Source organism: Chrysemys picta, chromosome 2 (assembly GCF_011386835.1).
Source record: "Chrysemys picta bellii isolate R12L10 chromosome 2, ASM1138683v2, whole genome shotgun sequence".
NCBI lineage: Eukaryota > Metazoa > Chordata > Testudines > Emydidae > Chrysemys > Chrysemys picta.
The window spans coordinates 157,187,635-157,259,723 of record NC_088792.1 but is presented as its reverse complement, the minus strand read 5'-3'; the positions used below and the strand labels follow the sequence as shown (position 1 = coordinate 157,259,723).

General features: G+C 44.5%; 1 long non-coding RNA gene across 2 annotated transcripts; it reads right to left on the bottom strand.

Annotated features, from left to right (window-relative positions):
• Window positions 1–29,374: 29,374 nt before the first annotated feature.
• LOC135981132 (uncharacterized) lies at window positions 29,375–65,680 on the bottom strand. Of its 2 annotated transcripts, none has more exons than XR_010598095.1 (3): window positions 65,543–65,680; window positions 44,354–44,478; window positions 29,375–29,682 (listed from the first exon to the last, which is right to left on the bottom strand). It is a non-coding gene; the product is annotated as an uncharacterized LOC135981132 (long non-coding RNA). The 2 variants fall into 2 exon arrangements; XR_010598094.1 differs by lacking the exon at window positions 65,543–65,680 and adding an exon at window positions 50,187–50,320.
• Between the last annotated feature and the right edge of the window lie 6,409 nt (window positions 65,681–72,089).

Genomic DNA, 72,089 nt, shown 5'->3' with positions numbered 1-72,089 from the left:
AGTTAGTCTTTCATCAGTTCCGATTCTAGTCCTGGTCAGAACGCAGAAACAGCACACACACACACACGAACAAAAAGGTAAATGGGTGTTTTAGAACCTTCAAAAAGAACCAGTTTCCTTTGTATCAAACATCCATCATCAACTAAGGACCCTTAAGTCAGCCAGAGTGACCAAGGTTGATGGCGTCACACTAGGCATTGTGTTGTGAACAGGGCTGGCTCAAGGCACCAGGCAACCAAGCACATGCTTGGGGCGGCACCTGGTAAGGGGCGGCGGGGAGAGCGCGGCGCGGCATTCCATAGGGGGGGGGGCGCTCCGGCGGCGCGGTGCTCGGCGGGGGGGTGGGCTCCGGCGGCACAGCATTCGGCGGGTGGCGGCGCGGGTGCGGCGCTCGGTGGGGGCTGCTCCGGTGGCGCTCGGCGGGGGGGGGTGTTGGGGGGCAACGCTTTTGTTTGCTGCTTGGAGCAGCAAAAAAGTTAGAGCCGGCCCTGGTTGTGAAGTTCCCAGGTCTGGCTCATTCCCAAGAATCCACAAATCTGAGGTGGCCCTAAGGGTGGAGCTAGGTCTGGTCATGGCATGCACCACTTCATGTGTCAATGGAGACTGAGAGCAGAGTGTGCTGTGGTGTTTCATTTGTAGAAACAGGCCAAAGTACAAGTTGGATGGTGGAAGATTCTCTTTGCATCTGCTTTGCTCTTCCTTATTACATAATGCACAACCCATGCCACATACAATGTGGTCTACTGGGTCAGGCATTAGAGGGAGAGTTGGAAGACCTGGGTCTGTCCCTTGATTCTCAGTGCTCTGTTCCTGCATTTGGCATACATACAGGCTACAAAGGGAAACGTGTGTACTCCTCTTCTTGGGGCAGCTGAGAGCCAGCCCAGCTCCCAGTATAAGCACCATTCAGGTTCCACGGGGTCCTGGACAGCTGGGAATAGTCAGAGTGATTACATTCCAGCTGCACCCCCTCCCTCCATGTCACAGTCCCTGCAAAACAATCCCAATCCAGTAGTGTTTTCCAGGAACTGGTTCTGCCCATCGTACAACCCTTTCCTACCACCAGACCCCAGCAGAATGGAATTACACTAGCACAAAAAAGGCATACAGTAGAGGGTAATCAAGCCCATTGACTAGCACAGCAATAGAAATGATGGATGCTTCAATAGAAGTCCATATGAGCCCAAACCCACTGCCCTCAGATCTAATGTATTTGCATATTGGATTTATAATAAAAAAAAGCAGCTATTCAGGAAAATGCTGACATTTACTCCACTGTTTGACATTGTCTTGGCAGGGTCTTTTTAATAGGTTATAGATTATCTTTTACATCCTCCTGGGGGTGCCCCGTTTCTGTGGAGAGGATACATTCATCCATCTTAATGATCAGCCTCAAAGTGCTTTGTGGTATGAAAGAAAATTCAATCAATTTATGTTAAGGCCAGGCCACCTGCGGTGTGAATACATAGCTCGAGGCATATACAAGAGAGGGGTCTCAGGAAGGAAAATTGTTCTAGTGTAGAAAATAAGGGAGAGGATTTTCAAAGACACCTAAACAAATTAGGAGAACAAGTCCCCAAGTCACTTAAGTGCTTTTGAAAATCATCATAATCTTTGGAAAGGAAGGCAGATCCCAGGGTTAAAGTGAGTCTAGCACTGGGGAAAACCAGATCATTTAATCTTTGTGCATCAGTTCCCCCTCTGTAAAATGGAGCTAGTTGTCCTCCCCTACCTCATGAAGGATAAATACATTAAAGACAGATCCTTAGATACTGGGTGCCAGTTAAGATACACGTAGATCATTAAAAGCAAAGATATCTACACAACCCCATGCTCTGGGAGTCCCTAAACCTCTGACTGCTAGAAGCTGGGACTGGACAACAGGGAGTGGATCACTCAAATAGCCCTGTGCTGTTCACTCCCTCTGAAGCATTTGGCACTGGCCAGTGTCAGAAGACAGGACACTGGGATAGATGAACCACTGGTCTGACGCAGTATTGCCTTTCTTGTATTCTATGACTGGAATTTTCAGAAGGGCTCTGTGCCCACAACCAGGGCCAGATTTTTGGAATATCTAAATCAAGGCCCTTACAGAGGTGCCTAAATGGGAGCTGAGCTTAGCCCGCATGGAATAGATATTCAGAGGGGTGTGCACATGTATGGGGGGGAGGGGAGGGGAAGAGAGGGAGAGGAAAAAAAAAAAAAAACACGAACATTCTTCCATTAATAAAGCAGAAGCCAAGGGGCACTGCACAGAAAATTTACCACATGATTTCGTACTGCAAGACTAATGGGTATGTAAAATTTTCATATAAAGGAGTTTAACAAAAGGTAATGCATGATTTACATTCTTGTTCCCTGCCCCTCACCAGTGACACTACCAGGAGAAGCAATTCACATACAACAAGTCGGCTCTTAAGGACACAGAGATATGTAATACTTTATTTTTTTCCCCTTAGTCAACTGTTTTTTTACCTCTGCAGCCTCAGCTCCTCATAAATGTTTTAGATACTCCATGGTTCCCCTTTGGTGCTCTGTGTCTCTGAAAGAAGGGACTAAGGGGGGGTGGGGAGAGAATAGGATAGATGCCTATGTGGGAGGGAATGTGATAGGTCTATAAAATCATGAATGGTGTGGAGACAATGAATAAGACAATGTTATGGGAAGGAGTAAGTAACAAGACAAATGTCACACGGTGAAATTAATAGGCAGAAAGTTTAACAAATATAAGGCAGTACTCCTTCACACTCAATCAACCCATGGAACTGGTTGCCAGGGGATGTTGTTAAGGCCAAAAACTAACTAGGTTCAAAAAAGAATTAGGCAAGTTCATGGAGGATAGGTTCATCAATGGCTATTAGCCAATTGAGTCAGAGAGGCAACCCCCATGCTATGGGTGTCCCTAGACCTGTGACTGCCAGATGCGGAGACTGGATGATGGGATGGATTACTCAATTGCCCTGTTTTGTTCATTCCCCTTGAAGCATCTGGCACTGGCCACTGTCAGAAGACAGGATACTGGGATAGAAGGACCATTGGCTGTACTGGGTCAGACCATTCTTAAATTATGTTCCAAATGCAATTAGTAAGTGCATTTTTATTCTTACTTCAGTTTGTCACATTTACTCAGGTAAACCAGGGAATTCCCACTGTGTCCTAAATGATAAATTTCCATTGGGACCCCTCCATGTGGACTTCTGGTAAACACACACCAAGGAGATTCAGGCTTACAGTGTGCTGTGTGTTATATAGAGAAGCCACTAGTAAGAAGCTAGTGGCTTTTTTTGACAATGGCTGCATCTGACAGTTATGTATGGAGTCACTGCTGCTAGTCAAAAAAAAAAAAATTTTGGGGGGGGGGACCAGCTCTAGGAACAGACCCTCAAACAGGAGGGGACAGATTATCAGCTCATGTAAATTGGTGTAACTTATCAGTGGAGCCATCCTGAGGGACCCAAGGTGTTTAAAGAAAAACAAAGCTAAGCTGTCAATATTGTCTGAATCCCAGCTATGGCTGTTTAATGGGGTCACACCCCAGCTGGAATCCTATACAGCACACTATTCTATCTATCTATAAAAGAGAGAGAGAGAGAAAGCATGAGAGAGAGAGAGAGAGAGCGCGTGAGCAGGGGGCCCCCTGAACTGCCACTCCCATGAGGTATCACAATATGTCAATGTTTCTACCCAAAACTCAAATTTTTCACCAGGAGAGGGAAATGTGGGGGGAAGGGGGAAGAAGAGAACCTTTTCCAGCCAGCTCTAGCTGTGGTTCTGGGGAAACAAACAGCCTGTACACAAATAGAATTTACTCCTTCCTACTCCACTCTGTGGCTGGCCATATAAGGCAAGGGAGCAGTCTAGCCCTTAGTTTATAAAGCTTAGGGTTTCTTCAGGATAAAGTGTGCTTTGAGAGAGTAATAGTAATGCATTAGCACTAATAATCCTGTACAGAACATACATGCTACTAGTCAATCCTCACGAGCACTCTGAGGCAGCTAATTAGGATTACTTCCTTCTGCTTCAGGGTCCTCATCTGTAAAGTGGGGGCGGTGGCTTGCCACTACACACAATGAATCACTGGCAAACCCTGGATTCACATGCAGAATTGTACGTGTCCTTATTTTTAGCTTCTGCTTCTTCAGCTGCAGAGAATGCTAAAGTCATGCTCTTAGAACTTGGGGCTCTTGATTTAAATAATATAATCCGGTGTAACAAGATGGGAAAGATATGCAATATACATTGGGATAGAAGCCATGGTGCATAGCAATGGAGAATGAAGCCCAATGTTTCTAGGCATGTGGGATCAAGGTACCCCAGTGGTACCCAGATCCCACATGCCTAGAAACATTGGGCTTCATTCTCCGTTGCTATGCACCATGGCTTCTACCCCAGTGCAATGAGGGTTTAAAATGCTTCTGAAGTAGAATGCTAGCAATTTGCATCCAATATACACTGCATTAAGTTCAGGGCAATGGAAAACAGATCCAGCATTTTAAGGTAAGGTGGAGGAGTTAAAATATATTGACTACTGTCCCAGTCAAAACCCTATTTACTCTAAACCACATCAGCCCACGCTTAGACTATTTTATCTTGCTTGAGATCACTTGTAAGCACAGAGATCTTGAATTTCTTTATCTAGTTTATGGTACTGGCTCCAGCAGTGGAAAATGATAAAGATGAGAGATGTTCAAATGCACTTCTGTTATCTTGACTCTGACAGGAACAAGCCCCCAGCCACATCCTTGGACATTTTATTACTTCCTTTGATGAGAATTACCAAGTGTTCTGACATGAGGAAATAGCCTTTCAGCTAGACAAATCCAACCCCTTAAGTGGGGAAGTCAGCCTGCAGGCACCGTAGAATTAAACAAGATTTGCAGGCAACTCCAACCTTTTAGTCTATGGTCCAGATTTAGCAAGAGCTCTGATGCATGTATTTGGACCCAATTCTCATTTACACGAAGGTCCCTTTACACCACTGGTAGTGAAAAGAAGCCATAAGTGCATGGAAGGGTAATTTCTCCCCACTTTAAGGCAGCTTGTCACTCTGCTGGAACAGGTTCAAGGGACCTTAGAGTAAATGAGACTCTAGCCCACTTAAGCAAGTGCTTTTTTCAGTCCGGGCCTACCTTTATCTTCATTTCCTTAAGTTAGGGCCAGACCAGCTCCCAAAGCTGGTTCGTTTCCTTTTATCCTCCATCTGTGGCTGTGAATCATGTTGGAGATGCAGGAGCTGTGACCTGCAAAGAAGAGCTCATTTTCACAACATCTCCACTTCTGACAGTTGGAGAAAAGCGCTTTTGAAAATCTGGCCCCAGTGGTGGGTGCTGAGTGTTTCTGAAAATTCCAGGCACGTTGGTGGAGACTTGAGATTTTTGCCATCCCCCAGATCACTGAGCAGAGACCATTTGTGAGTGTCAGCCGAGGATATCCCCCTTGATTGATTTCCTAAGGCTGCAGGCTGGCTTTTAGGGCTTCTGTATTTCACAAACCTTTATAATTGCAAATTAACACCATCCCTCTTGTAATGCACTGGCTGGTGTGTATATTAGGGTTACCATACGTCCGGATTTTCCCGGACATGTCCGGCTTTTGGGGGTTCAAATCCCCGTCCGGGGGGAAATCCCCAAAAGCCGGGCATGTCCGGGAAAATCGGGAGGGAGGGATGGAGGGCTCGGCCGGGGCCTCTTCGGCCGGGGCCGGGGTCGCGGGCATGGTGCCGGGCCGGGCGCGGGGCCGGGCGGGGAGCCGGGGGCGCGGGGCCGGGCCGGGAGAGCGGGGGGGTGCGCCGGGCTGCGGGGCCGCGAGCCGGGCCGGTTTAGCTGGGGGGGGGGTGCGCCGGGCCGCGGGGCCGGGCGGGGAGCCGGTCGGGGTAGCGGGGGGGATGCGCCGGGCCGCGGGGCCGGGCGGGGAGCCGGTCGGGGTAGCGGGGGGGATGCGCCGGGCCGCGGGGCCGGGCGGGGAGCCGGTCGGGGTAGCGGGGGGGGATGCGCCGGGCCGCGGGGCCGGGCGGGGAGCCGGTCGGGGTAGCGGGGGGGATGCGCCGGGCCGCGGGGCCGGGCGGGGAGCCGGTCGGGGGTAGCGGGGGGGATGCGCCGGGCCGCGGGGCTGGGCGGGGAGCCGGTCGGGGTAGCGGGGGGGGGGTGCGCCGGGCCGCGCGGGGAGCCGGTCCGGGGTGGGGGGGGGGGGATGCGCCGGGCCGCGGGGCCGGGCGGGGAGCCGGTCCGGGGTAGCGGGGGGGATGCGCCGGGCCGCGGGGCCGGGCGGGGAGCCGGGGGTGCGCGGGGCCGCGGGCCGGTCCGGGGTAGCGGGGGGGGTGCGCTGGGCCGCGGGGCCGCGAGCCAGTCCGGGGTAGCGGGGAGGGGTGCGCTGGGTCGCGGAGCCGGGTGCCGGTCCGGGGTCGCGGGGCCGGGCCGCCGGGGGGTGCGCTGGGCCGCGGGGCCGGGAGCCGATCCGGGATAGCGGGGGTGCGCTGGGCCGCCGGGGGCCGGCAGTGCTGGGCGGGCCGGGGGTGGTCGGCCGGGGTCGCGCCTCCCCCCCCCTTACCTGCTTCAGGCTTCCCGCGAATCAAATGTTCGCGGGAAGCAGGGGAGGGGGCGGAGACTTTGGGGGGGGCGGAGTTGGGGCGGGGCTGGGGGCGGGGCCGGGGCCCCGTGGAGTGTCCTCCATTTGGAGGCACAAAATATGGTAACCCTAGTGTATATGCACCCCACCCTCTACTGGCAGGGTACTTGCATGTTAACATCTAGTAGAGACAGCCTAAAAAGTTGTCTAGCCACAATACAGCAAAACACATACTTATCTTTAGGCACATGTGTAGTCCCACTGAAATCATATCACTACAATCAATAGCTTCTTGCTACAGATTTAAAGAAACAATACTTAGATCTTCAAAAACATGGTATATAATTGTGGGTAAAATCCCAAATATAATTAATAGATTCAGAGTTGAAGGCCAGAAGGGATCATTCAGTCTAGCACAGACCATTAAACATCACCCAACACCCTCTGTTGGTGCTTGTGTCTTCAGTTGAACTAAAGCATTTTAGTCCTCAAACTAAATTTCTGTGTGCCAGTGAGAGAGAGAGAGAGAGAGAGAGAGAGAGAGAGAGATCAAGGTGCCACCAGTGGCTGAGGCCCCTGCACTAGATCTACCAAGGACATACAAAAAGCACTAATACCATAGTGTTGAGGAGATCTTCAGCTTCTACCACTACCAACATGGGCTGCATCTGAACCAGCTAGCCTGATGCACCCAGTCGCCTGACACAAACAAATGTATCCTTGAAAAATATAAGGTTTGGTTCCAATTTCGCAGCTGGATCCATGCAGGTAGCTCCTGGAACTCATACAGAACCCTATTGACTCATTGAAGTCAGTCATATGAATCCACTTGCAGGACTGGAGCTTTAATAAGGATGCCAACATGGAAAGAATTCTATACAGATGATCTGTCTGGATTTTTATTATGGTAGTGCCCTGGGGCCCTGTTGTGCTAGGTTCTGCGCATAGCATAGCAGGAGACAGTCACTGCTGTGAAGTGTGTGTAATGTAACTAGAAACAGCATACAAAAGATGGGAGGGGAACAGAGGCATAGTGACTTGCCCTAGGGCACACAGCTGGTCAAAGGCCAAGCCAGGACTAAAACTTAGCCACCTGACACCCAGGCCATTGCCCTGGACTATAGCATCTCTATTTTTGCAATTGTCTCTCCAGTGCTTACTGCAAGTAATACAATTAAAAGAAAAAGGCAAAGCAGTTGGTAGACAGCATAAGAGTTCTGTGCATCATTTACAGGGATAGCTGCTAAATACTGGTAAAGAAGGCCTCTTTATCAACATCCCAGTCTGTTCCAAAGACAACACATTTAGGAAGTAACAGCTGCTGCAGAGACCTGACGTATTGATATAGCCAGCTTTTTAAATACAGGGAAATCAAACCGCAATGCAGGCTGAAAATCCAGTGTTATCAAAGCTTAACCTGCAGAAAAAACATGGCCAGCTCCTCATCTGGTGTAAATTAGCCAAGCTTCAGTGAAGTCAACTCAAATCTACACTAGCTGATGGTATGGCCCGAAGTGCTCTCATCTTTCCCAAGTTACACAAGTTTCAAGTTTGATTTTATTATCCCAGCCTTTAGAAGATTAATGTCCAGGCCCCTGCCTCTCTCAGGAGACTTCCCTCCAGACAGTGAAACTGTGGCTCATTAAAAGTTACAGGGTTTATTTCATTCCTGTATTTTCCGTGAGTGGGTGTTTTTATGTAAGAGATCCCACAAGAACAATCTCGTGTAAAATCACTTCTGTTATAGCTTTGCTCCGACTCTCAGTCAAGCAGCAGCCACTGGCTTCTAATGACTAGGATTCACCTTTATGTTTTGAGCTATCACTGCTGGGAAGCTGCTACTGCAGCTGTTCACTAATAGCTACTGCAGAGGGAAACTGGTGGGGGGCAGGGAAGAGAACTGATACTCCCTTTTCCCCTAAAGCAGAGAACATAGTGCAGTCTCTCAAATGTGGCCACTTGGGCTGTGATTTGGGACAGATCAAAGTAGCAGCCCCATCCTGGTAGGGGCGCCTCTATGTATTTTGCCGCCCCAAGCACGGCAGTCAGGCAGCTTTTGGCCGCATGCCTGGGGGAGGTCCGCTGGTAACGCGGATTCGGCGGCATCACTGCGGGAGGTCCACCGATCCTACGCCTTTGGTGTACCTGCCGCCGAAGCTGCAGGACCAGTGGATCTCCCGCAGGTATGCTGCCAAAGGCAGCCTGACTGCCGCCCCCTGCAACTTGCCACCCCAGGCACGCGCTTGGTGCACTGGTGCCTGGAGCCACTCCTGCTCCTGGTTGCACTGCCTTGGTGTTGGTTGCTGGGGCCGCCAGCAGGGATTGGGCCCTGCCCGCCTCCAGAGACACCTGGGGCACAATGCTGGAGGAGCTGGTGAGTTCCCCACCTTCCCAGGGACAGTGAGGCTCAGGCTTTGGGCTTCAGCCCTGGGGTGGCAGAGCAGCAGGCTCTGGCCTTGGGGTTCAGGGCTCCAGCCCTGGGCTCTGGCTGTGCAGTGGCAGGCCCTAGCAATCAACACTCCATCCCTAGGCCCTAGGGTTGCCAACTTTCTAATTCCACAAAACTGAACACCCTAGCTCCACCCCACCCCCTCCCCGAGGCCGTGCCCCTTCCCCCTTCCCAAAGCCATGCTCACCACTCACTACATTCCCGTTCCCTCGGTGGCTCACTCTCCCCAACCCTCACTCACTTTCACCAGGCTAGGGCTCCGGCTGGGGGTGTGGGCTCTGAGGAGGAGAGGTTTGGAATGCAGGAAGGGGCGCTAGGTGGGGGTGGGGCAGAGGGCTTCAGGGTGTGGGAGGGGGCTCTGGGCTAGGGCAGGGGATTGCGGTGCAGGCGGGGCTCAGAGCCAGAGCAGGGGGTTGAAGCTCAGGGCACAGGCTTACCTCAGGTGGCTCCTGGTCAGCAGCAGGGGCTAAGGCAGGTTTCCTGCCTGTTCTGGCACTGTGGACTGCGCTGCATCCCGGAAGTGGCAAGCAGCAGGTCCAGCTCCTAGGCGGAGACATGGCAGGCGGCTCTACACGCTGCTCTTACCTGCGGGCACTGCCCCCACAGCTCACATTGTCCGTGGTTCCCGGCCAATGGGAGTGCAGAGCCTTTGCTCAGGGTGGGGACCATGTGTGGAGCCCTGGGGCCCCCATGCCTAGGAACTGGACCTGCTGACTACTTCTGGGGTGCAGTGCAGTGCAGCGCTAGGACAGGTAGGGACTAGCCTACCTTAGCTCTGCAGCACTGCTGACCAGACTTTTAATTGCCTGGTCGGTAGTGCTGACCAGAGCCACCAGGGTCCCTTTTTGGCCAGGTGTTCTGGTTGAAAACTGGACACCTGGTCACCCTACTGGGCCCCAGCTGCAGGGCTTCAGGCTCTGGCCATGGGACTTCAAGCTCCAGCCCTCTGCTGCCTCCCCTGACCCTCCATCCAGGGCTTAATTTATCCCCAGGTTTGCCAGTGCTGAGTAAGTCTGTGAAATGTGATATTAACATACAAATATCACATTTTACAACAGACTTTCTAGCTAACAATAAATTACAATGATTTTGACATTCATCTGTGCATAAGTATTTGGTTTTCCTAAGGCTAAGTATTTTAGGAAAAAGAGAACAGCCACCAGCAAGAGTTGGTAGCTGCACCCTGAGGCCACCAAAAAAATTGTTCTGTTCTGAGAACCCCTGATCTAATGCAAGACATGAGAGAGGACGAGACCGAGTGCGAAGGAACATCAGGTTTGCCTAGAAATTTTGAGTAGGTGGGAAGGAACAGAACTTCAGCCAACACTCCCTGATTAGATGGAGTAAGGTAGTCAAACAGAGCTACTGGATGGCTAAAAGGGTTCAGAATAGGATGCAGGACCTACTGGACTAGATTCTGGCTCCTGCCGCATCTCCTTTATGGCTTGATTTCCCCACTGAAAGCATCAAGAGGGATGTGCAGCCCCCTAGAAATTCCCCAGTGCAGGGGCAGTGTAGGATCAAGGTAGGCAGCCCTGCACTACCTTCTTGCAGAGCCCTCAGCACTGCAGTATTGCAGGAGATGAGAGGGCACATGTTGGGTCCAGAAGGGGGAGTGAACAGAGGGCAAAAGACTCTGGTTATTCTGGACTGCAGAGTAGCTGATAAGCAGCTGTGCAAGTCTGGCATAAGAGCCAACTATTCTCAAACTTCATTGCACCACGACCTCCTTCTGACCACTAAAGTTACTATGTGACCCCGGGGGCAGGTGGGGTTGACACACCGAAGCCTGAGCCCACCACCCCAGGCAGAAGGGCAAAAGCCCAAACCAGAGCCCTACCACCCAGGGCTTTAGCCCTTGGGCGTCAGCTTTGGCCCTGGGACTCAGCAATTCTATCCCTGGTGACCCCAATGAAAATGGGGTTGCAACCCACATTGGGGTCCCAATCCAGTTTGAGAACCTGAGATAGCCCATCCCCTAAGACCACTCTGACATACTTGCGAGGCCTAGGCCCAGAAAGAGGGCGACACTAATGTGCCTAGAGTCGCCCCCCCCCCCCAAAAAAAACCCCAAACCATTCCTGCACTGAACCTTCAGTGCTGTGCCTCTTCAGTGTCCAGCCCTGTCTGTCTAGGTCATTAGAAAAAGTTCAGAAGTGGGCAACTAAAATGATTAGGGGTTTGAAACAGGTCCCATATGAGGAGAGATTAAAGAACCTAGGACTTTTCAGCTTGGAAAAGGAGGAGACTAAGGGGAGATATGATAGAGGTATATAAAACCATGAGCGGGGGTGGAGAAAATGAATAAGGAAAAGTTATTTACTTGTTCCCATAATATAAGAACTAGAGGCCACCAAATGAAATTAATGGGCAGCAGGCCTAAAACAAATAAAAGGAAGTTCTTCACACAGTGCACAGTCAGACTGTGGAACTCCTTGCCGGAGGAGGTTGTGAAGGCTAGGACTATAACAGGGTTTAAAAAGAGAACTAGATAAATTCATGGAGGTTAAGTCCATTAATGGCTATTAGCAGGATAGGCAAGGAATGGTGTCCCTAGCCTCTGTCTGTCAGAGGGCGGAGTTGGATGGCAGGAGAGAGAGAGAGAGATCAATCACTTGATCATTACCTGTTAGGTTCACTCCCTCTGAGGTCCCTGGCATTGGCCACTGTCAGTAGACAGGCTACTGGGCTGGATGGACCTTTGGTTTGACCCAGTACGGCCATTCTTATGTTCATTGGTTCAAACCCAGCCTGAGTCTAGTGACAGATCATCCAGACCACCTACAGGTCTTTGTGCTAAGTGAGTTTGTGGCCTTGCTCCAGTTCTGAATGGAGCAATGTCATCTTCACAAAAGCCAGCACACTAATTGGCAGCCTTAGCAGAGAGGCCAAGGACTCAGTCATGGAGAGTGACCTCCCTGGTCCCATCCCAGTAGCAGAGCTGAGGGAAAACTGGCACAATAGTGGGAGGATCTTGTGCCCTGACTGCCCATACCCTAGTCTATTCCATGGGGGATGGGGGAAGAGGGGAGAGAGAAAGGTGCTTCAGCGGCTTTGTTCTCCAGGACTGTCAGTCAGATTGAGTGCAGATGCAGGCTATTCACTTAAATCAAAAGACAGGGGCCTCTTGAGTGAAATTAACTATTGCATATCCTGACTCACTGCCAGAAAGAGGGTGCCAGACACACCCTCACTACCCTGGCTTCTTCCACTAGAACGAGAGAGATCGATCCCTACCTACAGTTTTCTCCTGGCTGCCTTTGCTGCAATAAACCCACTGTGATGGGTTCTCTCTAAGGTGCAACCTGGAACTGGGGTACCACTGAGCCCCCTAACCCACCAGCCTGAGCTCCCTTTACACTGTACTGTGACCAGCCTGCCAAGCCCTCTCCCAGGCTCCAGCACACATCCAGGTAGGGACACACCCAGCTGCAGAACATACAGAGCTGTGATCAGCTCTGCATGGCGAGGCTACAGCTAAGGAACTGCCCAGCAACTCAAGTGCACACCTCCCTCTGGAGGGTGAACCCAAAATTATACTGTCTTGTGCTGCACAGAGAACTGTACAGCGCAAGCTCATTAAATTTGCCCCCTGCCTCAATGTGGAGAAGGATATGCAACAGCTTTCTGCCCCAAGTTAGGAACCCCACACACTGGTTTTAGACGAAGCAAAAATAAGTTTAACTATAAAAAAAGATAGATTTTAAGTGATAAGGGTTAGCAAACAGATCAAAGCAGATTACCTAGCAACCCACACAAGCTAAGCTTGATGTACTAAAGAGATGGGATATGAGTAGCAAATTCTCACCCTAATTGATTCAAGCAGGCTGCAGAGATTCTTAAAGGGGCCAGCTACACTTCTTACAGCTTAAAAGCCCAGGTGTCCCGTTCACAGGCTAAACATCCCTTTAGCCTGGGCGTAGTACTTCTCCCAAGTTCAGTCTTTGTTCCTCAGGTGTTTCCAAGAGTCTTTGGGCAAGGAGTCTGAAGAACCATGTTGTCACTTCCCTGCCTTAAATAGCTTGTGTATGGCAGGAACCCTTGGTCTCATAGCTTGGTTCCCATGCCAGTCAGTGGGGGGGAACACACTGGTATTCCAAGATGGAATCCTGTACCAGGTGAACTGGTTACATGCCCCTGTAGTGCCACAGCAGCCATTGCTCAGAGGCTATTTGTAGCATCCTCAGGAAGACCCTCTGGTGGGAGATAAACTTCTTCTAAGGCCTATTGTTTTCTCCTAATGTTCCTTTAGCCTGAATGGGACCTTCCCAGCCAGCCATCGAGACAGACAGTCTTTTGCCTAGTGGGCATTCCCCAGGTGTAAACACATTTGTAATACAGATGGAGACAATATTCCTAACTTTAAATACAAGATGATACATGCATACAAATAGGATAATCAGCATAAAATCAGCCTTTCCAAATGATACCACACGACTTATCTTGCATTAAATACATCAGATTTATGCCATAATCCTATCATAATATCATCACTTAAGAATATGGGGTGCACCCACCCAATAAGGAAAGATGCAGTTCTTAGGGTTTGTCTACATGAAGAAGTTGCAACGGTTTAGAAACCAGTTAAATTGATACAACCCCATTGCAGGCACTCTTATAATCAGTTTAAAACTGATTTGTATTGGTTTAGCATGTCATTGGTCATTACTGAAAAACAGCTGACTCATTTTTACCAAGTATAAAGAAAATCAACTGGAATATAAATATTGTACTTCCATGTCAATGCAATACTTCACCCTGTTTTTCCACTTCTGAGCCTTGTCTGAAGCCCACATCCTGCTGCCCAGGGCTGAAGCCTAATGCCGGCCCTGCACTTGCAACCCTCCCACCCTCCCCCCAGGAGCTGCAACCCCCAGGTTGAGAAACACTGATCTAAATGAGTTGAGTACCCCCCAGAAGACTTTTGAGTGTCCCAAGGGGTACACATACCCCGGTTGAGAACCACTGTTCTAGGAACACCATATAAAGATGCCGAGCTCTTATAGACTTTAGTTGGCATTGTAGGTGGTCAGGAGCCACTGGAAAACTGACCCTAATTATCTCAAGCAGGGCACCCAAAAGCTGAAGCACTCTTTGAAAAATTTGGTTGTGTATTTTTATTTTATAGATCTGGCCCAGTTCCTCATGAAGTCAAGGGCAGTCTTTTCATTGGATTGAGTCCAAATTTCTTTAATATACAGTGAGTGAAATTCCAGCCCTGGTGATATCAATGATTTCAGTACTGATTTCACCCAATGATGCATGCTGTACTTTGGCAACTGGAGAGTCTGTGTAAGCTCCTTGTTAGGAACCATAAATGAATTGCTCTCCATCTTCCTGTCACAGAAATAGTGTTAGATACTCAACTAGGCCCTGATCTTGTAAGGGGTTCTCTGCAGGCAGAATTGTGCCCCTGCATAGCTTCACTGAAATTAACAGGACTCAGTGAGAGTGCAGGGGTCTTCTCATGTTGTTTTTTATTTTGCAGGATCTGACAGATTCTGCTCCCCATGAAGTTCTGAAGTCAAAAGCAAGACATTCATTAATTAGATGGGAGTAAAAATGAGCCTTTAAATGCACAGATTACCCCAAAGCAAAGCCCCAGATCTCAAACCACACAAACTTTGAAAGAGCCCAGATTTAGATCCAAACTTCTCAGCCAACATGGGGAGATCCAATATCTTTCCTAGCTACAAAGCCAGTCTTAGCCACAGTCACACCCTGAACTTTGGAGGAAGTTCAATTTCAGATCTAACAAATCATACCTTGGGTCTCAGCTCTAGTTAAAACAAATTGCAAACCAAGATATACAGTAGGCACATATTTTAGGACTGGCAATATACCAGACATTTAATAACCAGGAAAGATAAATAAGTTTTCCATGGTATTATTGTGTAGCTATTTTGCTATATGAGAGCTTGATTGCATATAAAATGACTAACTGCATTTTGTAAGAGAAACCTTTAGAGATCATCCTATCTGCTTGCGAAAGTTGGAAGAAAGGTAAGAGGAAGAAAGTTACATGGAAAACTTTATAATACAATTAAATCAAAATGCAGACACTGTTTAATGGTTCTTAAAAACTAAGGAAATCTGACTGAGAATGTGATAAAAAAATCTAATGAGCTACATCGTACTCCCTTCAGATGCAATTCATCCATGTGCAGAAGACAAAAGTCCTGTGCACCACTTCAATTCCATTCTGAGTCTGAAAGTCTTGTTTTCAGTCCTTCATAAGTTTTGTGCAACCCCTCTGCACAGGGATGAGTTTCACCCTTGCAAACCAGTATGCAGCCTACTATCAATGAAGCTATTTTCGAGACCTTTGAATGTGTCAGTGGAATACATTCCCGGCTGTGCCGTTTACGCCAATGCAGTAGTATTGTGCTACCATTCAAGAACTACAAAAACGAAACTGACTAGAAAGAAATGAGATTCTTGCTAAGTTAATTCTATGGCCAAGGACTTAGTGAACTGCAAAATCTAAACAAGGAGAAAAATGGGATACATGGTCAACTGTCAATAAATCTTTATTTTAATATGCTGTGCTATTAGTTAAATAAGTAAAACAAGTGTCATGTCTTTGTTCTCTGTACAACATTAAGAACAAAGAAATCACAAGGCTACAGTTGGTTTTTAAATAACTGTTTAACAATATACACATGCAAGGCTACACTACACAGCTACTCTAGCAGGGTTTGGCATCTTCCAGTGGGCCTCACCATCTATGTTCTAGAAGACGGACAAGCTATTTAAAGGGATACAACCCAATTTCTAGACACTACAGTAGGCTTTTTTCATAAAAGAATCTGACATTGATTTCATTGGATTTACTCCAGTGTAAATGAGGGGAATCAAGCTCATAATTTCTATTTTGACAGCAATCTTTTAAGTTGCCACTAGCGTTTAAAAAAGTTAGAAGATCTATCCTATATTTGGAGAAATATAAGCCCCGATTATACTTTGTTACATTCTCCAAGGTGTCGTTTTGCACCCCATTCGTGAAGGAGAACTGTGTTGCATTGATTTCAGCTAGTTCAGCAGATGACTACTTACCACCTGACCTTGTAAATCACTAAAAGCTGACAATGTTCACCGCCCCACCGCACAGCAGTGAATCTATATAGGATATGAATTCCCCCCCCCCACACACACAGCTATGGACATGAGGCTTTTATATATTATGTTCTCAATACAGGTCATTCCTCAAGCATGGAATATACCTCCGAGCTTTCTCAATATCACAGGGAAATGAAATAGTTAGGCAAAAGGCAATAAATCCATTGAAAAGGCATAAAAATAATTATGACAAATCACATCAGGAAAGCAATCTTCCCTAGAAGGATTGAATGAATGAATTGCAGCAGGATGAAAGCACTTCTTTCCAAACAAGCCATCAATAGATCTACTGAGACATCCTAAATTTCAGATGCAAAACTATTTAGAGACGAATAAAAGGTAATCTATAATAAAGTGCACAAATCGCTAAGCCTACACACACTAATCCGACACACAGAAACCATGAGAACTTAATTCCATGGTTTGAGAGACATGGGGTACCATTTTCAAAAGTCATTTAGGAGCCTAAGTCCCATTGGAAGTCAAGGGGAGTTAGAAGACAATTTTTTAAAGGTATTAGTGCTTAAAGATGCAGATAGGTATCTAGGAGGACTTTCAAGAGCATCCAGGTGCCTAAGGGAGTTATGTGCCTCAAAACTTTTGAAAATCTTCACAGACACTTATCTGGATCTTTAAGCACCTAAACAGCTTTAAAAATCTGGCCCTAGGTGCCTAAGCCACTTGTGCCTTTGAAAAAAAAAATCTACCTCTAGACTCCGAAGTGACATAGATGTTTTTAAAAATGGGACTTAGGACTCATGAAAATTACACTCACTATCAGATATAGGGGCCTAAACCAAGGGGAGTAGGATTGGACCTGACAGACGAATGCAGAAGAAAGAGAATACGTTTGCTTAATTCAGCTAGCGTGAAAGTCACCTCTGGACAGAGGTCCTACATAGCCTTACGCACTACTAGAACCTCATTAGAGACCACAAAATAAGGTTTAAGGTGAAGTCAGTGGGACTAATCATGTATTTAGAGAGGCTTGTACTTAAGTACATTACTGCTAACAAAAGCCCAGATTCAGCAAGGCAAAAGAAACTCACCATGGGCTGGTTTTGATTGTTCTTTTCTGAGCATAGGGGGAAGTTACTTGCACTAATTAACTCCAAGCCAACACATGGCAGTTCACCTTATTTTTAAGACAGCCTATTTTGTTTTCAAGAAAATAAAACCATTTGTTACAATTAACAGGCACCGTTTTGTCAGTTTCGGAATGTGTGTGGGGAGAGACTGAGCTGGTTTGGCTAACTGCCATGTATTGATGCATACAGGCAAAGCTGTTTATTCAGTACACTGGTGAATAAGCTGCTGGTACTAGTAGGTTGCATTCATTTCTTTTTATTTCAAATGAAAAGTCTAGGGCCAGATTCTCCACTCTTACTGCAAATTCATGCCAATATGTTTATTTCAATGGAGTTACACTGGGTAAAACTAGCGTAACAAATTGGAGTATCAGGAGGGTAAACTCATTTTTTTTGTCTGATTCTGCCCATTTGGAATTATTTATTTATTTATTACATGCAACACTGAACTTGTGCATTCAATACAGCAAAGGGTTCCAACAAATTCTCTTATTTAGCTTAAACTCCTTTGGAAGTAGATTAAGCAAACCTGGAAAAAAACATTCCAACTCTAAAATAAGAGTCTTCAAACAGGGAGCATTCCACAATAGCTTTTGCACATTAAATTCACACCTTACCTTATTCCAGAATAACTGCCCTTAGAACAGATCTTTTAGAAAGACATCTAGCCTTTACCAATGTAAACAGAGTCAGGATGAGCTCTACCCTGACATCTGGTGGTGAATTGTAGTGAGTGTGGAAAAGAACTTCAGGGGCTGATCTTGTTTGCATAGGCACACCCACCCTGCCTAGCATGAGCCCAGGGTAGCCCAAAATGGTCACTTTGGCTGCTGTGTGATCCCCAGTTTCTCTGTTACTGGGGCAGGAGGAATAAAGTGTTGTTACCCTGATTATGTGAATCAAGGACAATGAAACTGTTTTATGACAGAGGGTCTCACCATCAACTAAGTAGCACTCACTGGACAAGGGTTCCAAAACCCAATGAATTGAGAAAGGGGGGGGGGAAGAGAGAGAGAGAGAGAGAGAGAGAGATATTTGTACCTAATGGTATGGGCCCTGGAACACCAATTGTACTGTCTCCTCTCTCCACTGTTGAATAGCAGAGTTAATTTTGATTTCATTAAGAGTCTAGCCAGAGACTGCTGTGCTGAATTCACTTTGGGCCAATGGTGTACCAGCACCGGGCCTCCCCTACTACAAGCTGAAATCACTAAAAGAGCTAAAATTACTGAGCTGAGATCACGGGTGCTGAGTGCTGTGTTAACTAGTGGGGGAGCCTGAAGATATCTTGCTAAGTGGCTGGCAGAGTGGAGCAGTTGGCGGGATGGTTGGAGCAGCCAGTGGAGCAGTTTGTGGGGATGGCTGGAGCAGCTCACGGGACGGCTGGTGGAGCGGAGCCGTTCATGGTGACGGCTACAGCAGAACTCCACGGAGAGTGGACCACGTAAGCTGTCCCTTAGCACCATGTGTGCCCTCCACATTTCCACCCAGGCTGGGGGTGGTGGTGGTAAAACTCTGCAGATAAACTTTTGAACTCTGGGGTGGCACTGACCAGGGACAGAGACTTTTGAGTTGTTGGACTTTGGGGAGATTGGACTTAAGACCCTGAGGGGAAAAGAACACTGCCAAACTTACTTGGAGGTGGGTCTTTTGCTAATAGTTTGTGTTATGAATCCTGTTTGTGGTGTTTCCCCAACATAATGCCACATTGTTTCCCTCCTTTATTAAAAGGCTTTTGCTACACTCAGACTCTGTGCTTGCGAGAGGGGAAGTATTGGCTCCTAGAGGCACCCAGGGGGTGATATGTAATTGTCCCAGGTCACTGGGTGGGGGCTCGAGCCGGTTTTGCATTGCGTTATTGAAATAGAACCCCTAGATACTGAACCCAGCCCTTGTTGCTGCCAACTCAGAGGGGCAGAAGGGTTACACCAACATGACATTAATTTGCAGACAGGACATGACTATTTGTAGGGTCAGTCTATGTGACTTTACTCACCACTGGATGGCACCACCTGATGGCAGTCCTGGAGATTAGCTCTGTCAGTTCGACACCCCTTCCAGTTATTACACCCCCATCAGGTTCTCCTCCACAGTCCCCCCCCACCCCTCGCTCTCAGGAGTCTCAGCATCCTCTTCATAACTCAGCCAGGTCACTATTGGGGTTTCCCCATTCCAGGGGAGTGTGTCAAGATTCCTGCTCTCCAGCAGTCTTCTGCTTCACTACCTCACAGTATCACTCCCACAGTGGCTAGCAAGGGAAACCAGGCCCACAGGCCTTCTAAATGGCAGCTACAGCCCATTCCCTGCACCTTATGGCCTTTCCCTGAGCCACTTCCATACCTCCTGGCCTTCCCCATTCCTCTGACATTGCCAGGCTCTTTACTCCCTCCTCCCAAGTAGTAACTTTGGGGGCTATAGAGAGGAACTGCCTAAACACACCTCCCTTCTACCAGGAAGTGACTCCAGACTCCTTCCCTACAGCCCTCTCTACTTCCTATTTCCTGTCTTTTGTAGAAGCCTGAGATGGGTTGGATCACAGAAACCCCCTTGGGAGCTGCCACCCGATGTACCAAGACTATCTCTGCTCCTGTTTTCCCTGCCAGCTCTGGACTCCAGCACCCTGTCTTGCTGAGCCAGACTCTCCCATCTACTCCAACACGGACCCAGGGTCTGAACCACTTGCCCCAAAGCTGCAAGTTTACCTGAAAACAGCTCACAGAAGTGTGCTTGTCTTTAGCAATCAGGTGCCCAACTCCCAATGGGGTCTAAACCCAAATATATCCGTTTTACCCTGCATAAAGCTTACCCTGTATAAAGCAAACTCATAAATTGTTTGCCCTCTGTAACACTGATAGATATGCAAAGTTGTTTGCTCCCCCAGATATTAATACATACTGAGTTAATGAATAAAAAGTGATTTTATTAAATACAGACAGTAGGATTTAAGTGGTTCCAAGTAGTAACAGACAGAACAAAGTAAGTCACCAAGTAAAATAAAATGTGCAAATCTACATCTAATCAAACTAAATACAGATAATCTCACCCTCAGAGATGCTTCAGTAAGCTTTTCTCAGACTGGGCACCTTCCAGGCCTGGGCACAATTCTTTCCCCTGGTACAGCTCTTGTTCCAGCACAGGTGATAGCTAGGGAATTCTTCATGATGGCTCCTCTCCCCCTTTGTTCTGTTCCACCCCTTTATATATCTTTTGCATAAGGAGGGAACCCTTTGTCCCTCTGGGTTTCCACCCCCCCACTGGAAAAGCACCAGGTTAAAGATGGATTCCAGTTCAGGTGACATGATCACATGTCACTGCAAGACTTCATTGCCCACTTGCCAGCACACACATATACAGGAAGACTCACAGGTAAACACAGCCATCTGCGGATAATGGTCCTTGTTAATGGGAGTCATCAAGATTCCAAACCATCGTTAATGGCCCACACTTTACATAATTACAATAGGCCCTCAGAGTTACATTTTATATTTCTAGTTTTAGATACAAGAGTGGTGCATTTATACAAATCAGATGATCATACTCAATAGATTATAAGCTTTGTAATGATACCTTACAAGAGACCTTTTGCATGAAGCATATCCCAGTTATGTTATATTCACTTACCATATTTTTCTAAAACTATCCCAGTTACATTATAGTCACTTATTATCATGTTTTTATAAAACCATATAGACTGCACGTCACAAAGCCCACCTGTCCATCAGAGGTGAGCTGCTCTCCAATTAGCTGCCTCCAGCCTAAAGCTCCCCCGCTTTGCAGCCTAACTAACTGATTGGACCCACCTGCCTAATTCAGCTCTTGCAGGGCCAATGTGAGGCCCACACCCTATCACAAGATCTGTGGGACTACATAGGGGTAAATATCACCCCAGAAGAATATCTTCCATAGTAGTCCAAGAGAGCTACATGTGCATGTCATCTTTTCTCTCTGTATTAATTGAAATTCTCCTCTAATGGGGCAACCAAGTAATCTGTAAAACTTTAGAAGATCCGCACTGAACATTTCTCATTAAGCAGGCAGCTTTTTAACCTTCATCATAGAGGGGATGTGCTATTTACTTTCTCCAGCAAAGTCAAATGTCCTCTGTGGCTGCTGCTTAAATGATGAATAATGATTGTGTTTGTCAAAGAAAGGGATAAAAATATCTCTATACATTATATTAGTTTTAAAAAAATTCTGAACTGAATGAAGGATTTGCACACTGGGCAAATATTCTGCCAATGAAGCAGAATTGCTGTAGTCTGCACCCCTACAATCAATTATTTGATTGCAATGCACTTGGCCTAATCATTTATCTTTTGCTGCTTGGCTTTGGGCAACATGGCTCCAGTGCACTGCCTGGCCAGCTGAGGTGTGTGCTAAGTAGCTCCATTAGGGCTGAAGGCAAAGGATCATCCTGACAGATCATGGGGCCGTAGTGCAGCTGTCACAGAGCTGAAACCCCAGGCTCAGGGCTGGAGTAGCCTTCATGCAATCAAAAGGCATCAAAGATAGAACTGAGAAGAGGAAATAAGTTTTTACACAACATGCAATTAGTCCCTGGAACTCTTTGTCATAGGATATCATGGAGACCAAGAACTTAACAGGGTTCCAAAAAAAGGTTGGACATTTACATGGATAATGAGAACATCCAGAGTTGAGTTAAAAGATTTTTAGAGCGGATGTAAACCCTCCTGCTTCAGGGACAAGCCATCCTCTAGCTAATGGTGGTTAGTGAGAAACTTTTCCCATGGGCACGTTACTTAACACTGCATTTCCTGCTGCTTCCTCTGAACCAGCTGGTGCTGACTACTATCGGAGACAGGATATTGAACCGGATGAACCACTGGTTTCATCCAGTCTTATGTGACTATACTCTTTATACAGACAGTGGAGCTCATGGGTCCACAAAGCACCCTTAGATACCTTGAATTGTGAAGGATGTATTGTAGCTCACCCATCTAATAATTTTATTAAAAGGATTTCCAATATAACTTCCCTACATTTCAGGGAATAAACAGCCATTTGCTGTTCTATATCTATAGCCGGAATAATATGAAACAGATACCAAAAATCTGTGTTAAACTAACTGTGAGGCATATTTTTGTCTTTGTGAATGGATGGCAGATGTATATATTTGATCATGAGAGTTGGTATAAATCTCTCTTTAATAACTTTATAACAACAATATGCCAACAGGGTATATGTATCAACTCATTGTCTGTGGTGTGTGTGTGGGGTGGGGGGGGGGGGAGAAGGGGATAGATGCAGGGCCTGATCTTGTGCACACAAATTCTTGCATTGATTTAATGAACTTCAATGGGACTACTTGAGTAAATAATGATTATTAAGTCAGTAAGGATTTGCAGGATCAGGCTCAAACTGTAAGGTCCTGATTCAAAGCCCACTAAATGTATCGGAAAAACTCAGGTTGAATTCAACGGGCTTTGGATCTGGCCTCATATATAGATATAGCTTTGCCCTATTACAATACATGAACATTTTTACATCTACTCCCCTCCTCCTTACATGGATGGATGATAATAAAGAAAACAATTTTGATAAAACTGACGTTTCATTTGCCAAACCTTATTCACTACAGGCATCAGGCAAGTAAAATGTGGCAAGGCTTATACTGTATCTGTAGAAGATTAGATAGATTGATTTATCTTTATAACATTTTCCCCCTGACCTCAGTAACAGCCCATGTTGATGTCCAGTGGAATTGGTCATACACATATGTATAATTGGAAAATATGAGAGAGAGAGAGAGAGAGTGTGTGTGTCACATTGATAATTGTGGGGTTCAGACTCAGCATTCTAAACATCTAAAAGCATATTTAGCCATTGTAGAGGACCCTGTTCTCTTGGGGCTAGCAGTAGAAAGCCTTTATATTGGTTTAGTTCAGCTGTGTCTATCTGGGAACTGTCCAAGTAATCTTATTACTGCATTATGGACTGCTATCATTTTCTGCAACAGAATTAAACTTATATGTAGTGTGACAATTATTTGAGAGAGAGACTCTCCATGGTCTATAGAGACATCATTAGACCTATTTCTCCAGAGAGCTATTAGCTACCCATTTTCATTAACACAGGGGACTTTATAATAGCATTTCTTCTTTGACCCACACCTTCTCTTTTGTTCTCTTTATGAATTTCAGTGTGTCTGTCATACGTACAGGCTTTTATGACTAGCAGCCACACATGTAGCTGTAGCTATCTAGTGTGGGGGTGATGATTTTGTATGAGTGTTCAGATCTAGATGTAGATCAGAGACAGAGTTTCCTTTACACCTTTGTGCTCACTTGCAGACAGTACTTAGATCTGAACATCTCAGAATGCCCATCAAGGGCATTCTCAGTGAAGGGGCCTAGGTTATGGACTTCACTGGCCCTGTTGGCTGGGGTGGGGGGGGGGGGAAGGGGAGCCCAAATGTGTTGACCTTCAATTATAATCCCCATCACCTTACTCAAGCTTTCTTGTGAGACAGGATCTCTCTCTAAAATACCATCACACATCTTGATGCTAAGGGCCAAATTCAAATGAGTCTAAACTGGTGTAATTTGCATCTTCTCACAGCCCACCACAGAATATAAGATGCCATTTTAGACTCAGACTGCTTTGGACTCTCACCCATTTACCAATGTCACTGATATGTCACACCCTTTGCTGCGTCACCTCCGCATTTCAACCACTGAGGCTAATGGCGCTGAAGGGAGCCTAAGCTGTTGCAACTCGCATTCAGAGGGGTCATGAGGCAGGAGTGCAGCAGGGAAAGCAACTAGCTGAAGGGTATCAATTTTGAGCAGACCACCCTTTAACCACTTCAGTAAGTGGATGTGAGTGTAAGTCAAACTTACTATGGTGATGAGAACCTATATAGAATGGCATAAGAACTTACATAGACTAGAACGGAGTTTAGTGAAACTTGCATCTTTTCTGACTTCCTCAGTGTGCATGTTGGATCATCTTAGCTGCCTTCAGATTCACTTAGACTCACCTCTGAATTGTAATATGAATTTAGAAGTTTCTGGATGTGGCGTCAGAGCTGCTGGCTACATGGTAATATCAGTTAACCATTGTGGATGCTGACCTTTGACACATGACTTTCCCTTTGACGTTTCACCACCTTCCTGATGTTACCTTTGAAATTCACTCTCAAGTCTATGGAAATCTGACTCTCCAGCTCCCACTAAAAACATTCTGTGGGTGAAATGTTTCCAGACAATCCACTACCTATTGCAGGGGTCGGCAACCTTTCAGAAGTGGTGTGCCGAGTCTTCATTTATTCACTCTAATTTAAGGTTTCGCGTGCCAGTCATACATTTTAATGTTTTTAGAAGGTCTCTTTCTATAAGTCTATAATATATAACTAAACTATTGTTGTCTGTAAAGTAAATAAGGTTTTTAAAATGTTTAAGAAGCTTCATTTAAAATTAAAATGCAGAGCTCCCCAGACCAGTGGCCAGGACCCGGGCAGTGTGAGTGCCACTGAAAATCAGCTCACGTGATGCCTTCGGCACACGTGCCATAGGTTGCCTACCTCTGATCTATTGCTACAGAAGCTTCAAGGGGCTCTTAGGAATAAGCCAAGCTTTGAGAAGTGCTAATGGAATGGTTTTGTGCAAACATTTACCTTTATGCTGTCCTTGACTTGAAGGTCATTGCCTGTCATTCTGTCCCCATTAACTGAATTCTGTGGCTCAGGCCCGATGGCTGCGGATTATCACCTTCGAGAAGAGATATTGCCTTAGCCTTCTACTCTCCTGGAGGGACTATTCCTTAACACCCCCTAAAAGTGTGAAAATAAGCCAGTTCCAAAATGTGGCAAAAAACTCTTAATGTCATGCTGACAATGTGTGTGCAATTGGTGTCCAAATTTAATTGATGCCCACCTTAAGGCCCCTTTACACTGACAGGCCAGCGTAAGTCCCAATGAGAACCAGGCCCAACACATTTAAAACTATCTTTGTGCCAGTGTAAGGGTCCTGCAAATGAAATAAAGACCTACCTAAGCTTTACCCATGGGGAGAGAGGTGATGCCAAGTTACCTGCTTCCTATTTTTAACCGAAGTTTCCTACTCTCTTACAAATAAGTCAAATAAAAGCACAGAAATTGGCATCTGAGCCATTGATTGATTGTCTCAGGGTTGAGATGAACTGATTGGATGTGACTCTTAAAGCAACAGACCAAGAAAGTTAGTTGAATCGGATGCCTGGCAGTATTCCAAGAATTAATACATGTCCTTTGAAACCAGCAGGCCACACAGCCTCAATTACTGGGACTTTTGCGCAAACTGGAAAAAACCCAAAATTTCTCTTCTATTTTTGATGAGTAACAATAATCCTCATATATAGTTTATTATTCATAACTTTGTTCAGGCCAGTTTTCATATCATTATTCATTAATATTCATTAAGAAGGGGTAGATAAATATTGAATAAAATCATTATTACCAAAAAAATCTCTCTCGTTATAGAAGAGCAGCCATTGGTGCAAATAAAGGTCCCACTCAGTTTTTATAAAGAATCATTAGTTTAGTTTTATAACTATAGAAACCTGGTCATTTGAGCATCCTCAAAGTGGGTCACGTTCGGAGTCCAGCTGCAATAATGAATGGAATTCACCCCTTTGCAGAGGGTCAATATGAGGCCTGTTCACCTGATAAGTCATATTTAAGATCTAGGGTTAAGGATTAAGTAGAATTTAAGTAGTATGTTATCTTTGTTCTGGAGTCACTATCAGAGTCAACAAAGAAGGGAAGCCCTCTGAGTATGATGAGTGGAACTGGAGAAAGGGTCAGGTTTCACAAGACAGCCAATGTAAGCAACGCGGTGTCTACAGACACCGTGTCGCCCCTAACTACACTGACAAACTGTACGCCTCTTGTGGAGATGGAGTTATGTCGGTGTAGTAGGGTACTTAGATTGGTGGGAGCAAGGCTGTAGTGCCTACTCCGAGAGACATAAGCTGCCTTATGTTGACTGAATCGTGTAATGTAGATCAGACCTTATGTTCAACGGGCCTGTTTCTCCTTTCACATAAGTCTACTTCCATTGGGGCTTTTCCAACTTGCAATACTGTTGTCAGATAAGAAAAATGTCCTCAGCAGCCCTAATCCCTTTTAATATGATATACCTAGCATTATCAGTTAACGCTGGGCATTTTCCCCTTTTTCTTTGTGCGTTAAAGAACATATATTTGCTTTGTGACAGATTCACAGCTTACCTAAATTGGCATGGCTCCATTGAAGTTGATAGAGCTATGACAATGCACACACCAGTTGAGAATCTAGCCCTTTGTATCTATAATACATCATTAATACTCCACTTTTTTCTTAGCTCCTTTCCCTTCCCTGCTGCCCACATAGTTTGCTTTAAGTTGCTGGGTTGTCCCACCGGACTGCAGCATGTCCTGATTTAGACTAGTTTAGGCAAGAACATCTGAATCAGCTGTTGATAGAAGTGCACAGCTGTAAACTCCTGGGGATGGCAAGGACAGGGCAGCCATCAAAGTAAAATAAATGATTATGAAGCTGATCCCAAAGATGAAATATTCAACCTAGCCACCCAATCAATGGATTTAAAAGTGCATTTCCACATGAAAAGTAAGATAAACAGGAGAGGGAAATAGCAATAAATAGCAGCACTTACAGTTTCTGTATACATTGAGTGGCTCTTTTTATAGAGGAATGAAGAATTTAACTGATCTAGTATTAAGAGTAATAAACTTGGATACTAAATTGACAAAGTGCCGAGTAGATGCTTAAAAAGGCATTAAAGAATTACAGTTGAATCAATCTTTCTTTTTATAAACGTAATGAGGAGTACTTGTGGCACCTTAGAGATTAACAAATTTATTTGGGCATAAGCTTTTGTGGGCTAAAACCCACTTCATCCAATGCATGCAGTGGACAATACAGTAGGAAGACACACAGAACATGAAACAAGACTAATCAATGAAGGTAGGCTATTATCAGCAGGAGACAAAAACTTTTGCAGTGATGATCAAGATGGCGTATTTCCAACATTTGACAAAAAGGTGTGAGTAACAGTAGGGGAAAAGTTATCATGGGGAAATAGTTTTTACTTTGTGTAATGACCCATCCACTCCCAATCGTTATTCAAATGTAATTTAATGGTGTCCAATTTGCAAATTAATTCCAATTCTGCAGTTTCTCATTGGAGTGTTTTTGAACCATCACAGGACCTAATCACATCAGCCACACCATCAGAGGCTCATTCACCTGCATATCTACCAATGTGATATATGCCATCATGTGCCAGCAATACCCCTCTGCCATGTACATTGGCCAAACCGGACAGTCTGTATGCAAAAGAATAAATGGACACAAATCAGACATCAAGAATAACATTCAAAAACCAGTCCGAGAACATGTCAACCTCCCTGGTCACTCAATTATAGATCTAAAAGTCACAATTCTTCAACAACAACAACAAAAAACTTCAAAAACAGATTCCAACAAGAAGCTGCAGAATTGGAATTAATTTGCAAACTGGACATCATTAAATTAGGCTTGACTAAAGACTGGGAGTGGATGGGTCATTACACAAAGTAAAAACTATTTCCCCATGCTAATTTTTCCCCTACTGTTACTCACACCTTCTTGTCAACTGTTGGAAATGGGTACTGTGGTGGTGATCATCTATGTGGTATATCAAGAACTATATTGGCATGCCAAGCTATTACTTCAAGAGTGTGGTGGGTGGAGGGTCCTGGTCCTGTTTGCAGGCTACGGAGCTCTGTAGCAATGTGTGTGATCAAATGTATTCTGAAAAGAGCCAGCTTAAAGCAAGATGGCATGAGTTGTTGCTGCCTTAGGGAGCAGCCTGCTTTCTCGCTCTCTGTTTTGGGTTGTTATTCTGAATTCTAGGAAATAAATTAATGTGTTGCAATCTTCCAGCAAAAATATTTGATTTTAAATCTAATTTGTGAATGCTGTGAACATAAAACGGTGTATGCATGTTTTCCTTTCAGTGTCTGGTTCCTAGCCTTCCTTCCTTCAGTCCCACTAAGGGCAGAGGAAACCAAAGGAAGGTTTCAGTCAGAAACAGTTAAGCACTTTTGCGGATGAGCCACGTTTCCTAAAATGGATATCTTGGCCCCACATGAACTACTTCCAGATGAGGATGGGGATTAGAAGTCGTGCGTGAAGAGACATGCTATTCTCGTCCAGCTCTTATTAAAAAAAAATAAAGCACCACTGTGTCTTGCTCAGAGCTGGTTCATTTCATAAAATAGTAACTTAAGTGACAACCTGTTGCCACTTTCTAATGCATCCAACATCAAAGTAGCAGGGCATCCTACAAAATTCTGATACACTTCATTATCCCACTAAGAGGAAGAAGTCTCCTCCCATCTGCTAGACAGAAACTAAGCTGGTTAGATCTCAGCAGTCAGCATCCCAGGGAGCCTTGTCTATCCAGTTTGTGGCCTGGTTAGCTGGGAAATTCATGTGTATCCATGGCCATATTGTATCACACTGCAAGGGCCAGATCTTCAGCAGTGCAAATCAGTGTCACTTCATTACAATGAAGATATAACATACCCCACCTACGGCTCTGGCCCCACAGATAGAAAAACCTGGGTTGAGCTTGCTATCAGGCAGGAATGACTTCCCCAAGATATCTGGAAAGAAGGGGGCAAGGCTGTTTACACCTGGGTTATGAGCACAGAAGCATCCCTTCTGAATGGGTCTCATGGTGGTATACGCAGAGCTGGGGGGGGTAGAGGGGACCTGTGACATAGCTGGGCTCTTGCCAATTCAGGCCTTTCAAGATAAGAAGCAGGAGTTTACACTTAATGCAAAACTGGATTGGCAGCCATTGCAGAGTGTGGACGTCTGAAGTGATATATTACTTTTCCCCATGTCAATCTATGTAGCACAGGGGTAGTGAATAGGGGAACCAGAGACCAAATCTGGACTGCCAGATGCTGTTGAACAGACCCCAACATTTTTTATTTACTATCATTGTGGTTGTGGTTTTTTTTTTTTTTTTTTTTTTTTTTTTTAAGTATTTGCTCTGGAGTCTGGACCTTAACTATACCTTGCCTAAGAAATTTTGACCTTGACAAAAATAAATTGACTGCCCTGATCTAGCTTTTTAATCAGGTTGCCCATCACCATGGCATCTGGGCACACTGCAGATGGGTGACTGTATACTGTTCCCAAGTCTTCTGCAGTGCTTCTTAATGAGATTCAGTCTGTAATTGGCTTTGCTGTCTCATGAGGAACTAGACAGAGTGGGGTGGGGGGGGGGGAAGGGGGAGAACCTCTTTCATTTGACAGGATGGGCCCTTTAGTCTCTCTTTAATGAGCCTGCATTTGGCTGCTTCTTCCCTGCCTGCCAAGTGAAGAGCAATATCCAAAAATCCTTGCCACAAGGTAGATCATTGAGCTTGTCCTTCAATCTCTTCAAACCAGAATGGCTCTTCGGCTCACTTCAGGAAGGCAAACAAAGTACATAGATTAAGGCTAATTACAGAGCATACAAAGGATTACAAAAATCACTCCCAGCCAGGGCCAGATTTACACCTTTTGCACCCCTAGAGACACAGCATCTTCAGCACCCTCTACCTGCCTACAGCAGACCTTCATATTTTCTGTAAAATATGGAAAGAAATATAAACCCAGCCTCCCTGAGAAGGCATGAGACCCTCTGTCACACAGAGCTCCCAGCCTGAGTGCCCCAGGTGAGGTGCAAGGGAGTGTGTGTGGGGGGGAAACTGTACTTCTCCCCCCCTTGGTGAGCAGTCCCTGAGTGTTTTCCATCCCTCCTGCAGCCCAGCCCAGCAGCTGCACTCCAGCTCTGCCTATGCAAGTGAATGGTGCACCAGCCACACCCCTTCCTCTCCCCTCCCTGGCACAGGGGCGGCAGAGATAGAGAAGTTGGCTGGGACGCTCTCAGCATCTTCAGCAGCTTCTGTGCCTGGCCTAATGGCTCTCAGCGGCCCCAGGTGGGCTGACTCAGATGCTCACCCTGCTCCAGTACCACATGCTAGTGGCCACCAACCCTTGCCAGGAGCCTGGCTGCCCGCAGTGGAGCTGTATGTATTAAAAGTGGGTTAAAAGTTAGGTACCCCTAAACACATGCCTACTGTGCCTAACTGGAAATCCAGCCCACCCTGCTGCCAGAGGAAGGATGGCAAGCAGGAAATCAGAGGGAAGAGCTAAATGTTCCAGAAGAAAGGGGCCTGTTTCTAATGAAGAAACAGCTACCCTATTACCTGTTAGGTAATATCATTAACCCCAAATCCACACTTTTCATTTCTTATTATTCTGGTTGTGCCAAGGAGCCCCAGTCATGGTCAAGGACCTCATTGTGCTAAGTACTGTACAAATACAGAACAAAAAGATGGTCCCTATAAAGTCATTGGGATTAAGGCTAGATTCCTCTGGGGATGGTGAAACAAAAATCGTGCTTCTTTGTTCCATATAAATCCCAGCTCTGTTTGACAACCTCTCCCAGAACTTTGGGAAGTCTGTATATTGATCTGTGCCTTACAGGGATATTATCGCCACAACATACTGAAGCTAGGGACCTTAAAAAGGCCTCAGTGTTTTGAAGTTGTTATTCTGATCTCTATTTTTATTCATCTCGGTATAGCTCGTCTTGTTTTCTCCATCCCCATAAAGATGGATCAAGCAAACCTCACACCAGGGATTAAATCTTCAAGCCAGGAGGAATGAAACTACACCCTCTACCCCGATATAACGCGACCCAATATAACATGAATTCGGATATAATGCGATAAAGCAGTGCTCCAGGGGGCAGGGCTGCACATTCCAGGGGATCAAAGCAAGTTCGATATAAACACAGTTTTACCTATAAAACACAGTAAGATTTTTTGGCTCCCGCAGACAGCGTTATATTGGGGTAGATGTGTAGGTGAAAAGCACATCTTTCTTCATTGGAAGAAACAATGGATTTTTACCAAGAGGAATTTAGATTTTCCAGGCAACATATCCATCATCAGATGGCACAGTGCAACTGGATGGCATTGGAGAACTTCACTGTATTTGTAGAGCCCTAAGCATCTCTGATTTTGAGAGGTGCTGAGCACCCATAGTTCCACTTGATTTCAGTTTGACTTTGGGTGCTCAGCATTTCTGAAAATCAAGGACCGGAAGCTGCAGAAATGGCCATGGTGGTGTTTTCATGACTAGAGAAATCATAAATGAAGGCATTTTTGTTTGCCTAGATACATTGTTTAATTATCAAACAGCAAAACCCATTTAAAGCAAAATGAGCTCCCAGCCTTAAAAACCAAGATGAAAACTTGAAAAATTTAGCTGGTGTAAACCAGTGTCATGCCAATGTGGTCAGTGCTGATTTACACCCAGGTTCTGGCCCATAGTAGTTTATGGACTGATTACATGTAATCCTTTCAAAGTCACATGCCATCTTCAATGGCCAATGTAATATTTTGTACTTACAGCAATTACTATTTAAATGAATGTAATTAATTCCAAATGCATGTTGTCCAGCAATTGGTAGAAGGAAAACAGTATCAATTAATTCCTTTCAAGAAGTCCTCTCCTACTTCTAAGCAACCCCCCAAGCGGATTGCTGAGACTTTACTAGATAGTGACGCTGTCAGTATTGAAAGACCAACAGCTAGGCACTTAACTCCCATTATATGAATACACTGATATTTATTGATAGCTCCCAATCGGAGTTAGGAATCTAGACACTTGAAACTCCTTCAAGGACCTAGCTTCATCTTTAGGTGCCTAAACATCTGACCCTCAGTGCTTTGATTTCCCTTCCTGTACTCACTAGTGGTAGATGGCTTAAATCAGTGTTTGATTTCCTTAATGCACTGAAGGGCAAAGTATTAGCCAATAACAAACTAGAATTATAGTCGGTCTCCTCTCAGTTCACCTGAATTGACAGAAAATTAGGAGTTTGGTCATGTCCCTGGATAGCAACTTCATCCATACTCCATGTCAAAGGTCGGTACACATACTAATTAATGCTGAGAGCTCTCCTGCCCAGCTGCACACCTTTCCCTGGCAAATGACCGTTTCAGCAGCTTTTCAAATCCTCCATATTCATTCTGTTTCAGGATTTCAGAGTGAATGACATCTGCCTCTTGCATTCTGCAGGAGTCACCTCCATTACTGAGACGCTAACATGGCACTCTGCATCCTCCGTGTTCTGAAATGTAACAGCTTCTTGGGGTAGTGTTGTGTATTAGAAGGGGATTCTTTATGGTCCCCATTATCCCCCCCCTTTACTTCTACTTATATAGACAATTTGCAAGCATGCCTCTCGAAAAGGCCTTGCACAATGGCAATCAGACCTCAGAGCTGGGCTGCCCATTGCCCGAGGGTCACTTACGAGAAGTGCAGAGCACCTGACACCCTTAGGGCTATTTGTTGCCTTGGGGGTACCATTTGCCCACAATGTGACTTCATCTGCTATCACACCCTTTGTGTGGAAGACTGCATAGAGGTCTCAGTTTCATTCCAAAGCAGGACAAGGGTCAAAACCCTGCAAATTCTGACAAAACAACTCTCGTTTTCCCCTATTTGTAACAGCTACAAAAGAACTAATTGGATCAATGAGGGGGGGGGAAGAACAGATTGAGCTGGAGTCCTCATTTAAAAGGCCTCTTCTATATAGTAATTTCTATAATGCTCTGCATTCCTCACCATTCCTCTTGTCAAAGTCTCTCATAAATACTAATAGGATCAAAGCTCTTTTTCTACATCCCTTAAGTAATTTTCATTGCCATGTTCTTGCATTTTTAACCTTTTATCCATGCAGCAAATTAACTTGATTGCTAAAATGCTCGGGTATAATTTATCCTGTGTACACCTGTGCTTAGAGGCTTTGTACCTTCATGTGGGCTATAAATCATGAATTCCATGATTCTTCTGAGCTCATCTTCTACCATTATGTTTATCTCTTGGTGATGACTTAGATCATTTAAGAATTTAACCTTTTCAAGTAAAAATCTCAATTGGCTTGTTCTTCAGATGAAAGATGTACAAGGTAATACTACTAGCAGCACTGGAATGGGTTACCTAGGGAGGTAGTGGAATCTCCTTCCTTAGGAGTTTAAGGTCAGGCTTGACAAAGCCCTGGCTGGGATGATTTAGTTGGGGATTGGTCCTGCTTTGAGCAGGGGTTGGACTAGATGACCTCCTGAGGTCCCTTCCAACCCTAATATTCTATGAATGAATTCTGGGGGCTGCAGACCTGGGTTGTATTTGAATTGGTGATCAAAGCAGCAAAAGGAAGCTTGTTCCCCCTGCCCCCCCCCAAAAAAAATCTCCCAACACAACCAGCCAGCCTTACGGAGTAACCTGAGAATTTTATAATCCTCTGGAGTTCTTTCCTACCTCACAATTGTGAGGTTAGGATAAATACATTAAAGACTGAAGCGCTCTGAGATTTCCCCCCCCTTCTGTATTTTATTACTAAATACAGCACTTACACCTATGCTAGTCTTCAAATGACCTTAAAGGATTAATTACAAAGTTCTTTCAGGTAAAGATCTCTCCTTGGGTTCTTCTGGAAACCAGGGATTGCAGTGCAGGAAAATGTCAGCTGTCTAGTAAATGCAATCCAATAGTTATAGATGAATGCAGCATTTATTCTGAGTTGCACATGTGCACAGGCACATAGAAATGTTGCTTAACAGGGCTGCACTTAAACTATTGATACACTGCAGATAAAATGTAGATCAGCTTTGTTGTTTTGGCAGTGAGCCCATCAGACTGGAGAGCTAGAATTCTATCACCAGACTGGAAACACTTATGTTCATGCTGCTCCTTACCCCAAATGATCAGCATTAATTTAGACAAAGACTGGCCTTAGGAAGCACACACATACCCACCCACTTTCATTGTGGCCGATTTTAAGAGCTAACATTATTTGGATATTCTAAAGCTGCCTTTTTTGCATTAAAGCCATCTTTTAGCCCTCTAGGAGGATTTAATCCTTTGCAAAGAGGGTATCCTTTCTTATTAGTCAATATCCCTGCAATAGTTATATTAATTACCCAGTTTAGCATTGAGAGTGTAATTTTCACCTGTAGATCTTAAAGTGCTTAGCAAAGTTAGCATTATCCCTATTGCTTAGATGGGGACAGAGGCAAGAGAATTAAAGTGACACATTGGGGTCTCCAGGGCTGCCCAGATAGGGGGCAAGTGGGGCAATTTGCCCCAGGCCCCGCAGGGGCCCCCCCATGAGTATGTCAGAGGCTCCCCCGCCTCCATCTTCCCCCATCCCCTGGTGTCTCAGCTGGTAAGGGGGCGGGGCTGCGAGCTTTGGCCAAGCAGCGGGAACTCAGGCCCCGCTCGAGACACCATGCCGCTGCAGCGCTGGACGTGGCGCACTGAGGCTCCGGAAGAGGGGGGTACTGTAAGCGGCATGGTAAGGGGCCGGGCACCCCACCGACTCCATCCCCCCACAGCCCTGACCCACAGCCCTGAGCCCAGCCCCAGTGAGCTGGACACCCCCCCCCAACCCAGAGCCCAGCTCCCCACCCAGCCCTGGGCAACAGCAGCACCACCCCCAGGCAGCGACAGCCCATTGGCACCAACCATCACCCAGCAACAGCCCATTATGTAATTGCAAATGTACACATACCATTAAAGCATTTAATGCTTTTAAATAATGTATTTAGTGTATTTTCAAATTTGAATGTATTTCACTAGTTATTTTTTTACATTCCAAATGCAGGTTACTAGAGTATTCCAACTTTTTATGGAAGGGGCCCCCAAAATTGCTTTGCCCCATGCACTCTGAATCCTCTGGGTGGCCCTGGGGGTCTCCCAAGATCACACAGAGCTTGATCCTGCCGCTATTGAAGTCAGTGGCAAAATTTCCACAGCCCGCAACAGTGCAGGATCAGGACCACAGCGAGTCAATGGCAGAGCTGGGAAAAGAACTAATGTCTACTACACCATGCTGCCTCCCCAGCTGAATTAACAAGAAACCCATAGTAGTATAGATTGGTGTAGCTTCTCTAGTGCTGTCTTGTTGGAGGGCAAAAATGCATCTTCCCTGCTGTCCTAGCATATCTAAACTGAATACATTGGCACTGGAAAGGATGTCACTAATACTCCACTGCAGCTGGATGAATAAACCACTTGGAGTGAAAAAAGGGGTCCACTGAAGCCTTTACAAACCACAACACCAACCTAGACCTTCTACACTAGGTAAGGATTTATTAGCATGGGGTCACTTTTTACATACCTCTGCCTTTCAAGTAGCTGACCACAACAAAAGGAGGGACTTGTCCCTGGAAATCTCCCTTTTAAAAAGCCTTTGTATGATTTCCAGCCTAATTCTGCAGAATCCAAAGCATTCAAATTGAACTTGCCCTGAAAGGAGCAATTGGCCTCAACTAAACACCTGGGTTTGAAAATCCCCAAATAGAGGGGGCAAGATTCAGGGGCCAGTAAACATTTAGATGGAAAATGTTCTTAGAAGGAAAACTGGGATTGATTTTTTTTTGCGCAAAAAAAAAAAAAAAAAAAAAGAGAAGTGTCTGACTTACTTGAAAATGTTGTGTTTCATCAGAAATCTGAACCCTTGCTCCAAATTAATTAAACATTATATAAATTTACACATACACACACACTCCCACCCCAAATTTTGGCAGTTTCCAGCTGAAAATTTCTGTTTTAATTTTTTAAACATTGAAATTTTCTACTACGAACATTCCCCTCTCCCATTTTGTCCCTGTACTGCTGTAGGACATTCTGAATCCAAATCCAGGTATAGATGTTTTTGTAGCCAACCATATCACTATAATGGGCCAAATCAAAACTCTAGACTTGAAATATTTTAACCAAAACTTTATTTTGGTTAAAGTATTTCATTTCCAAGAAAAAAAATGTAAGGGGAAAAATACTTTTGTACTTGTCCCCCCCGCTCAAATAAAAAGACAAAAGGGAGAGAAGTGAGAGGAAATGGGGATAAAAATATTGATTACTTTTAAAAACCCTTCCCCCCTTATTTCCATTGCAAATGGAGGAGGGAGAAGAGGAAAGGGGGGGGAGGAGAGTGTATTTTCTCCAGTTTCTCTTTAAAAAAAAAAAAAAAAAGGAGAGAAGGGGGACTTTTCCCCACTGAAGCCAAATGGTTTGTTTTGTTTTTTAAAAAAGCTTTTGATTCCAATTTTTGGACATAAAATGTTTTAAAAAATGAATATTTTTGCATGAAAAAAGTTTCCAACATTTTTCAAGAAACACTTCCCTTTTTTGACCAGCTCTCAAAGACAGAAACAAGAACTGCCCTGTCTAAAAAACTATTGTTTCAGTCTGTCTGCAGAGTCAGGTAAATGTACCTTCAGTTCACATTTATAAAGTTATTCTCTTAAGCACAAAGGCTAGAGATTTATTTATTTTTTTAAAGGAAAGCTGAGTTTCTGCAGCACAAGTTCCCTCCCATCAAGGGAGAGTACTCATTAAATTTGTTCAACTGGACTTAATCCAAATGTCAGAGTTCCACTTACTAGACTGGGCTCTTGGTCCTTACTTAGGCAAATCTTTCATTGCTCCAGGGGGAATTTTGACTTAAAGACTTGAAGATAGGATCCCTGATCCTTTCCCATGCTAGCAAAACTGTAGCACACCACAGTTTTGCTTCTCTTTGTATATATTACTCTAATTCAAGTTCACTTTGGAAATTAAAAAGCTGCAAAGTCAACCTGGATGTCTGCCTCTGCCAATACCTTATGCAATGGCTCAAGCCAGAATGCTCGGTCTTCTGCCACTTGGAAGACTTTCAGTTACTTATATGAACTCTCAGCAGACTGGGAAATGAAGATCTGCTGCAGGTAAGAACTTAGCCTGAGCACAGCAAACTAATCTATAAAGCGGTGAAACACATCAGCGAAGTGAGTCTACATTGAAACCATTTTTATCTGGCTGCACGCCAGCCTGCCATAATATCAATAAAATCCAGTCTCCTAATCCGGTCATCAGTATTATAAAACGCCACTAGCAAAGAGCTGTAACAGAATTGTATAGTCCTGCAGCTGCAATAGAGTCACTTACCCACTAATTGCACCAACCATCCACAGCCTTTTGTATATGAATACATTTGATGTCCCAGACATCAGCTGCTTCTGATGCTATTTTTATATTAGAGGCCCCAACTGAGATCAAAGCCCCATTGTGCTGGGTGCTGTACAATAACTGAAAACCTGATTCTCGTTTACATAAAGGGTGTGACTGCAGCTTGTGTAGACCTACCCAAGCTAGCTTCCATGCAGGTAATGCATGTGCTGATAGCATGGACTAGCGCCCTAGGTAATTACACAAGGTTCCATGCTGATGCCCATACTGTGGAAACTTCACTGTTCCTGCACCTGAGCTAGTGAGATTAACGCTAGTGTGGTTATGTCTACAAAAGCTTCAATTACATCTGTGATTGAGGTGTAGATATACCCCAAGTCCTCTTTACACTGCCAGAGTGGTGTAAAAGGACCTTAGTGTAAATGAGAATCAGGCCTTCTCACCATTTTCTACTGGTGATCTTAGGCGGCTCTCTGCTCAGCAAGATTTTGTGAATCCCAGTCATAAGTGACTAACTCCCCATGCATTGTAGAGAGCCTGGGCACCTAACTCAGGGCTGTGGATCCCAGCAGGCACCAGAGCCCTAAACATTAGTCTTTGAAACTCTGAATCCCAGTCCCTTTTGTGGATCTTAGTGATCCACAGATGTAGGATTATAAATGCTTGATAATACCACCAAGCACTGGAGCTTCAATACAGTCTAGAAATCAAAGACCACCACCAAAATCAAACTCAAGATTTATCAGAGCTGTGTACTTTCAACCTTCCTTTACAGTGCAGAACGCCGGGGAATGAGAAAGTAGGACATGTCCAAACTGTCTTCATTCCATGCAACCTGCCTCAGAAAAAGAAGTCCTCTGTATCTTTTGGCCCAGAACAACCTCAAACCAAGATCTATTGACAATGCAGCCAAGAGGACATGAGCACCATCATTGCCAGGTGGTGTTGGAGATGGATTGGCCATGTGCTTCGGATGGAAACCGATTCCATCACCAGAACAGCAATAAGCAAAAGTGAGGCTGGCCGAAACCAACATGGCAAAGAGCTGTGGAAGCGGAGCTGAAAAACCTGGGGAACCATTGAAAGACTTGTCAGAAACAGACAAGAGTGGAGAAGCTTAGTTGCTGCCCTAAACGCAGGAGGCGTAAATGGGAACATAATGATGAATACTAGGGGACCATATCGTTGGCGGATACAGACTCATTACTCGGGCAAAACTCACACTGAGGTCAATTGGAACTTTGCTTGAGTTAAGGACTCAGCCCTGACTAATAGTAAGGCACTATGAGACAAATTCATCTTTGATGAAGCCAGATTGACTTTGATGAGATTACACAAGGAATTAAACATGAGCTTGATCCTACTCCTATGGAAGCCGATGGGAGTTTAGACACTAACTTTAATGGCAGCAGGATTAGGTTCTGTATACAAGACATAGCAATAATGGAGAAGAGAATGATAAAACAGCATGGTGCTTTTCGTTACATTAAAATTTTTCTAGTTCTCTAAGCACTCTATGGCATACAACATACAGGCCATGCAAGATGAAATTTGACAGTGGTCATGCATCATAAAGCACTGCTGGAAATTGACATACTGAAGTCCTAGATTGAGCAGGACGGTGTGAAGATTATTAAATCTTTGTCTCTCACTAGGCTTATGTCTGCCATTTGACTGAACCTTTCAGCACTTCTGCAAGTTAGCCAAGTCCAAACATATGCCCCATGAACCATTCCAACTTTTTGGAGAGACTGTCCATCTAAAGGAGGGTAGGCAGCAGGAGTTCCACCTTGAAAGCTCCTTGCAGAAAAAGCATCTAGTAAGTTGAGATGGTGCCTACTGCTGTATATAAAATTCTGTACACCACTGTCAGTGGGCTGCGGGCCAGGAATTAGTAGCAGGAAAGTGATGCCAGGAGCAGCTATGCTGGTTTCAGTGCCATGCTAGCTGTTCAAATAGGTTTAGAATTCTTTATTTATTCTCTTGGCTGCCTAAATGATCCTCCCACAAAAGAACAGAACTCATTCCCTACATCACCCCTAAGGAGCTATCTTGGGCCAAAGTCTCCTCTGAGGGCTTGTTTGTGACTTGATGACTATGCTGAGGAGGAGTAAGAATGACCCCTACATTATCTACCTGGACCTGGGATCTCAGCATGGTGGACTGGGCAGGGTATTTTGTATCCTGCCACTGGCTGTTGCTGGGAGTGGATATATCAGAGGAAGGGGGCTCCTCTCACAAAATACCTAGCCCAGGATGCCAACACCACTTTGTAAGAGGAGGATCCTCTCGTGGACCCTCAGCCCACTGCCCTCAGTCCCAACCCTGCTTTGTTCTCCAAATGTTCTGGTCCATAGGGAAAAGCTTGGCTGCTCACTGGTGCTCCACGGACTGCAGGTTAAGATGCTAATGCCAGCAGAGCCCTTCTGTCCATTGGGAGGGAATGAGGAGGTGTTCCATTGGATGACCAGATGGCATTCTGAAGCACGAGGTTTGATTATCCTTATTTTAACTTACATATTTTATTAATGCTCATAAAATTACCTAGAGCCTTTTTTCCTAATTCCAGCTTCTGTCCTTAACTCTAATCTCCCAAGGCAATGTATTTCCCATGCTGGCGATATACCTTAAATCTCCTTTTAAATATGTAGATGCCTGGTTGTCTGCGCTCTTAACTACATGGGGTTTTCCATCCTTAAAGTGCTTTACTGTAAATACTGTAAGTGATTGAGCTTCATGGTACCCCAAGGGCTTGTTAGGTTCTTCTTTCGTATGGCTAGTGCAGAGCAGCAACTACAATTTTACCCGAAGTTGATGTAGCCAGAATTTATTGCAGTAATGCCTCCTTCATATTTATAAGTTGGGCAGTACATTTGATGGTCTGTCCTGGGGAATCACACTCACACTGGGGAGTCCTTGATGTTCCATTTGTGCATTAGATATCTGCATCTACCATGGTTGGTTTGAATTTGGTTCAGAGTTGACCAAGATGACTGTGGAAAGTTAAACCCAGGAACCTTCTGCCTGGGATCTGGCACAAGGTGCTTATTTTTAAAGTCTTGTTTAGCCCAATCTGCTTTCCAAGCTTCCTTCTGATCACAGCCTGATTGCATGAGGCTAAACAAATGTCCCCAGAAAGGCTTGTGGGATTTAAGATGTTGCAGGGGGCAGGGAGAGCGTTGTCTTCCTATTCACCAAGACCTTGACATCTGTTTTACTGGATTCGCTTGTTAGGCAAGTAGTAATATCCCCATTTTACAGACTCAAGCACAGCTAAATCAACTTAAGAAATATCTGCTTCTAAGTTCAAGGCAATTTTTCCCCCCAGACTGAAAATACCCTTCAATACTGGCAACAAAAGGACTCCAGAGGGAGTTGCTTAACCACCTTGACCAATGCCAAAACTGAAATAGCCAAAAAGACAACAGAAGCTCAGACAAATTATAATAGGATAGTGTGGCTACAAGCCATCTGAAATGCATCTTCCTGTTCACATTAGCATCCAAGAACAGTAGTTACAATACCCATATAAGGGGCTTGATTCTCTTCTGACTCACTATTTACACCAGTGCCACTACACAGATGTTAATGGAAGTTCACCAGTATAAATAAGGAACAAACAAGTAGAGAAATAGGCCCTTTAGTGTAATCTAAGAGCTACTCATTAATTTGGTATAAAATGTGAGTTAAGAGCTGCCAAATGACCGAGTTTGTGGGTTAGTTAACTGAAGTCCACAAGAGCAGAGATTCAGCACTAAGGCCATGGTTAGAGTTAGGATAGTAGCCAGGATTACTGGGTTCTATTCTAAACTCAGGGAAGAAAAGTGGTTTAGTCAGTACAGCAGGGGTTTATGACAGTCCATGAGATTTGACCCAAACTGAGTGAATGATGGATGTCATTTTGCCTTTAACATGGAGTATTCATATTTTAGGTCAGACTTTTGGCATTCGGTTAGGCAGTCATACCATTGTGCTGAGCAAAATATACATGGGGGCCTGATTCTGTTCATATTTACACTAGTGTAATTCAGTACAGTTGCTCCTGATTTGCCAGGTAGGTGAGAAAAATCAGATCCTAAGAGAGATTAACCAAGGGTTACATACATGAATTTCTCTTACTGAATCTGACCTGGTCTCTTGGATCTATATTATTCACAACTTACAAATGGTCACAACTTCAGTAAAACTCTATAGGAAAGACTCCTGTAGAAAACTTTCAGCATTATGCTGACCTCACTGTTCCATCTTCTCCTACCTTACTTTGGCTGTTTGTGATGGTTTAGAAATTCCCCTACTATTTGGGGGGTTAGCAGCTCAGATATTTCAGGGGGGCTTTGAATGCTAGAAAAGCACCTCTTTTTGCTACGATCCAGATTGTCATTAGATAATCCTTCAATAGGAACAGCAGAGATGACAGAAGCTGGTATGCTTAATGCAGTGAGATTCCATGCTGAATTGTGTGTAAATCTCAAGAAAAAAAGTGAAGAGTTCTTCAGGGGAAGGAAAAAAGTCCTCAGCTGGGGTAAGTGGTGTTTCTCTAGAAACTTCAATGAATGATGCCACCAACTGAGAATCTGGTCCTTGGAGGCAACAGAGCTACATTGAAAATGAGTGCCCAACACAACCCCTTATCTGGTTGCAGATCTTTCCTACCCAAGGAAGTAGAACAGCAGCCTGCAGGGTACATCCCAGTTTAAATGGTTTCCTGCTAACCCAGCTCAAGAGGAAGTCACAGCTGCCATGCACTTACAGGGAACAGCTGTTCTGCTTCACCTCCTCACCTTCCAGTGGATTGAATATCCTGCTGTTGCTTTGCTCTCAGCCAAGTTCCCAATACCTGAGCAGCCTGGTGGCCGGACACAAGGAGGAAGTTGAATGTGTTTTCAATATTTCATTAGTGTCCTCAGCTGACCAGAACTAGAATTAAAGGGCTCTATCTGCTTCTCCGTTGTACCCAATGGTTCAGTCCATCTGCATTTCCTTCTGTTCAATTTGTCCATCCCAGATCCTGTCTCTCCCCCACAACACTGTCCCACCAGGTTTTATTTCTACTGCCCATGCATGCATATCACCACACCTATAGCTCCTGCAGCTCATGGCCCAGAGGGCGGAAGCAGCAGCACTGGTTGGCAGTCTCTCTTCTTCACCACCTGCTGCATACAGTGTGGAGCAAGGAATCCAGCAGAGGGAGCAATGAGAAAGGGAGAGTGAGGGGGCAATCTCAGTTTCCTGTTCAGCAGCCCATGGTATGGTGAGGAGGAGTTGCAGGGAACCTGCAGCTCTGATGTTGAGTGGGGGCGACTGACAGTGACAGACATCAGATGCTCTCTCCAGATGAGTGACTCAGCAGGTGTGCCTTGGGAAGTGCACCTGCTTACAGAGCTCTGATTTTGGAGCAGTCTCTCTGGTCCTATTCTGAAGTTTGGAAGGCATTAGTCTTTGGACCTTGGAGAGTAGTGAGTCAGCAACATAAGCTGATGCTGCATTAGCTCAGCTCCAGAGCATAACAATTGGCCTTCACTTCTTTTCCTTCCAGTACCTAATTACACCACAGGAGAGGCAAGTAAACCTGCTGTTCCTGAGTCATCATCCGGATACCCTCAGGCCAGCCTCCTGTCAGCTGCTGCTCTGAGAGAGATGGCTCATGCAGAGTTGCTTTTATTCATTTCCAGCATATGGATAACTGACACCATCTGCCCAACCCTCCCCCCCCCACACACACACACTCCAATGAGAGTGATCCTAAAGTATAACTATCTAGGAACCCAGAACAGAGAGATTTTACTATGTAAAGAGAATGCTTTATCAAAGGAGCCTCCAAAACTTCACAATTTTAATTCAGCCTCCCAACAGCCATATGAGGTAAACGGAGGCACAGAGGGGTTAAAGTCCAGGTGGCAAAGGGCCCTTACATGAATGTGCAGTGGGAGAGAGGATGACAAAAAAACTCCCCCTATCTTGGGCCCCCACACACAAGGCCTAACCACAAGTTTATTGGCATTTTTGCAAGAACAGTGAATTTCCATTCAACCTATTTCTGGTGTCCCCTGTCAAAGTAACATTATGCACACTCAAGTTGTTGAACTCTGGAAAAAAAAAATCTAGTCTTTAGTTAGGTGCCTAACTAGGAGTGAAGATCTTTTGAAAACCTGGTGCCATGGAGAGCACTTCCAAAAGAGTCTGGCTCTTTGGGCTTGATGCAACTCCCATCTATGTATTCCATTAACTTCAGTGGGAGTTGGATGCAGCCCATACTGAAGAGGCTTTTTACAGACTCCAGCTGTGAACATGTGGTTGGTCTTTATCCCATGCATTCAAAGTATTTCCTTCTTGCTCATATTTAACATATATTTCTTGCTAAATTACAAGATTTAGTCTCCAACAGCTTCATGCCTTATTCACTCTGAAATTATAGAGAATCAAGTTCATATTCTGTACCTCTAACAATCTGTGTTAGAGTAAAGGGGATACTATGGGGGGGGGGGGGGTAACATCATTAAAGATTATCTCAACCACTCAAGTTCATCTGTAAGGAATCTGGATTCCAGTTGAAAATTGTTGCAAATATAAGGGCCTGCTTTGGGGTAGAGATCAACCAAATTTTTTTATAGTAGGCAATTACAGAAGCAAGGAGCAAAGCAAAAAATGCTGTGGAGTGGACACATTTCATTTGGGTAACGGGTCTGAGTTGGGTAAAGTTTTATAGGTCTAATTAGATAATCTAGTTTTCTGGCACTGCAGCATGTGGGAGATTTACATTAGCATTTTATGAGGAACAGGAATGGATATAAAAATCTTTCCACCAGCTTTACAAGGAAATAGCCTTACGACACATGTGCCTCCAAACTGCCAGTTTATACAGTTTTCATACTGGCAACTTAGGTGCCTTTTGGTTACATTAGCCACTTTATTTGTATGCTTTGAATATGCTTTTCCTCAGGGAACTTTCAAAGGCAAATTTCTCCATGCTTTTGCCCTCCATATTACTATTAACAGTTTGTTACTTTAGAGCCTATAAGATCCAACCAAATCAGAGGCTCATTATGCTAGGATCTGGACACAGATACTCACCCATTATTGGTGAGCTCAGATCTCCCACTTCAGGTTTGCAAAGAGGGATCCAGAACGGATCTTTTTCTTCTGATTGTTGTACATGGCTAATTTCAGATAGCTAGAACTGCTGGGGGCCCATTTGCCTTAAAGAAAAAAGGCAAATTAATGCTAATTCAGTTAACCATTTTGTGATAGGGACCCTAGTCCACTAGCAACTTGAGAGAGACAAAGAACAGTTTTGGCCACAACCACTTCCATAAGCTCTCTTTTGCTTAGGGCTAAATTGTCAATTATTGCTCCTTTGAAGCAAGTGGAGCTACACCCCATTTATGTCATCTGGTGATCTGTCCCAAATATTGCATTTGTCAAGATTCCGGAACAACTGCTTTAATCTGTGATTGCAAATGGAGGTCATGTGATCACTAAGAATATTTAAAAAACTATGAAAGTCTCAAGTTTTTGCAGTTTGAAGGAAAATATAGGAAATTGAAAAATGCTATTAATACCTCGGCAAGAACAATTCAATGGCAGTAAAAATGCCACACTCTTACATGGTGACTAATGGGAATATATTTTATCTGATTTTGATGGACATGCACTCATTCTAAGAATATGCATTTCAGCTTCATGTTGACTTTGAAAACTTGAAGTTGCTTTCAATCAATTTTATTTGAGTAGAGATTTTATCTCCATATCTATTACTGACCTTTTAGATTTGGCATATTACTGGGGCACCACCACTAAACTCTTAATATGTAGTCACTGAGGAAAAAGCAATGGGATTACTGGTGCTAAATTTCCAAGATTCATAAGAGTCCAAAAGCACCAAGATAAACTCAGATAACTTAAAAAGCATTCAACCCCAGGGCAGCATAGACTCAGGCTTAATCCTTGCTCTGGATTGAGGATCACAAATATTTAATCTTGTTGGAAACTGACAGGGCACGGCTTTCTGCTTCTGTCTTCATTCAAATGGCTCTTGCCTCTGGTTTGTGAACACCCATGTGGTTTACTTATTTATCTCAATCACCACCCTGTGCAATCACTCTGTTTACACCAACTATCAACTTCAGCCCCTTTTGCCAAAGACAAGTGAAGGGAAAAGATCCCTCCATGCAGAGACCTCCTTTTACCCTGGCCTTGATAGCCTCTCTCATTCCGCACTTGCACTTCCTTCCTGTGTGCCTGTCTGCTCTTCCACTTAATGGGGTAACTAGCTCCTTAGTGCTTCCCAACTCAGACTGATCTAGTTAGCTCCAGCTTCCCTCAGTCATGCCCCTCTCCAGGGAAACTAATTGGACTTATAGTGACCAGAGTGCTGGTTCTCAGCACTCTGCCACAGACCCCTTTAATTGAGGCTAGGTCTACACTACCCGCCTGAATCGGTGGGTAGAAATTGATCTCTTGAGGATCAAATTATCGCGTCTTGTTGGGATGCGACAATCGATCCCTGAATCGACGCTCTTACTCCACCAGCGGAGGTGGGAGTAAGCGCCGTCGACAGGGAGCCACGGAGGTAGATTTTGCTGCCGTCCTCACAGCGGGGTAAGTTGGCTCAGATAGGTCGAATTTGGCTACGCTATTCGCGTAGCTGAATTTGCGTATCTTAAATCGACCCCCAGCCCCCGTAGTGAAGACCTGCCCCGAGTGTCTTTTAAACAGGCCTCAGGTATTATTTTCAGTCTATATGGGAACCTTTCCCATTCCCACCTGTCTCCTTTTCAGTCTCCCTTTTTGATATCTACTTAGAAACAATACTTTGTTTTGTTGCAAATAAAGAACTAGGTTCTATTCCAAACTCTGCTACTGCCACTGTCTCTTCAGCTGACTGAGCTGTCTATAAAATGGGGGAAATGGCACCTACCCACATTCTTATTTTTATAAGGGCCTAAAACATATAGTGAACTGCAATGTTTATAAATCAGTATTAAGAATAATTTCTATTCTTTTAGTGCCCAGGGGCCCTGCTCATGGACCAGAACATCCTTGTGCTAGATGCAGTACACAACAAGACAGTCCCTGCCCCAAAGCACTTACAATCTAAGTAGGACCAGCACTGTACCACAGGACACTGGAGTGGGTTTTGTAAAGAATGGCATTTCAGTAATCATACATCTTAGCTAGTGTAATTAAGATATCACCAGTGACTTCAATGGAGCTGTACCAAATTGCATATTCTTCCCATCGTTCTTTTAAGATACTCCTAATTCACAGTTGTCTAAACAGAATGTAAATGCACTGAAGTTTTTGGTATTGCACTACCAGCATAAGCCAAGAGTAGGTTACTACACCCCAGAGCAAGGAGGAAGCAGCAAAGGCATTAGGCCTCAGATTGGAGTCTGAGAGTCACATGGCCTCCTGTGGCTACCACCATGTTGGTGAAGACCACACACACTGCCCTGTGCTTAGGGCTCTGCCTAAAGACAATCTCACTCCACTTGTTCACAGCTTGCAAAAATTTCCCCAGTTGGATTTCTCTGAAACTTAGGCTCTTCCATCCTTTTCTACCACCCCATCACTTTGTATACATTTGATTATTTTCACCCTATAGTATTAAGTTATGTGCAATCTAGGAGATTCTTTGCTCAGATTTATACTGTATCAAATTTTCTAGCTCTCACAACCACAATTATATTTAGCAACATTTCCAAGGGTTCTCTTTTGGGTGTTGGTTCAAAAGATATATTCGTCCTTCCTGTAAATGTCATCCTGGGTCCTGAGATTTGTTGGGTGAGAGTCACCTTAACACTTATCCAGGGGTGTCTTTGGCACAAGTGATAACAGCTGTCCAACCAGTATCATTGCTTTGGTGATAGATTATCTTTTCAGGAAGCAGAGTATTACAGCCTGATCCAGCTACCATTAAAACCAGTGGCAGAATTCCCTTTGACTTCAATGGGAGAAAGATTGGGCCCTTTATTAATGTAACTTGTGCAGCAGCATTGTGTTTTTCACCCCCTTAATCTCCTAACTGCTTTAGTTATTAATCTTTTGCCATTCTAGAGGTGAAAGGGAACCCACCTATTTAGAAGTGTCCTCCTCAGATTTAGCTGACAGGGCTTATTTTCTCCCCTATTGCCTTTTATCTCATGATTTATTGCTCACCTAATTTTTCCTTCCAAGTGCTTTAGTTTCCCTGAATTGGACACCATATAAATCTGGTATGAAGGAGGCCTGCACTGGTCCCTAGTTTCCACTGTTTAAGGCAGGAGAAGGTTTCATATTTCAGAAATTTGAGAGGACCTTTCAAAAAGTGCCTACCTTCCTCTCCTCCCCTGGTACTTATCAGCCAACATGCTGCACCCCACTTCACACAGTAACTCCACAGGGCCATATTCTGTTACCCTTCTTCCCACAAATGGCCCCAGTGACTGAGTATGCAGTTAAACCAGTACAACTCCATTATACCAGTAGAGCTTATTCCTTTTCCTGTACTGGAATAGCTACACCATTATACAGCTATCACTGCAGCCACACTCGGTGGGGGGAGTTGTATTGCTAACTACAGCGGTACAACTTGTGCGCACACGTGCCTTGAATCTGGCCCAAAGGTCTCAAATCTGCAAGGTGCTGAATACCCTCAACTTCCAGCACTTCCCAGGAGACACCATCAGCCCCTCAGAGCATTGGACCCAAGGGCAGGATAATCCTAACTGCAGGTTACCCTCCCCTAAACAGGATTTTGCTAAATATGCTTTAAATCTCCTTGAAGCATGTTCTACTAACCTTCAGCCTCTGGCTCTTTCAGAAATGTCTTTTAAAAACAAAATGGACATTTTGGTCTGACTGGATTTTTTATACTCATTCTGTTGCTTCTTTGACGGAGATTTAACAAAAAACACCCCACAGACTATGCCAATTTCTCCATTATCCCCTCGATCTGTCAAAGGTCATAAGCTTAACATCTAATCTTATTTCTTTGCAGGGTACATGAAATGAATTTTGTTTTATGGTTCCACAGTCTGAACATTTCTACAGGGGTTATAGAAGGCAAAGAGAGTGTGCTATTTTAGTAGTTTCCCTTTCTCTGCCTTATTGGTAGAGCAGGGTTTTTTGCTGCAATCTATCATTTCATTTTTGTCTCTTGAAGGTTGCCAGTTTACACAAGCCTCAGTGAAGGGGGCTGGACTAGAGGACCTCTCAAGGTCCTTCCCAGCCCTACCTTTCTATGATTCTATGAGCTGGAGTCCATGATCTACCATCAGAATTGTGCTTGTGCTTACCCTGTGTGCTCGGTTAGGATTTGCTGTAAATTAACCAAATATTAAGGGCCCAGTCCCACCTGCAGTTGTGCACATACTTATCTTTAGTCAATTGAGTAGACCCATTGCTATAAAACTTGTGCACCTGTTGAAGTTATGGACTGTATTAGTCACTTCCCAGAGACTCAGGGACCATGCCTAATTTACATGCACATGTTGGCCAAGAGTCTCAAAAGTCACTAGAGATTTGGGTTCCTCAACTTGAGATGGTTTAACAGCCTGTTTTTTCAGAAAGTGCTGAACACCTGCCCTCTGAAAATTAGTCCCCCATGGTCCCCACCCAAAATCACTAGTCACTTTGGAAAAATCTAGGCTACATTTTATTTGGTCATAAAAAATAAAATGGGTACAACCATATTTGTTTATGCTTATTCACAATGATTGCAAGGAGAATTGCACATTTGTCCATGAAGCGTTCATCTTTAGTCACCTACACTTTTTTAAAATCTACCCTTTAGGCTAAGTGCCTCAGCCATTTTTTGAAAATGGGAGTTGGGTTCCTAAGTCATTTGGGCACTCTTGAAAATTTTATCCCAGCTCCTCAGATGGTGTAAATCTACATAGTTCTGTGGACTTGCATAGAGCAACACTGATTTTCCTTGGTTGAGAATCTGACCCTATACTTTTATAGCTGTAAATTCCTTGGGCCACATCAGCCCATTCATTCTGAAGCAAAATTCTTCACTATGTTTTTCCAAGGAGTTCATCTTAAAAAGATATTATCCCCAGATTAGGCAGCACATCTCTGCTGTAAAGCTAAATAGGACCAGTTCAAGGTCCACTTCAGACAATTTTAAAAAATTTCAACTGGTTTGTCAAAGGTCAACATCTTGCCAATAGCGGAGCGGATATAGTGCTGGGACTGTATTTATTATATGCTTGACAGACATCTGAGACAGCCAGTTGTTGCATTTGAATAGGCTAAGTAAGTAAATACATCATGACAAAGGGCATATGCTGAAATTTAAGTGCAATTGGGATTGCCCTGCCCAACCATCCGAGATGGCCAAGGGGAAAGTCAATACTAATTCTGCATTCTTGAGATACTGTCAGGAATCACTTTATATAAGCGATTCTCCTCAGTCAACATTGAAACCCAAAATGCTAACAAATGGCTGGAAATACTGTTGGCGGGTGCCTCCCCAAACCACCTACAAACAGGTAATGGAGTAAACTTCTGCAATTTAAGACTGAGTGATGGAAAGTAATCCATCTGTTACTTAGATTGCAGGCCCTTTGGGGCACGGACCATCTGATCATCTGTGTTTTGTACCACACTGAGCACAATGGAGGCCCCCCCCCCCCGCTTGGCTGGTCTTTGGGCATGACTGTAATAGGCCTAACCAAGCACTGTTTCTCCTAGAATGCATAGTGCAGGCATCACAGAGGGGCTACATAGGAGGCCTCTGGTAGAGAAACAGTGGGGTTGGGAAAAGAGGTCTAGTGACGATGTAACCAGAGGAACTGCCTGCTGGAAGCCCAGTCAAGCAGCCTGTCTGGAACAAGCCCCTCAGTGAGGGTGGAGGGGAAATGGTAACAAGGGAAAAGAACTGCTGTTCTGAAGGACCACAGCGAGCCTGGATCCATACCTGGCTATGGCTCATCTTCTGGGTCCAGGGAGGCGAGGCCACCATGGAAACAGTTGGCAGGAGAGGGGAGGCCCAGACACTGCTAGGATGGAGGCTGGGCAAGGACCTGGAAAGAAGGGCTGGGGGTAAAAGGGCGTATTTGAGACAGTCCAAGTGAGTCCTGTTGTACAAACATAGGAATGTTAACATCTAGCACAATGGGGTTCTGGTCCATGACTGGGGTTCTTAAGTGCTACAATAAATAGAGAAAGGGACTGGGAATCAACACTTCAACATTTTTGATGAGGTTATTGACTTAGTGTGCAGCCTTGTCAAGTCATTTAACCCTGCTTCCACAACCCCTATGGACTTTACATCACAGGGTGGGGTGACAAATTAATATTTATAAAGCATTTCCTGATAAGATAGGTATTATTGAACATAATTTTTCAACATTTGCCACTCACTAACTGGGTCCAGATTTTCAAAAGTGCCCACCATGTCAGATGAGGAGCTCTTTTGAATATCTGGCCCCTTGGAATAGACACACGACAAGCTTCCATCCAGAATTGAAAGCTGATATTCTGAAGGACTTTAGGTACCATACTGAATTTCAGACATTGTAAATTTTTTTCAAGAGCAACTTTGCACAATTATACACATAACATTTCCAAGGGCAGTGACATTCTTCCTTATTTTCCACTTGAGTGGAATTTCAGAGGCCAATATTGCTTGTGTACTTTTCTTTTATGAAGATATTCTACATTTTTGCTCATAAAACAGGCTTTAATGAATTTTGGGTGCCAATTTCCCCACCTAATTGAACAATCCTACATTAGCTCAGGTTCATTCCAGAGATGTTGGGATGTGGGGTTTGGCTTGCCTCCATCTGTGGACTTTAGAAAAGTTTTGATCCTGATGCTCATCCAAACCCTGGACTTGTTTATGACTTTAGAGCAAGGAGCTAGGTATAAGCTGCACCACCCAGGTGCTGTACCTCAAGGATGCACTGTGTTGCAGAGACATCCTTCTGAGTCAAGTTTCTCCCTACTGCTCACTTTCAGGGGGGCAGAAATTTACCACTGGTACCACCAACACTAGCTCAAGTACCAATGGGCTAAGAGGAATGGAGAGCCAAGGTTCCACCCACTCCCCACTCAACTGCCCCAGGGAGAGAGTAGACAGGCAAGTAGCCCTGTTTACTTTTAAGTGTCCAGGACTCCAGACCCAAGGTCCAGGTAGCTTATAGAAGTGGGTTATTCTTTTGTGCAGTCTAAAAAAAATAAAAATCACAATCTAGCTTTTTATAGCTAGCCCTTAGTTCTCTCAATGGCTACAACTGAAAACAAATGGAAGCTCAGAACCAGAACTGAATCCATATCCAAACACTGCAGCTTAGGCCTCTCTAGTTTTTACTCAGAGCTCTAAGTGCTATGATCAACATCAAAAAATACCTCATACAATAGGACTGAATTGAATTCCCTCACCTACAGTGCCTGTGTCTGATTCTATTTTGTTTTCCTTGGTGAAACCTTTCTGGATGACTGCAGCATAAACGCCCATGCAGACATCTATTTTGATATTTTCTAGACAGATTTCTGTTAATCAGCAAGGGTGAAGTTCTACACAGCTAGTTTCCTTCTGTTATGTCATTACTCACCCCTTTTCCCACCTTACTGCTCTGAAGCACCTTTTGGAATTGCTATTAATATATTAAAAAAAGTCAGCCTGCCCTTGACTCCTTTTCCCAGTAGGATTATATTTTGCGGATATATGCCACTCACACAGTCCTTAGCAAGGGGAGAGGATGCTTTCTGACAGTGGGGATTTGTTCTGTCATCAAATGATCATCTAGATGTCAACATTCAAACCCACCTGAGACCCCACTGCAAGCTTTTCCTGAGTCCTATAGGACAGGCGGATCAGATTTGAATTTTCTGCTGAACAGGACTGTACATTGCATTGCAGATTCAAAGCATGCCCACAAAGGTAATGGGAGCAGGAAATGGTTATTATTTAGACTATTAAATTCTGAGACTGAGCTCTTCATTTGTATCTTGCCATGATTTGAGGATTATATTCTTTATAACACTTCTAATTCTGAAGTGTATCCAATTATAGTGTAAATGCAGTATAACACACTAATTGATGTACCTGTATTATGAAATGTATCCCACTATGTAGCGGTTTCAGATTTCAAAAAATGCCAGGGTAAAGCAATGGGGCACACAAAGCTTTGTGGTTGGGACTACAAGAGCTAGATTCCATTCCCATGTACATCAGAGTTGGATTAGGCCCTAAACCATTTGGGTCCAACTGGGCAGCAAGAGCCTGATTCTGCTAGGTGCTGAGCACCTACTGAGAAGGTTCAAGAAGTGTTAAGTATCCTTTTGGGCTGGGTCTCTTACTTCAGTGCACCAAAACAATTAACTGCATCATTTTTGTCCCCATAAACTGTATATGACCTCTTAGTTTGTCCAAGAAGACAGAAGCATAGTTATCCAGATGACCTAACAGTGTTCTGATAAATGACTTTACTCAAGAGATGGCAGAGTGTTTCTTGGTTGCCTGAGGGTAATTTAGTAGATACAGGTTCCTTATTTAATAACAAATCACAAAACAGACTTGAGATCCAAGTCCTAGGCTTTAAAATATCTGATTGAAAGGTTTTCATTAGTCTAGGTAACATTAACCTTAAAAAAACCCTTATAAAACCTCCTTTGGGGCAAGGGAAGGGGATTTATTTTTGGTTGCAGAGAAATAAAAGCAGTCTGAGAAAAATCTTACACATCAAGGTCTGAGTGAATTAAAGAAATCCTTCCTCCAGGTCATGTCAAATAAAGACATCAACTGAGAGTCAGCTGCCGCAGGTTCTGAATTAAACCTATACCAGATGCAGGGCAGAGAGCATTACTGTCATTGTTCAAAGTGAGTATATGCTACAGGAGCTAACCCCTGCACTTGTTTCCACAGGAAACCACTACAGTGAGATCCCACCATTCGGTTATTGGGTTTGGAGGATTTGCTGGGGAGGTTTATTTTGTGTAAGGAAATCAGTTACAGGTTAATAAACTAACCAGAGGACTGATCCCACAAGCCCTCAGTGTGTGAATCTCCCATTGAAGTCAGTGATTTTCAAATCAGGGTGCCTAAAGTCAGGCTGCTATACCCATACTTAGGAATTTAAATAAAAGCAGCTTGATATTCAGAGGTGCAGAGCACCTGTGACATCAACCGAGTCCCATTAAACAATTCTGGCAATTTAGGTGTCTAACTATTGATCAGGGCATTTTATGTACCCAAGTTCAGGGTCAGATCCTCAAATGGGGTACATTGGCATTGAAGTAAATGCTGCTCAACCAATTTATACCAGCTGAGGATTTGATCCTTAAAAAACTGGTCCTTCTCCTATGGAATTGTGGTATAGTAAAACATGGGCTGTTGTAATGGAAAAGCTTTTACACAAAGTATATACACAAGAGAATAGGTATTTAAAAATGTGCTCACCCTTTCTAGTGTACTCAAATGATAGCTCCCCAGCTGGCAAACCAGAATTTAGCCAGATTCTTTGATTAACCTGATCTTGAACAAAAAAGGTCCTAAATGACACTGTCATCTTCACACATCCAGTGAGAAAGTTAGGAATAGAGCCCTGACAACAGGATATTTAAGCAAGTGCCTAACTAAGTACATGCTGTTTGCAGTGTTGTTGTAGCCATGTTGGTCCCAGGATCTGACAGAGTCAAGGAGGGTGAGCCAATATCCTTTAATGGGCCAACTTATGTTGGTGGAAGAGACAAGCTTTTGAGCTACAGAGCTCTTCAACTCTGTAGCTTGAAAGCTTAAGCAGCTTAAGAAGCATTGGACCATTAAAGGATATTACCTTGCCCACATGGTCTCATTAAGCATATGAACAATCCATTGCTTAAGCATCTTGCTGAACTGAGGCTCTAGTCCCTTGCTCTATTGTCTTTGTTTAATGGCTATTAAACCTCAATGGCTATTAGCCAGGATGGGCAGGGATGGTGTCCCTAGCCTCTGTTTGCCAGAAGCTGGAAATGGGCGACAAGGGATGGATCACTTGATGATTACCTGTTCTGTTCATTCTCTCTGGGGCACCTGGCATTGGCCACAATAAAGACAGGCTACTGGGCTACATGGACCTTTGGTCTGACCCAGTATGGCCCCTCTTATGTTAATACTAGTAGCTGTGGGTAGTTATACAATAAATGCATAGGTCTTTGAGAGTTAGCAAAACATAGAAAAAAGCACCCTGAAATATTTGGGGCTCATAAGGCCAGAGTTGCTATTTGAAATCGGTGATTAAATGCTCTTTGACCTATAAGATCCCTTTTCTGCCTGGACAGATAAGGGGCCCTGTTTAATTCCTGAGCTACAAACACCTGAAAATAAAATTCATTTAGTGAGATCTGACACAATTTAGACTGCGTAGAGGCAAACTCATCCATCTACAGCATCCATGCAATCAGGAGAAAAAAAGTGACGGATGATTCAGTAATGAAACTGAATCACTATCTGCTTCCCTTGCTTGAGCTCAAGCTTTTCAGCCTCTTCTCTAGCAACCAATCCTACTTGACAAAAGCTTTTCATCAGTTGCTTAGACAACAGGATCTATAGGAACCGTAAGAGAGATGTTGAAATTCTAAGAGGGCTGACCTTTCCAGACACTGGTATGAAATTCAGTCTGGGTGCAGATAATCAGGAAGCCCTGATTTTAAAAAGCTCACTAACTTGCCTTGCACAGGAATTCATTGGTGTTAGCTGTGTGTTCTTTCACTGTTGTCATAGTAACTGAAGGGTTAATTATGTTTGCACATGGGCTAAACTCTGGAATCAAGTTATTCTGGTCATAACCACACACCACTGAACAAAAACACTGATCCAGGAACCTATCCTTGCAACAAAGCCCAATGCCAACTCTTCCAGATATCTATTCAAGTGACATCATAGGATCTATTCATATCAGCCATGCCATCAGGGGTTCGTTCACCTGCATATCTACCAATGTGATATGCGCCATCATGTGCCAGCAATGCCCCTCTGCCATGTACATTGGCCAAACTGGACAGTCTATGCAAAAGACTAAATGGACACAAATCTGACATCAGGAATCATAACATTCAAAAACCAGTAGGAAAACACTTTAACCTGTCTGGTCACTCAGTAACAGACCTGAGGGTGGCAATTTTGCAACAGAAAAGCTTCAAAAACAGACTCCAACAAGAAACTGCTGCACTTCAATTGATATGCAAACTAAATACAATCAGCTTAGGCTTGAATACAGACTGGGAATGGCTGACCCATTACAAACATTGAATCCATCTCCCCATGCAGGGCCGGCTCTGGCTTTTTTGCCGCCCCAGGCAAAAAAGCCGCCGGCCGCCCCCTGCAGGGGGGGGGGGGGGGGCGAGGGCGGCCGGAGCCCCGGGGGGAGGGCGGTGAGCCCCGGCGGGGGCTCCGCTCTCCCCCCGGCGGCCAGAGCGCAGGGCAGCGAGCCCCAGCCAGGGCTTGCCGCTCTCCCCCTGGCCGCCGGGGGGAGGGTGGCCAGAGCGCCGGGGGAGGGCGGCGAGCCCAGCCGTGGCCCCACTCTCCCCGGGGGCCAGAGTGCTGCGCCGCCACCCTCCAGGTGCCACCCCAAGCACAAGCTTGGTGGGCTGGTGCCTGGAGCCGGCCCTGTTCCCATGTAAGTATTCTCACACTTCTTATCAAACTGTCTGTACTGGGCTATCTTGATTATTGCTTCAAAAGTTTTTTCTTCTTACGTAATTGGCCTCTCGGAGTTGGTAAGACAACTCCCACCTGTTCATGCTCTGTATGTGTGTATATATATCTCCTCAATATATGTTCCATTCTATATGCATCCGAAGAAGTGGGCTGTAGCCCACGAAAGCTTATGCGCTAATAAATTTGTTAGTCTCTAAGGTGCCACAAGTACTTCTGTTCTTTTTGTGGATACAGACTAACACAGCTGCTACTCTGAAAGCAGTGTAAAGGAATTAGGTGCCAAACTCCCACAGTTCCAGTGAGTATGGCACCTAACCCCCTTAGACTGCTTTGAAAATCCCCACCTTTATCATTGTAAATTTAAGCAATTATCAAGTTGCACCTAGAGTAATGGCTAGGGACTCCATTTTCATGGATCTTTTAATTAAAGAAGGAAATTTAAAGAAAAATGAAAAACTATTCAGTGGTAAGTTAGAGAGGAAGGATGGTCGGTCCTGTGGTTTGGGCACTATATTAGGGGATCCATGTTAAATTTCCTGCTCCTCTGTAGACCTCCTGTGTGAATTTGGCCTCCCTGTGCCTTAATTCCCCATCTGTACTGCAGGAGAATAGAATTTCCCACTCTCAAAGGGTATTTTAAGGATAAATGCATTAAAGATTGTGAGGCACTCAGGGTATATCTACATTGCAGCTGGGAGCAAGTCTTCCAACCCAGGTAGACAGACGTGCACTAATGGGGTTCAAGCTAGCATGCTAAAAACAGTGTGGACATTGCAGTTTGGTTTGCAAGACCACCTGACCCCCTAGATGTGAGGTCCTGAGCCATGCTGCTATTTTTAGCAAGTTAACTTGAGCCCTGTTAGTGCAAGTCTACCTACCTGGGCTGGGATGCTCTCTCCCAGCTGCAGTGTAGATATAGCCTCAAATACAACAGGGATGGGAGCCATATAAGTGCCTTTAACAGACAGAAGGGCCACCAAAATACTTAGGCCTTTTCACCTCACTGATACTTGTAAATCAGGAATAACTGCACTGGAGTCAGTTACCAAAGTAAAATATGTGTAAATAAGAGGAGAAATCAGGTCCCACCAATAGAAGAATTACATTAACCATCAGCTCCTTAGATGGCGTAAGTCAGTGCATTGCTATTGATTTTACACCAGCTGAGGATCTGTCCCACAAAGTTGAAGTCCAGAAAAAAGTGCAACTTCTATGGGCAATGAAAGGACTGACCAATGCCATTTTTCCTGGGCTCCTGACTTCCTATTTGGATGAGAAGATTTTGAAAGCAATTCAGCTAAAACCGTCTCGTGATTAGGAGTTAAAAAACACTCCCTTCATAGCTTTGCATCTTCAGCTGTGCTCCTATGAAATGAATCTGTGGACCTATTGCTTCTGTGTGCTACCTATCAGTTTAGGAATCATTTATTTTTAATTAACTGTGCCAATCTTGTGTAGGATCCATCTTAGTCTGTCTTTGATAACCTTCCTTTCTCTCCCCTGGTTACTGTTAATAGCTCACCAGGACATTAAACAGAAAGCTTTGGCATTTACTTTTGCCTTAGAATAATATATTGCTATCAGAACAGGTAAAAATAAAATGTTTTCTGATAAATGAAAGCAATTTGATCGGACCTTCAAAATGTCTCAGCTAACATGAACATCAGGAGCTAAAAGTATAAGATATCTTCCAGTATCTAGGAAACAACAAGGGTCTGTTTCTGTTCAGTAGAAGACAAAATTATGCTTGCACGAGACTTATTTGGGTGCTGTTTCTGCTGTCAGTGACAGCCCGTGTTTTCTGATAGGATTGGGGTTAAGCTCTCTTGTAAAGTAAAACAAGATCATGTCACAAAAAAAATAGGCACGTCTAAAAGGTTTTTGCTTTGGATCTGAATGTCTTCTAAGTTTAGGGGCCCAATCCCAGAAGCCTTCTCCACAATGTGGAGCTCCCATTGGAGTGTTATGCAATTACACTGGTGTAAGTGGGAAAAGACTCAGGCCCTGAGACTTTTGGATGTACAAACTGGCCTGACACAAAACCCCAGATCCAAAGCCTCCTAAAGCTTTGGAAGACCTCAGAGCTAGATCTGAATTTCAGAGCTGGTCCCCTTTTTTGGTTTGTAAGGAAGCAAAGAAAAAAAACAAATTTGAAATATACTCTTCCCCCTTACATATTAGATAAAGAACATTTGGACCCAGTTTCAAATCCAAACTTTGTAGCATTAGGCTTCTCTTTGGATGCTTATTTACATCTTCGGACATTCACCCATTACTGCTTAAAGCCAAGCCCTGTCTACATTGGGGATTTTAGCTCCCACTGTATCTATATCAATGTAACTGCACTAATCCCAAACCCTAGTGGAGTTGCCCTGCACTGGTGTAAACTATGACTTGCATTCCAGCTTATCCAGATTTGCACCAAATCTACCTTAGGGTTTTGCACTGCTGTAGCTGCCTCGTAAGCTCATTGCCAATAAGTCTAAGGACCAGATCCTCAAAGATATTTAGGCAGCAACTCCCATTGATTTCAATGGGAGCCTCCTGCTTCTCAGTCTGGGTGAGATCAGGAGGTAGTAGGGCTTGTTGTGGATCTCTGAAATAGGGAGACTAGGAGAGGGCAGAAATTCTGATCTTGTGACAGTGATAGGGACTGAAGAGACTAAGGAAAAAAGAAAAGCCTCATTTGTTCTACAAATAAATGGCAAGAGGCTTTTAGTATAAATTTTGCATAAAGACTAAAGGCATTTGGAGTTGAAATCAGGTCTGTTTTCTCAGTGTGTCCTTTAAAGCCATTAATTTAGGAACTTTAATAGATTTGGCTGACTACCATACTTTGGCTAGAACATCTCTTAATAGCTTAGTGCTTGACCAATGTTTTAATAAAGACAGAAGACTGGGTTGCAATAGATCCACTGTAAGGGCTTGTCTTCACTACCAGGGAGACCAATGCTGCTGCAATAGATGCAGCAGGTGTCGATTTAACAGGTCTAGTGAAGACCCACTAAATCAACAGCAGAGCACTCTCCAGTTGACCCCGGTACTCCACCTCTGTAAATCGACTGTAGAGCAGCTCCTGTCGACTCAGTGCAATGAAGACACCAGGATCAGTCGGCCTAAGTTACACTACTCCAGCTACGTAGCTTAGGACGACTGACCCTGGTAGTGAAGACAAGCCCCAAGTGTTTCTTACGGACCTGTGACAGAACTAGATGATTATGCAACAAAATGACAGATGAAATTCAATGTTGATAAATGCAAAGTAATGCACATAGGATTATTTTCCAAACCTTACATACAAAATGGCATCTAAAATAGCTGTTACTGCTCAAGAATGATCTTGGAGTCTTTTTGATCATGGTTAGAAAATATCCACTTGATGTGCAGTGGCAGTTAGAAAAGCCAACAGAAAGTTTACATCCATTAGGAAAGGGGTAGATATAAAACAAAATATCATAATGCCACTATATAAATCCATGGTATGCCTACACCTTGAATACTGTATGCAGTTCTGGTCACCCCCCATCTCAAAAAGATACATTAGAACTGGAAAAGGTGCAGAGAAGGGCAACAAAAAATGATTAAGGGTATGGAACAGCTTCCATATGAGGAGATAAAGACTGGGACTGTTCATCTTGGAAAAGAGATGAAGGTGATATGATGGAGGTCTATAAAATCATGAATGGTGTGGAGAAATTGAATAAGAAATGGTTGTTTACCCCTTCCTGTAACACAAGAACTAGAGGTGACCCAATGAAATTAAAGGCAGCAGCTTTAAAAACAAACAGAAGGAAGAACTTGTTCACACAACATAGTCAAACTGTTGAACTTGTTGCCAGGGATGTGGAAGGCCAAAAGTATAATTGGTTAAAAAAAAATTAGTTGAGTTCATGGAGGATAGGTCCATTAGTGGCTATTAGCCAAGATGGTCAGGGATGCTTTGCCATGTTCTGGGTGTCCCTAAGCCACCAACAGAGGTGGGGACTGGTTCACTCAAAATTGCCCTGTTCTGTTCATTCCCTCAGATGCATTTGGCAAGGGCCACTGTCAGAGACATTGGGCTGGACGGATCATTGGTCTGGTCATGTTTGTATTCCTAGAAGTTTTACTTGTGGACCTGGAAATACCCCTTGCTGGAGAAAACAAATATTAAGCATGATGTATCACACTGATTATTACATCCACTAATAGCACCATCCAGATCACTCTTGTAAACAAACTGAAATATTGTCAGTGTATTTACTGAGGCTAATACAATTTTTTTTTTAAAGTTTACAAATTTTAGGACCCAAATTTAGTCTTCCTTTTAATTGCTTAAAGTTATAGGCCAAAGTTTCTTCAAACTGAATTTTTCTGAAGTTTGGGTGCCTAGGCAAGGCCTGATTTTCAGAGTGGGATGCCCAGCGCTGTCTGAAATTCAGCCCCCTCAGAAGCTGACCACAGAAAAATTGATACAAAGTCACAAATCACTCTGGAAAACCTTGACCCTAATTACTAGGTTAGGGCCAGATCCTCCACCTGGTGTATGTTGGTGGAGCTCAGTTAGAGGCAAGATGTATTTTTTTTTATACTAAAAGATCAAGAAAATGGACAAGACTATCAAGGACAGTAAGTTAGAAGGACTTTAAATATACATGTCCTTGATATTGCTTATTTGGTGTAGAAGTTTAAATCCTAGTTCTCAAATAGTTTCAGGACACAAGAGTTAGTTTATGAATCTAAACATCCTCAAAATTTGGTATTGTTCTATGCCTCATCTCTAATCAAACTTGCTTTTAGGATTGATTGTCCAGTTAAGATACAGTATGTTTAAGGCAGAACAAACAGGAAAGGAAAAAGAATATACATCATGGATGTGACATTCACACAGATTTATAAGCAGACAACATAGCAAGTGGATGTCTGTTTTGAGTTGTATTTCACCCAGACTACATTAGAAAAACTAAAATCCAGAGCATGCAAATCTGTTCATATCAGCACTCACTATCAGGGCTATAGTTATGAGTGTCAATTTTACCATTATAATCCCTCTTTCTGATGGATTTATACCTTGGCTGAAACAAACAAGTTCACTCAGAAGTGAATCTTGGCAGGCATGCAAGATCAGGCCAATATTAAAATGAAAGGCTTTGGCCCACTGTCAGTTGGACAAGGGGACAATGTGGATGAGGGAGGACTGAGCTTTATTTGCATTTTTATAACACCCAAACCAAATGGCTTTAAAGTTAAATTTTCCAGCTGAATGCAGAGGTAACAGAGCTAACTGGTCTTGGAATATATTCCATGCCAAATTAAAATGGCCAAGATTTGGAAGTTTTACAACATAGGATATAACTAAAGTGAACTTCAAGGGTAAAATGACATTGAATCAGCCCTGGTGCTCAGACAAGCTACCAAATGGGCTAGGAGCAGGTTACTGAGCCATTGCTGCACTCCATCAGTGGGCCACAAACAGACTAAGGACCAGTAGCTCCACAGGGGCACACTGCTCTCCAACACCTCCCTGCATCTCAGCAGTAGGTGTGGAGGAGCAGCAGCAGGACAGAGTAGGCAGGACAGGGAACAGGCCCGTGTGTCGGACACTGGAGGCTAGTAGCAGAATGTTCCAGTGGGGAAGGAAGGAAATAATTGTGACGGCTCTTTAGACTCTTTCGGGGGGAGGGAGGGGGTGGGGACAGGACAGCTGTGTGCCTGCCCCTTGCACAGGTCTGTTCATGAAGCACAACCATGCTTAGATTTTTCAAAGGCACAAAGGGCAGGAAGATGCCCAAGTCAATGGGAGGTGAGTGTATAACTGCCCTTTGTGGTTTGAAAAAAAAAAAATCTCCTTTATATTTAAGCTTTCATCTGCCCACTTCACTGCAGTGAGGAGTGCTGAAAATTGTCAGGCTGGCCCAGTCTGCTACAGGGAAACCCACAAGGCAAACATGAAAGGAAAGGAACGTGGGAGGAGAATGTACATCCCACAGGGCCCAGTTTTCCTCTCCGGCCACTGTAAACTCCACTGAACTCAATGGAGTCAAATCCATATAAAGCAGGTGAGTCAGATGAGAATCGAGGCCCATGTATGCTACTCAAACGCCTGCAGACTAAACAAGGACATGATCCTGTTCCCACTGAAGGGAGTCATAATTGTGTCAGGGCCCTAACTTCTTGGGGACAAATAGAAAACCTAGGTGGTCGTGAAGGCCCTGCTTCCAACCTGAAGGTGTGCACATTTAGTTCAGGCTCTTAGAAACCAAAAATAAGTAAACTAAAATAACTCTACTACTTGCACATTTGTCCTTTATAAAAAATAATGGGTTACAGGAGAGAGGTGTCATATTAATGGAAGCAAATAATTTTGCACACTTCATAAAGTGCCATAAATTGAACCCTTAAGGCTATATTTTCAAAGTGCTACTGTGTGGTTACAGTTAAAAAATTACCGTAAAAAAATAGTCCCTGCTTACTCAATAGGTCTGCTTCCTAATGGTGAAATGGACACCAATGCAGAGGACCAGCACCATGAAACATAGGGCTTATCTGGGAATTACTTGGTGCAGAAGTATTACGCTGGACAGGGATGAATTTCACCCTTAAACAGTAGTCACTGGAGTCAGTGATTCTGACTCCTATCATTACACGAGACCTTTGGAACCCTGGTCCAGATCATGTGACCAAGAACTTGACATAAAAGGTCAAGAAATTGACCTTTTATGTCAAGTTCTTATTGTACTATAGGCTTAATCCTTCCAGGTGCTGAGTACCTCCAACACATTGCTGAACAGCCTTTTGACTCCCATTGATTTCTTCCTGCATTGTGGGTTATCAGCAGTGTTTGTCATCATCATGGGCCCTAATTTGCCTTTGAGCCGTATCTACTCACTACACCAAATACAAGTGTTTTACTCCTCTAAGCACCACAGAGCCAATACACTGGTGGAAGCAGTTTCAGCATCTGTTAGGATTACACCCTACATCTTACAAGAAGTGGAAGATTGGACAAATGACCAGGGAGGAGTATAAAAATATTGCTCAGGCGTGCAGGAGTGAAATCAGGAAGGCCAAATCACACTTGGAGTTGCAGTTAGCAAGAGATGTTAAGAGTAACAAGAAGGGTTTCTTCAGGTATGTTAGCAACAAGAAGAAAATCAAGGAAAGTGTGGGCCCCTTACTGAATGAGGGAGGCAACCTAGTGACCGAGGATGTGGAAAAAGCTAATGTACTCAATGATTTTTTTGCCTCTGTCTTCACGCACAAGGTCAGCTCCCAGATTGCTGCACTGGGCAGTACAGCATGGGGAGAAGGTGACCAACCCTCTGTGGAGAAACAAGTGGTTCGGGACTATTTAGAAAAACTGGACGTGCACAAGTCCATGGGGCCGGATGCACTGCATCCGAGGGTGCTAAAGGAGTTGGCGGGTGAGATTGCAGAGCCATTAGCCATTATTTTTGAAAGCTCCTGGCGATCGGGGGAGGTCCCGGATGACTGGAAAAAGGCTAATGTAGTGCCCATCTTTAAAAAAGGGAAGAAGGAGGATCCGGGGAACTACAGGCCAGTCAGCCTCACCTCAGTCCCTGGAAAAATCATGGAGCAGGTCCTCAAGGAATCAATTATGAAACATTTAGAGGAGAGGAAAGTGATCAGGAACAGTCAGCATGGATTCACGAAGGGGAAGTCGTGCCTGACTAACCTAATTGCCTTCTATGACGAGATAACTGGCTTTGTGGATGAGGGGAAAGCAGTGGATGTGTTATTCCTTGACTTTAGCAAAGCTTTTGATACGGTCTCCCACAGTATTCTTGCCGCCAAGTTAAAGAAGTATGGGCTGGATGAATGGACTGTAAGGTGGATAGAAAGCTGGCTAGATTGTCGGGCTCAACGGGTAGTGATCAATGGCTCCATGTCTAGTTGGCAGCCGGTTTCAAGCGGAGTGCCCCAAGGGTCGGTCCTGGGGCCGGTTTTGTTTAATATCTTTATTAATGATCTGGAGGATGGTGTGGACTGCACTCTCAGCAAGTTTGCAGATGACACTAAACTAGGAGGCGTGGTAGATACACTAGAGGGTAGGGATCGAATACAGAGGGACCTAGACAAATTAGAGGATTGGGCCGAAAAAAACCTGATGAGGTTCAACAAGGACAAGTGCAGAGTCCTGCACTTAGGATGGAAGAATCCCATGCACTGCTACAGACTAGGGACCGAATGGCTAGGTAGCAGTTCTGCAGAAAAGGACCTAGGGGTCACAGTGGACGAGAAGCTGGATATGAGTCAGTGTGCTCTTGTTGCCAAGAAGGCTAACGGCATTTTGGGCTGTATAAGTAGGGGCATTGCCAGCAGAACGAGGAACGTGATCGTTCCCCTTTATTTGACATTGGTGAGGCCTCATCTGGAGTACTGTGTCCAGTTTTGGGCCCCACACTACAAGAAGGATGTGGAAAAATTTGAAAGAGTCCAGCGGAGGGCAACAAAAATGATTAGGGGTCTGGAGCACATGACTTATGAGGAGAGGCTGAGGGAACTGGGATTGTTTAGTCTCCAGAAGAGAAGAATGAGGGGGGATTTGATAGCAGCCTTCAACTGCCTGAAGGGGGGTTCCAAAGAGGATGGAGCTCGGCTGTTCTCAGTGGTGGCAGACGACAGAACAAGTAGCAATGGTCTCAAGTTGCAGTGGGGGAGGTCTAGGTTGGATATCAGGAAAAACTATTTCACTAGGAGGGTGGTGAAACACTGGAATGCGTTACCTAGGGAGGTGGTGGAGTCTCCTTCCTTGGAGGTTTTTAAGGCCCGGCTTGACAAAGCCCTGGCTGGGATGATTTAGCTGGGAATTGGTCCTGCTTTGAGCAGGGGGTTGGACTAGATGACCTCTTGAGGTCCCTTCCAACTCTGATATTCTATGATTCTATGATCTCTCCCCTTTTGCAAAAGCTGAAGCTTTTAGGGGGAGTTTCAAAAGGCATCAAGAGCATTAAGGCATCCAATTCCCATGGGAAGTCAAGGCAAATTGAGTGCCTCACTGCCCTTTATGCCTTTGAAAAAAAAAAATCTTACTGGATAAAGGGGTACCTCCACTCTGATATGCTCCAATATTTCCCAGACCTGATTACTTCCAAAGCCACCTGAAATCAGCTTGCCTGACAACAAAGTCAGCTGAGATTATTATTGGTATTTATTTGTATTACCATAGTACCTATCAGCCCCAAACATGGACCAGGACCCCATTGTGCTAGGCTCTGTACAAACAGAACAAAATTATAGGTCCTGCCTGTAACAGGGTCAGCACCCATCTCTCATGAGCACCCTCCCTGGTTGTGTGTGTCCAGTTTTTAAAGCAGTCTCAGCCCTGCCTTCAGGCTGTACCCCCAGGCTTCCTCCCTGGAAGCAATGGTTTTACCCCAGTTTTCAGTTGGGCATCCTGACAGTTCAGTCCCCTTCTGGGGGTTTACTTATGTCCAATTGTAGGCCCTTCCCCAGTGGCCTATGTGGGGGGAAGGGGGGGGGGGAAAGACAACCTAGGTCCACCCACTACTCCAGCTCCCAGCCCAGGAACCCTAAGAATAGCAGCCACACACCACGATATCCCTTTAGTGAAACTATTTTCAGTTCCATGGGTCACTTCCCCCCAGCCCCAGCCCTCACCAATGCCTTACCTTTAGGTCAGGGCTTTTCTAAGCTCAGGCCCAGTAGCCAGCCAAGAACTCTTCCTTGCTCTCCCAGTCCCTACTAGCACTAAGCTATCTGTTGTGCTGCCATTTCCTTTGCCAGCCAGGAGCCCCTCTACACTCTAGCTCCAACAAGGAACTGCTTATTTCAGGACCTGTAGCTCCTTTTTATAGAGTCCTCCTGGGCCCTGATTGGCTGCATCCCTGATGCCACTCTAGCCTGCTTGGAGGACCTCTCCACTGCTCCTTACCTGGGACAAGTGTGGCAGGACCCTGAGGCCTCCAGCAGGGAGCCTCTGCATCTAGTCCACCCTGCCCGAAAGAGCTTATCATCTAAGTACTTGGTCCTGCTAGTGAAGGCAGGGGGCTGGACTCGATGACCTTTCAAGGTCCCTTCCAGTTCTAGGAGATGGGATATCTCCATTAATTTAATTTAAGTACAAGACAAGAGACAAGGGGGGGGGAGAAAGGGGGAGATTATACACAGACAGGGAAAGCACAAAGAAATAATGAGGCTGTATTGGTCAGCACTCCAGGCAGCAGTCTCAGCACAAACAGCCATCTCATCATCATCAAGATTTTTGTAAGCTTCTCAGCAGAGGAGAGTTTTAAGGAGGTCTTTCCTCTCCTGGTCTGGATTGAGACCTCAGTGTATTGCCCATGACAGCTCTACTTATGACTCAGTCTCCAAAACCTATTGCAAGGCACCTGGAAACTTTAAACTGTTTTTATTTGTCTCCATTATTCTGAAGCCAACATGTCAAATGGGAATCAGCCTCTGGGGGAAAACTGCTGAAACATTCTTGTTACTGGAAAGCTGTAACATTTTTACCTTCACCTTAATTTCACAAAGACAATAAATTGCTGCACAGCCCCATCAAGCATCTGTAGAAAAGCTAAGCCAATGCTCTATTAGTCTTCAGTGTAATGGCTTCAGAGGGCCAGTCTTCTCAAAAGCTAATATTTCTTTCCACCTTATAATAAAATGTCAAGGAAGAAATGTCTAATTTCTGAGGTTCGCCTAATAGCACAGAAAACGAAATGAATGGCTTGCTTAAAAAAAAAAATCTGTCCATTAAAATTCTAATTCCATCCAGGGTCACCTCATTTGCAAAGCCAGTTTCTGAAGCTGAATTCCATCAATGCTAGGGAAAACAAAAAACCCCCACACAAACACACAGTTGGGGACTGATTGTGTAGCTTCTCACCAAACCCCTACCCCAGCCTTTTGTCCCCTGACCACTGGATCAAATCATAATAATAATAATAATAAAACTTAGCATTTATAGTTGATACTGGTTGTTCACCTCCAGTGCTTTACAATGGTAGTTAAACAGTGCTATCTTCATTTTGCAGGTAGGGAAACGGAGGCACATTGAGGTTAAAGTAGAGGTTCTCAAACTGGGGCCGCCGCTTGTGTAGGGAAAGCCCCTGGCGGGCCAGGCCAGTTTGTTTACCTGCTGGGTCCAGAGGTTCAGCCGATCGCAGCTCCCACTGGCCATGGTTTGCTGCTCCAGGCCAATGAGGGCTGCGGGAAGCGGCAGCCAGCAAATCCCTTGTCCCATACTGCTTCCTACAGCCCCCATTGGCCTGGAGCGGTGAACTGTGACCAGTGGGAGCCGCGATCGGCTGAACCTGCGGACCCAGCCGGTAAGCAAACCGGCCTGGCCCACCAGGGGCTTTCCCTACACAAGTGGCGGCCCCAGTTTGAGAACCACTGGTTAAAGAGACTTGCCCAAGATCACACAGCAATTCAGTGGCAGGGTTGCGAATTAGAACCTAGATTTCCTATCTTCTTGTGCTATACTACTGGCCTCAACTTCTACTTCCAAGTCAGTAATGACCATACGCCAATTTTTGGCACGTGTCCAAATATGGCTTTAGGTGCTTAACTTAAAGATATTTAGGTTTGAAAATGCAGGTTAATACAAGAACCAGAAATAGAGGCCAGGCCATGCTCTACCTTTTCAGTGTGTCTAAGAAGATTAATAAGTTCTAAAATCAATTCAATATAACATTTACTTTTGCTCTTGCAGACCTGTCAAAATACATGTAATTACCATAGATTTCTGCAAGTCTACAGGGGCAGGCCATCAGCAGATACTAGTTCTCTGGAAACCTGGTATTAACAGCCTTGGCTGTAACCTCTTTTTACTTTTGTTTTGACAGCTACATTTGAAGACACATGGCCCCCCTATGTAGGATAATGATGCAGCAAAGGTTTTGGAAACCTAAGCCTGCATCATTGGGTAGCTCATTGGATTCAGTGGCCCTAGAGAGAGAAGCTGATTCCACCGACTTCCTTGGTGCAGGACTTAACCCCTAGTCAGACCAGAAATAACAATCCTTTTTACTGTACACACTTTTAAAAAGGATTCACTGTTATGGGACTTGATCCTACAAAGTGCTACGGGTCCTCAGCTCCCACTGAACTCAATTTCCCTTCCTAACTAATAAGGAGGAGCTGCTGGAGGGTAGCAGGGCTTATACATCTAAGCAAACATTGCTCAGTCTGAGGGTGCTGAACACCCTCTAGTCCTGCTCAGCAATGAGCTAGAGAAATGTGTGGAATCAGTCCCCAGCTCTGTAGAACAGATAGATCCTGGAAACTCAGGGCCATTGTTTTCAATGGAGCTATGCCAATTTATACCAGCTGAGGATCGGACCCCAGCTTCAATCACCACCAAGGTCAGCTCAGTCCTTCCAAGACAAACACATTCTATGGTAACTCTTCAAAGCTTTAGGCCTCCTAAGACAGATACATCAAGTACCTGTTGGGTTTAGTGGATTAGACCTTTGAAAAATGAGGTCCTGTCTCCGCCACATCGGACCCTCCGCCCATTCAGCCATGACCAAAATTTCCCACCGTCCAGCTTTTGTGCAGGATGGTTTGGGCTGCGTATGTCCCTCCACCCCAGAGATGGCTGCATTCCAGTGGCACTGAATGTGTATACAGTAGCACCTTGATTTTAGGAACACCAATCTTATGAACAAACTATCATTCCCAACAGCAGCAAGAACAACAACAACATCACATAAAAGTGATCTTGATGAAGAACAAGTTGACATCCCTTCACATTCTGATGCGTTCAGGGCCTTGGAAATCTCTTTGCAGTGGTTTGAAGTACAAGAAGAAAGTGACAATGCACCATGCTGCAACTTAAGCACCATCCCTACTGTCATTTTGAGATGTTCCATTTTATGATTTTTTTTTAATTATGAACTTCTTAACCCCCAATTAGTTAATAAAAGAGGGTTTCTACTGTAGTTCATGAAGCATTGCTATTGGATTGGCATAGACAATGAACTTCACAGTCATCTTCTGGGATGGTATAGGGGCATGTGGCGGTCTATTCCCCTCCCCCGCCCATCACACAAACAGTGTCGAGGGAGGAAAAGCACCACCTACAAATCCTCTGAGGCTTTCTAGATGACCAGGTCAGGGTCTAAGGTCCAAAACAAGGGCAATGGCCCCCAGGATCAGGGCAGTGTGGTCTAGCAGCCAGAGTTCAATGGGGGGCTCCCACCAAGGGGTGTGGCACCCCAGTAGGGGGGCCCAGGCCCCCCCAACTCCACCAGGCTCCAACCCAGGGTCTAACAGTGGCAGAGCAATTTGCCACTGACTCAGCAGGGGGTCCTACCAAAACACACTGAAGTTTCCCAGATGGGAGGTACCACTCTGTCACCCTCCCTGGGTTATTTCCTACCAGTATCTGCATTGGGGTCTCCCATGAGGCTTTGGATTCTCCATGGTCTGTTGTGCCAGTCACCCACTTTGGCTCCTCCAGTTGCAGGAGTTCAAGTAGGCCCAGGGAGGCTCTGGTTCCCAGGGCAGTCAGGAGCTGGTCCCCCACAGGCATTTCCCAGGGAGGTCCTTCCCCTGCAGCCTCCAGCCCAGAATGAGCTGGGCTTCCTCCCTTTATACTACTAGAGCATTGGAAACATGCCCAGTCCTGCCTGGGAGGCGGGACTTCCTCTGTCAATAATATGGGCTTAACCCTCTCTGGACTAGTGCAGGGTAAGCAGACCCCATCACAGTGCACAAGAGGGAAGCTTGCATTGCATGAGTTAAGATCCCACACCATTCATCCATTCCCTGCAATAGCAGGGAGGTCAAGGGCCTGACTCAAACTCGGTCTTGCATGTCTTCTGTCTCTACAAGAAAAACCATGGTGCACAGTTGCAGTTTGACCTCATGATCCTACTGCTGCTCACAGAAAGGTGAACAGCCACTTAGACCGAGCAGAAGCCTTTCCCATCAGATTGCACAAGCAATTTACATGCAGACTAAACAATTCTTTTCTACAGCGTTCAGGGTGTCCCTGACCCAGCCTTCATACTCAGAGAATCAAGGTTATTTTATTGTGAGCCCCACTACACCTAGCACAAACTCACTCTGAACTCTTTATCACAAAACATCAATTCCATTTTCTATATAAATGTGACTACCAAGATGTTCCTCTCAGCTGTGAAGCCTGCAAAATACAGATGCAAATTAAAAGGTCTTGTGAATTTTCTGTCCACTGGTGGAGAGTGAGGAGATGGGCACTGACTCTAAAATGTGGATCAAATTACTCATATTAGTGGAAGCGTATTTGCATTCTTCTGTACGCTGCTTTATTCCATTTCTTTGAGTATAAGCTCTTTACTCTCAATAGGAAACCCTAGAGGCTGGTAGTGCCCCTCAATGTATCCATATGTTAGTACTGTATACATCACATGTACTGTGGGTCTGGGCCAACTTCCAATCAAGTCAATGGAAAGTCTACCTCTAATTTCAAAAGGAGTTGCACCAGACTCAAGATGACACAACCTTGCAGCCTATTTCTATTGCCTCCACCATTTATGTGGCTTATACTCTGTAACATGGCAATTCATGCAACATCCCGACAGTAATGTAGCATGTCTCTTGGCAATCATGCACATGTGAGCCTTAAAAAATGAATGGGGTTATTAAATCATACATATAAAAGAGAATAGTTAATTCTTATTACCAGATTAAAGTTTACATGAGCAGAGGAAGATACTAAAGTCTTGCGCGTCAGATGATTTAACATGGTAAAAAGATTAAAATACACGTGGTAAAAAAGAAAAGATTTCAATGAAATTGCTACAAAGAAAGACTCTACTCGTTTAGGACCTGATCCTGCTTAAGCATGACGATAACTTTGCTCCCGAGTGTAGTTAGATGGATTTTGAGCTGTGGTTTCAATACGGCTGTAATTTGAAGAGTGCCCCAACTCCAGATTCAATCAGACCTCCCATCCTAGTTCCTTGATCCCATCCACAGTGGCAATCACTGAACATAACTGTAGTGCAATAAGATACATTCTAAACTCCTTAAATATTGAAAATATGGTGTTGATTTGGGTAACTAGTTAACACTCAAAGTGGGTTTGAAGATGTAAAGTCAGTAAAGCAGGTCAAAAAGTACCATTTTTTTTTAGGAAATTTCAGGAATAAAATGGTCTTTTCTTCAGTATTTCACATAAAATTTTGAATTTTTTTAATGAAAAACCAAAACTCAATACTGAAAGCTTTTGGTTGGCAAAGACCACTGTCAGTAAAAATGTTTAGGTTTTAGTTTAAAAAAAAAAAATCAATTTATTTTGGGGTTCCAAAAAACCCAACACTTGTCCTAGTAAATAGAAATGTTTCCTGACTTTCTTGGGGGGTTGATTTCTTCAAAGACCCCCAGAAAATAGTCAGAAATGAAACTTCGGAATGAAAATGTTCATTTTAGTCAAAAAGCTGTTTGTTGAAAAATTTCTCAACTGGCTTTTAACTTTTCTTGGGAACGCAATTTACATAGTTGCATGGCATCTGGCCAGCTCTTATTCATGTCTTTTCAAGCTGAGGGGCATGGTATTTATTCTACATGGCAGCAATGGGCCCGATCTTGTTCCCCCTAAAGTGAGTTGAAGCTCTTGAGAATCAGGCCCTTGGTCTCCCTGCAGAGAAGGAGTGGTCGGAAGCAGCAGGGCCAGATCAATATTCTTACCCTGGAGTATGCTATTTAATTACCCGGGAAGAGGCTTGCTATAAATGAGATTTCCAGCTCAGGCCATCAAAAAGCTTTTCCTATAAATATCCCTGCTGTATGTCAGAGGAGGGAGTGCCCTACTCTCCCCAATTTAGTCTATGGGGAGCCTGGTCAGGCAAACACATTTGAACAGGGGTGAGCTAAAGATTTCCCACTCTGAAAGCTGCCTTGAAATGCCCTTTGGTGAACAAAAAGGCCCCTTTAGCTCACGCTTTAAGAAAATAAGCCTTCATTCCCGTCCTTGGGGCACCAAACCTCTGGTGAGCTGTAAGAAGAGCAGCGATCCATCTCCCCTCGCATTAACGGATTTCCTCCATTATTTGGTGGCTCAGAACAAAGGAGTCTTTCAAAGAGCCACTTTGGCTAATTGGAATCCTGAGCTAAAAGCATCAGGGTGCAAACCCACAGCAGCCTAATGCAGGAGCAAAGGTTAATGCACAATTATATGAGATGCATTTAATCTTATAGAAAGGGGGAAGGGTTTTTTGTCCC